Raw genomic sequence first — 61,630 nt, 5'->3', positions numbered from 1 at the left:
TTTTGCTTTGTCATTATGGGGTATTGTGTGTCGATTTAGGGGATGAAAACAATTTACTAAATTTTAGAATAAGGCTGTAACATAACAAAATGTTGTTTTTTTTCACCCTCAACATGAAACCACAATATTGCACCCCCTTTGTAGTGTGTATCAATCAGATCAAATGAGTTCAATAGCTCTCTGCCAACAACTCTTGACTTGGTTTTTTACCAGAGCTGCTAAAATAGATCAAAGGAAAAGATAATAGCCCGTCTGATAGCATGTGCTATACCACATGAATTCTTTATCAAGTAACTCCTTTTTCAGAATTACATTAGACTTTTGCTTTTTATTTTGGTTATACTGTATCATTATTGATATTGTTGTAGAAGTTGTTTAATGTGTGAAGCATACATTTCTATTTGATTGTAAACTGAATTATGTTTTCAGGATTTTGTTACTCGAGCAAAACTGGGAGTGCAGAACATGGTGCAGAAAGTGGGTTTCTTTGGGATTCTAGCCTGTGCCTCGGTAAATCCAAAACTACATCGCAGGCAACCTTTTGACTTGACTTGCACACTTATCTTATACTGTTTTAAAGTTTAGGCCTTTATTGTTAAAGCGCATCACTGAATATTGTACACTCATGGCTGAAAGTATGTGGACACCCCTTCCAATTAGTGGATTCAGCTATTTCAGCCACACTGTTGCTAATAGGTGTACATCACACACAACCATGCAATCTCCATAGACAAACATTGGCAGTATAATGGCCCGTACTGAAGAGCTGTGACTTTAAACGTGGCACCGTCATTTGATGCCACTTTTCCAACAAGTCAGTTCATCAAATTTCTGCCATGCTAGAGCTACCCCAATCAACTGTAAGTGCTGTTATTGTGAAGTGGAAACGTCAGGAGCAACAACAACTCAGCCGTGAAGTGGTAGGCCACAGAACGGGACTGCTGAAGTGCGTAGCTCGTAAAAATTACCTGTCCTCGGTTGCAACACTCACTACTGTATTCCAAACTGCCTCTGGAAGCAACGTCCGCAGCAATAACTGTTCATCGGGAGATTCATGAATTTGGTTTCCATGGCCGAACACAAGCCTAAGATCACTATGCGCAATGCCAAGCATCGGCTTAAGTGGTGTAAAGCTCGCCGCCTATGGATTCTGGAGCAGTGAAAACGCTTTCTGGAGTGATGAATCACGCTTCACCATCTGGCAGTTCCGACGGACGACTCTGGGTTTGGCGGATGCTAGGGGAACGCTACTTGCCCCAATGCATAGTGCCAACTGTAAAGTTTGGTGGAGGAGCAATAATGGTCTCTGGCTGTTTTTCATGGTTCAGGCTAGGCCCCTTAGTCCCAGTGAAGGGAAATCTTAACGTTACACCATACAATGACATTCTAGACGATTCTGTGCTTCCAACCAGTGGCAACAGTTTGGGGAAGGCCCATTCCTGTTTCAGCATGAGAATGCCACCATGCACAAAGCAAGTTCCATTCAGAAAAGGTGTGGAGATCGGTGTGGATCTCAACCCATCAAACACTTTTGGGATGAAGTGGAACACTGACTGTGAGCCAGGTCTAATCGCCCAACATCAGTGCCCGACCTCACTAATGCTCTTGTGTGAATGGAAGCAAATCCCCGCAGTAATGTTCTAACATCTAGCGAGAAGCCGTCCCAGAAGAGTGGAGGCAGTTATAGCAGCAAAGGGGGGACCAACTCCATATTAATGCCCATGATTTTGGAATGAGTTGTTTGACGAGCAGGGGTCCACATACTTTTGGCCATGTAGTGTATGTTTGTTACAATGACGTTATGACAATGAAGGTAGAATTCGAATGCACACTCTTACATGATATATTTTGACATGTTAAGACCTGTCTTTCAGATCCCTAATCCTCTGTTTGACCTTGCTGGTATAACATGTGGACACTTCCTGGTACCATTTTGGACCTTCTTTGGAGCGACTCTTATTGGGAAAGCCATCATCAAGATGCACATACAAGTAAATATTTTAGTTGTACTTAATTCTGTGTTTTTGAAGTACTTTTAGTGCTACTATTGAAGACCATTCCAGATTAAATGAGTATGGAGAGCACTTTAATGAGAACCATTGCTTTTTGTAAACCAGATCAAACTCTTTGTTTTCGGCTGTATTGTTGAGTCTGCCACGGTGACTAATCTACTCCCAGACAGTGCGAGACTGACTGTGTCTCTGAGTTGTGGTGGTGAGAGCTGAGCCGTCTAACCAGACCAATCCATCTGTGGTACCAGCCAGTGATCTCACCAGTTCTGACAAAGCCCTCCAGGGTTGAGGAGGACCAGGGTCCGGGGGATGCTTTGTTTTTTCTCCTCAGACCTCAAGGGTCTTTTACTGTCCAGACTTGGCTGGGATGGCATGTGTCACCGTGTTCAAAGCAGACATAGGATATATCCCCCACCTCGGTGCAGATGATGACTCAGGTTTTCACTGTGTCTGTCTGAGACTGATCACTAATCACCCAGTTGATTAATTTGTCTCCCCACAGAAACTGTTTGTTATCATAACGTTCAGCAAGCACATAGTGGAACAGATGGTGTCTCTGATCGGGTGAGTATGTGTCTTTGTTAATGTATGCGTATAGATGAAGAGAGGTGCTTTTCCCGGTTAGCATCCTTCCTCTGTGCTTTAATGGGGGCAGGGCTCCACACTTTTTGTTTCTCCTTTTGTTACGTAATAATCACATCACAATATCAAACAATTACTCGGATCAGAATTGGATCAGAGGCCAAAGTTGGAATAATATTCTAATCTGTTTTTAATCTACTTTTTTTTTTAAGTCTACATGTCAAAGTGTATGTGATATGCATGTTGGGATGAGTTGGACCACAGAGAGAAGGAAAAGCACCCAACGAGTGCTCAGCATATGTGAGAACTACTTCAAGATGGTTGGAAATGCATTCCAGGTGTAGCTGGTTGAGAGAATGCTAAGAGTTTGCAAAGCTGTCATCAAGGCAAAGGGTGGCTACTTTGAAGAATCTCAAATATAAAATATATTTTGATTTGTTTAACACTTTGGGTTACTACATTATTCCATGTGTTATTTCATAGTTGATGTCTTAACTATTATTCGACAATGTAGAAAATAAAAATCTATATATAGAAAAACCCTGGAGTGAGTAGGTGTCTAAACATTAGATTGATACTGTAAATTTGCAGCGGTTGAATGAATTTAGGATTATATGTTTGAAACCAGTTTTGCTGATGGTTTGATCATTCTCATTCTGAACAAATGGCATCAAAAGCATAACATCAAAGTCAGATGTGTGTGTTTTGCCCCCTCCATTAAGGGTATTTCCCTTACACAGAAACTAATCCCCCACATAGGTGGTCAGCCAGCCTTGTGGGGTCTTCTCAGATGGAATGTCTTCTGTTCTGACTCACAGCAGTTTAGCTTTGACTGCACCAGAATCTGCTCGACAGCAGCAGGGAAACAAAATAACTGCAGGGTTTATTTAAGAACAATAAATCACTTCCATATTACACATCTAACAACTTCTTTGGCTTTTTCTTCTCACAATTTTTTTTATCATTAACAAATATAATTTAAAATCGTGCTCGCAACTAATGATTTTATTTAACATATAACAAATATATAACAAATTCTTATTTAGAATGACGGCCTACCCCGGCCAAACCCTCCCCTAACCCGGACGATGCTGGGCCAATTGTGAGCCGCCCTATCAGTTTATAGTGCCGTCTTATTCACAGTTAAAATTAGTTGCATGAGAAAGAACCCTTGCTTGCTACCATTGCAATTGACTGGTCTGACTAGCTATGAGGTTACACTGGTGTTTGAATGCTGAATTGTGACTTTTTGTAATTGTAGCAGTTTGTGTCAGTCAGTTAGCCTGGGAATGGGCTTGCCATATCCCTTTCTTAAGATCAGCGATTACAGTTAACTAACTTTTCTACTCCTGATAGTAAATAGTCTTGAAACGGTTTAGTCAAGTTTTAAATGTGGAAGTTTATATTAACACCTGAATTAAAACTAAACTATGATTTGTGTTTATATTCTATTTAAATATGGTTGTGATACATTGATTAGACTATACCAATTATTGTTGGTATAGTGCAGTCAACTACAAATGATTGTGGATTTATTAAGGTACAAGTTATAGTACCTCATGGTCTGATGGTTCTCTTCCAATCAAATTGTCTGCATTCTCTAACTATAATCTTAAGAGCACCTAAGAACTGGGTGACCCACAGTGATCTAATCCTTTGTGCTATCTCCCATATATGGACAGTCATATTGATGAACACGCCTAGTTTGTTCTGTTTCCACCCATAAGGCTGTGATGACAGCATATTGAGTCACTTCCTGGTTATTGGGCTCAGACTGGTTTCCTATAGGAACCGCCGGGATAAATAAGAACGATGGGGAGGACTGCCTCGCTTCATTCTGCTGCATGCTCCCACTAACTACACTTGCAGTGTGAACTCTCAGCTAGAGGCCTAACTAGAAATGGAATTCTCAACATCCTGAGCAATGGACTGTTCTCTTTAAACCCTGGTCCTATGGCCCAAGGGTTCCCTCTCCCACAGCCTAATTCTTTTACCATGTGAAGGGATACTGCTGGTATGGTAAGTAATCTGGGATATAATCATGTCTCTGTCTTTGCCTCTCTCTTCCCCTCCTCTCATCTCCCCTGCCTGTGGATGTCCTTGCCCTGCCACTGTGTCAGGTCTCTGCCGAGGGTAGGTCCCTCCATACAGAAGCCCTTCAGTGAGTACCTGGAGGCGCAGAGGAGTAAACTCCACCACCACACCGGAGAAGGCACCCCGGCGGTAAGAGCACTACTACCATCATCCATCCTTTCTATGTTGAGACAAAGCATGTGATTTTATTGATTGACAAGATTATACAAATTGTAATGTTAGTGTCCATAGAGTAATATTCCTCTGTATGCATGTCTCTGCAGAGTGAGAACTGGCTGTCGTGGGTCTTTGAGAAGGTGGTTCTGGTCATGGTCTGTTACTTTATCTTCTCTATCATCAACTCCATGGCTCAGAGCTACGCCAAGCGACGACAACGGAGTCAGCAGCAGCGATACTCTGAGGAGAAAACCAAGTGACGAGACTCTTGAGTCCCTCAGCTCTGATCACAAACTAACCTCGCCCTCTTCCATTCTTAAGAGGCTGAACTGACACTTTTGTGTTTGCTTACGGATGTATGTGCTGTTTGTTTGTCCCTCTTATGGTTTTGTAGTTTCCCCTCATTTGTGTAACTTGTGATTTTAATAATATAATGATAGGATATGAGCAGTGAAGCAGCAGTTGGATGTCAACTTTTTGCTGGCAGCTATACCAGCTGTGATGCCTTATGCAAGGTGGAGGGTCCTACTTCCATTGAACACAGTTCTTAATCACGACTTGATTTGTACATTTTTCACTGTATGGATGGACTCTATGCTGATATGATGCTAAGGATGTTTTCAGGGTTACATTTTTCTTGCGTTTTTGTCCTGTTGATCAGAAATAGGCCATCTGTCATTTGCGTTTCTTGGATTTGTTTGAAATTCAAGTTTGCAATTGGAAATAGCAATATCAAGTCGTTTCAACATGTTATTGATAGTTTGCACATCCTGGAAATATTCTTTGGGCGGTATGTACGCACATGCATTTAGAATAATCTGGACAAACTAACTTGAACCAAAACAGAACTTACATTACACTCAGCTAACTTGGTGTTATTTTTATTCTGTACATTTACTGAGTCTTTGATCAGAATATATAAAATGCCTAAATCATTTTTGTTTCCATGTCTGAGTTTTTCCATCTATTTTACTCTTTGTAGGTCTAACTATGTAAACAATTGCTCCCATTTTTGTAACCTTGCCCCATGTTATTGTATAAAGCATCTTCTACTGTTGAGTTAATGATGCTTAGGCAATCAGACCACCAGGACAGGAAACAATGCTTGAATCTCTGAGAACTAACATCCAAAAGGTAAGTGTCAAGATTCACCAATAGCAATCCGGATGCTTTTTGGAATTTGTGAAAATGTATTTAAAACAATCTTATGGAAAATATGGAGTTGATATGTTGTAATTATATATATATATCATGGCTTAATGTTTTAAAGAAAGCAATGCTTATTGTCCTGTGGCAATTCGTTTCCTGAAGCTGGTTTGTACAGACTTGGTCCTGGTTGTTGCAGGTGTTGTACTCCATCTCCCATCCTGTCAGATAGCTTATCAGACTGGTGTTGACTGTTTGAATCACATGGCGACAACGGTCTGTAAGCTGTCTGAAGTTCTGGGTATTAACCATCTGAAGACTGCCGTCTTTTTACCAGAGTCAAACTTTCAAGCATGTGTTAATTTCAGTACGTTTGATTTGGTCCGTTAGCTACCAAACAACGTTCCAACAGACATTTGTATGGCGTCATGGCTGTTGTGTGAATTTGTTGGAAATCAGTTGTCTTATCTGAAAAATCATGATATCTTCAATAAATCGCCTTGTTCATATAAAATGTTTTTATACCCCTCAAATGTATATTCATTCAACATGACTCCTTTGACCATTACACACATGTCCTCTACTTGTACCAATCTCCTGTTCTTAACATGCCAATATAGTATCACCTCTGCAAGTCAATTGGCTTAGGCAGGAATACAATATGATTGCGCTTTGTCTGCAATGCATGTTTTATAGGCAATGTTCAGAGAACACATTCGCAGTAAACGCTGCATATGATGACTATCTGAAATTACCTTTAAAGTGCATTGTCCAAATCTGCGGTCGGATTGAATCCCAAACAGTATTTTACTTGTCCAAAATTGACTGTCGCTAGAGATTACATGTTCAGGAAATCTTCCTCCGAGATCCCAAACTTAGTGTACAGATGAATGTAGGCCCTGTGGAAGCAGAGACACCATATCAATATGTGGAAACCCAATAGCCTGGGAATGAGGCAGTTTAGAACAGTAAAAGAGAGAGTGGGCTCGCACCTGCCAGTCGATGCCTGAAAAATAACAATCCTCAGAGCATTAACATGAATATCTGGACATGGAACAGTGAACACGATGTAGAAGCTAGCTTATACTAACTATATTGTACAAACATGGCTACACACAAAAAAAAACAATCAATATACAGTACCAGTCAAAGTATGGACACCTACTCATTCAAGGGTTTTTATTTTTTACTATTTTCTACATTGTAGAATAATAGTGAAGACATCAAAACTATGAAATAACACATGGAACCATGTAGTAACCAAAAGTGTAAAACAAATTAAAATATATTTTATATTTGAAATTCTTCAGAGTAGCCACCATTTGCATTGATGACAGCTTTGCAAACTCTTGGCATTCTCTCAACCACCTTCACGAAGAATGATTTTCCAAAACTCTTGAAGGAGTTCCCACATATGCTGAGCACTTGTTGGCTGTTTTTCCTTCAGTCTGCGGTCCAACTCATCCCAAACCAACTCAACTGGGTTGAGGTCGGGTGATTGTGGAGGCCAGGTTATCTGATGCAGCACCATCACTCTCCTTGGTCAAATAGCCCTTACACAGCCTGGAGGTGTGCTTTGGGTCATTGTTCTGTTGAAAAATAAATGATAGTCCCACTAAGCACAAATCAGATGGAATGGCTTACTGCTGCAGAATGTAGCCATGCTGGTTAAGTGTGCCTTGAATTCTATATAAATTACTGACAGTGTCAGCAGCAAAGCACCATTACACCTCTATGCATCACAGTGGGAACCACACATGCGGAGATCATCCGTTCACCTACTCTGCGTCTCACAAAGACACGGCGGGTGGATGCACATATGCATGCACCACATAAATCTCAAATTAGCACTCATGAAGGCTTATGTCACGCAGATAGCCCTAACCCAAATAGAGCTATCTTCTGTACACCACCCCTACCTTGTCACAACACAAGTGATTGGCTCAAATGCATGAAGGAAAGAAATTCCACAAATTACAGTGCTTTGCAAAAATATTCATCCCCCTGCCGTTTTTCTTATTTTGTTGCATTACAACCTGTAATTTAAATAGATTTTTATTTGGATTTCATGTAATGGACATACACAAAATAGTCACACAAAAAAATGGAAAAGTGGTGCATGCATGTGTTCACCCCCTTTGCTATGAAGCCCCTAAATCAGATCTGGTGCAACCAATTACCTTCAGAAGTCACAACATTAGTTAGATTACACACAGGTGGACTTTATTTAATAAGTGTCACATGATCTCAGTATGTTTCCACCTGTTCTGAAAGGCCCCAGAGTCTTCAACACCACTAAGCAAGCGGCACCACCAAGCAAGCGCCACCATGAAGACCAAGGAGCTCTCCAAACAAGTCAGGGACAAAGTTGTGGAAAAGTTCAGATCAGGGTTGGGTTATAAAAAAATATCAGAATAAACTTTGAACATCCCACGGAGCACCATTAAATCCATTATTAAAAAATGGAAAGAATATGGCACCACAACAAACCTGCCAAGAGAGGGCCGCCCACCAAATCTCATGGACCAGGCAATGAGGACATTAATCAGGGAGGCAACAAAGAGACCAAAGATAACCCTGAAAGAGCTGCAAAGCTCCACAGCGGAGTTTGGAGTATCCGTCCATAGGACCACTTTAAGCCGTTCACTCTATAGAGCTGCGCTTTACGGAAGGGGGGCCAAAAAAGAAGCCATTGCTTAAAGGACAAAATAAACAAACACATTTGCTGTTCGCCAAAAGGCATGTGGGAGACTCCCCAAACATACGGAAGAAGGAAAATGCTATGTCTGGCGCAAACCCAACACCTCTCATCACCCTGAGAACACCATGGTGGCAGCTAATGTTGGCTAACTGGCTTGCTAGGTTCAGTTTGTTTTGTAGTGATGTCTGTCATTGTGAGATTTTTTTATTCTTCTTCACCTCAGCACCATTAGCTATTGTCACGAGAATGTTCAACCCCAATGATAATAACTAACAATCAATAGCTTTTTTCCAATCCCCAAGGTTTGTAAGACCATGGGTTTAATAATAATTATGCAAAGACTCAGCTTATGCAAAAGGTTAGTACAGTTTATTCCCGAAAACGTTCTGAAGGCATCCATTTTATACCTTGCTCCTTACTTACGCACATACTTTCACACAAACAGTAGATATCCTACGCACATACATACACACGAACAGTTGGTGACTTGTATCCTTCTCCAGAGTTCTCACCACTGGGTATCACTACCCAGCCGACAGTTCCATTCCCCCGAGATTAGAGAAACCCTGAGAAGTACTCCCTGTCCTATCATAAGTTTCTCAGAGTTCTAGCCAGGTCGGGTCAAACACAGTTGAATTGTTCTCTGTATTTTCTTAGGCACACACTGTCTCGCCTATACTTCTAACTTCTAAATGGTAAGTCTTAACTTGTCCTATGCACACACAATCATAAGAATTATAGTCTTATGATTTAAATACATTTCACTCCATTATCCATGACAGGGTAGAATACTTTTAGTCATTATCTTAATAACATTACCTTTAAGATATAAATAATTGAGTCAATATCTTACCATTACCTTAAACATATGAATTTCTATTATATCCGCTATGTATTTGACTGCAATTGTATATATCCAACTAGTTAGCAACTAGTCATAGTGTACCTTGTTTGTTTACAACTTGATGCTTGGCTAGGTAGCTAGCTAGTTATGGCTAACTTTTTAGGCCAACAATATCATGAGTCAGCCTATGATTATGTCTACAGTATCCTTCAGTGAGCATTCCTATTGCCAATGCTGTCAACTACAACTCACGAATCTACTGAGTTTCACAAGTCCTCATTGTAGTATTATGTGGTACTACTCCCTTATGGATATAACTTTAAGGAGGGTAACCAGATAAGTGTACATAATATCAACTATAGGCTACTAGTTATAAAAAAATGTATTTCACCTTTATTTAACCAGGTAGGCCAGTTGAGAACAAGTCTCATTTACAACTATGACCTGGCCAAGATGAAGCAAAGCAGTGCGATAAAAACAACAATACAGAATTACACATGGGATAAACAAACATACAGTCAATAACACAAACGAAAAATCTATGTACCATGTGTGCAAATGTAGTAAGATTAGGGAGGTAAGGCAATAAATAGGCCATAGAGGTGAAATAATTACAATTTAGCATTAACACTGGAGCGATAGATGTGCAGATGATGATGTGCAAGCAGAGATACTGGTGTGCAAAGGAGCAAAAAAATAATAATATGGGGATGAGGTAGTTGGGCGTGCTATTTACAGATGGGCTGTGTACAAATACAGTGATAGGTAAGCTGCTCTGACAGCTGATGCTTAAAGTTAGAGAGGCGGATATGGGTCTCCAGCTTCAGTGATTTTTGCAATTCGTTCCAGTCATTGGCAGCAGAGAACTGGAAGGAAAGGTGGCCAAAGGAGGTGTTGGCTTTGGGGATGACCAGTGAAATATACCTGCTGGAGCGTGTGTTACGAGTGGGTGTTGCTATGGTGACCAGTGAGCTGAGATAAGACGGGGCTTTACCTAGCAAATACTTTTAGATGACCTGGAGCCAGTGGGTTTGGCAACGAGTATGTAGCGAGGGCCAGCCAACGAGAGCCTACAGGTCGCAGTGGTGGGTAGTATATGGGGCTTTGGTGACAAAACAGATAGCACTGTTGTTAAATTTGCTGAATAGAGTGGTGGAGGCTATTTTGTAAATGACGTCGCCGAAGTCAAGGATCGGTAGGATAGTCAGTTTTACAAGGGTATGTTAGGCAGCACGAGTGAAGGAGGCTTTTTTTGCAAAATCGGAAGCCGATTCTTGATTTAATTTTGAATGGGAGATGCTTAATGTGTGTCTGGAAGGAGAGTTTACAGTCTAACCAGACACCTAGGTATTTGTAGTTGTCCTCATATTCTAAGTCAGAACCGTCCAGATTAGTGATGCTAGTCGGGCATGCAGGTGCGGGCAGCGATCTGTTGTTGAGCATGCATTTAGTTTTACTTGCATTTAAGAGCAGTTGGAAGCCATGGAAGGAGGGTTGTATGGCATTTAAGCTGGTCTAGAGGTTAGTATACCTCTGGCTCAAAGAAGGGCCAGAGGCATACAGAATGGTGTTGTCTGCATAGAGGTGGATCAGAGAATCACCAGCAGCAAGAGCGACATCATTGATGTGTACAGAGAAAAGAGCCGGCCCGAGAATTTAACCCTGTGGCACCCCCATAGAGACTGCCAGAGGTCCGGACAACAGGCCCTCCAATTTGACACACTGAACTCGCAGACTTGCAGCTGTAATTGCTGCAAAGGTGGCTCTACAAAGTATTGACTTTGGGGGGCTAAATAGTTTTGCATGCTCAAATTCAGTTTTTTCATCTTATTTCTTGTTTGTTTCACAATAAAACATATTTTGCATCTTCAAAGTGGTCTTAGGCATGTTGTGTAAATCAAATGATACAAACCCACAAAAAATCCATTTGAATTCCAGGTTGTAAGGCAACAAAATAGGAAAAATGCCATCGGGGGTGAATACTTTCATAAGCCACTGTCACTTTTAACAAAGCACTCCTGTATATTGGATTCCAGGTGACTACCTCATGAAGCTGATAGAGAGAATGTGTGCCTTGCTGGTTGAGAGAATGCCTTGATGCCTTGTCATCAAGGCAAAGGGTGGCTACTTTGAAGAATCTTAAATATAACATATTTTGATTTGTTTAACCCTTTTTTGGTTACTACATGATTCCATGTGTAATATTGTAGTTTTAATGTATTCACTATTCTATAATGTAGAAAATAGTAAAAATAAAGAAAAACCCTTGAATGAGTAGATGTGTCCAAACTTTTGACTGGTACTGTAAATAGGCCCATATTGAGCTGCACGGGGACGTCAATTGTTTTGAAATTTCACACTTATGAATTTCAGAGTTAGCCAATGCTTCCCCATGGTGTTCAAAACTAGTACAGCACTCATTTCTGACAAATGCACTATGGCTACACAGACATTTTTATTTTTATTAAACAGTAACATGCAAAACGCAGTAAGCATCTGATGTTGGTGTTGGAGCAGGCCTGGCCAGGTGAACACGCTGTAAGCCATGGAGGAGCTGGACACCTGGGGAATGTTGCAGAAGATGAGCAGCTTGACACACCAGGCCACTCATCAGTTCAATTGGAAACACAGTGCACAGTGTGTGATATGCAACTTCAAGACTTTGACACACTGGTTTATTTGTTGCAGTAGTGTTGATGCTCAGTGCTCACCTATGGGGTTTCTATTGTAGACACCGTGGAAGTCACCAGTGAGTGCAGACTACAGAACACTCCCTAGCTGGTGGGCGATTACTTTGTTGAAGTCACTGAATGATATGTGTTGATGTTCATGACCTGGGTAAAGATATTGTGTACTGTGTCATTTTTGTGAACGAGGATGGCATCAGAGGTGTGACAGCGTGAGCACAGAGGTGTAGTTCTGGACAAAACAGCAGTTAGTGAAAACTGGTCATCCAAAGAGTACTGATGATGTTGTTTCTGGCTTCAGAAATTACATTATTGTAACCGTGTCAATCCTTTGTAACCTAGCTATCTTAAGAGGAATGCACTAATTGTAAGTCGCTCTGGATAAGAATGTCTGCTAAACAACTAAAATGTACAAATAAAATGCTTTGAAATATTACTTTCTTAGAACATAGGAAATATGTCTGTTTGTAAAACATAAATTGTAGGCCTTTATCTGCCAGATCTGTGATGTTTTCCAGTTGCTGAAGCAAGCCTCTTGCCTTTTCAGTGCCATAGGGCCATGTCAGGTGGTTGAGGATGAAGGAATTTGGGTAGTCTTCCCGGATGTGCCCACCCTTGACCCTGTACCCCCTGCCACACTCATCATGTCATGATTCCTGCCATATTAATCATAGCGCTCCACCTCTCTCCTCACTTTTTTTAATATATATTTTTTGTTAACAACAAATCAATACATAAAACACATGAGGGAACACAAGCATACATAGATTACAAACAATGGACAATCGAGCTAGGGGGTACAATATCACATTACAATTACACAAGGACCTTAAGGGACATGCATATACTTTCAATTCTAACCGCTTTTTTGTTAGTAGAGCATTTAACCGTCTTAAACTACAACCACCTCTCTCCTCACGTTGTCCACCACCACCTCATCATGACGTGGTTTATGGACACAGTATCTCCACGCAAAGAAATGAAAACACAGTGTTGTCATATCGGCGCTTCACTTGGTTGGTTGTGTGGTGCGCATGCTCTGTTTAGTAGCCGGTTATGGCGGCGGCGATGTGTGTTTGTCCATGAGGTGGATGAGCGCGAGCTTTTCTCACCGACTGAACCTGAACGAAAGCATTGATGGCGGGTGTATTCGACATCGATTTGGATCAGCCGGAGGAAAATGTCTCCGAAGATGAGCTCGAGGAGGTAATTTTCTCGATTCTGTCGGGTATTGTTGCACGACTGTTCGATGTAATTGCTGATAGCCATGCTAGCTAGCTATAGGCCCGACGTCTTGGTTTGTTGCCAATGCTTTAGGCCCAATTTTGACAACGCTCCAAGCTAGCCTTCTAACATTAGCTAGCCACAGATCAGCCAGTTAACACTCATGAGCTGTCACTTGTTCTCAGCTGTTGGGAGATCGTAGTTATACAATTAATCTATTTGCATACTTTATACGAATATTGAATATTATATTTTCAAGCTTGCTAGACAATGTGCAGCAAAGGCAAGCGTGCTTTGGTTGCTGTCCTGCAACAGTTTATTTTGGTACTTCTGCAGTTTGGAACAATATGGACTGGAGGTCCTTATGTGGACACATGCAAATCCCAATTTGGACAAGATTTAATGATGGGTTATAGTGGACATTCGCCGTGCTCATAGCCTTACCTGTGAACTATTTGTGATAGCTAGCTAATAAATTGGCTGTATAGGGCCATGTTTACAGTTTGCATGGTATGAACGAACTCTATTCATGCTCTGACAGTTAGCTACCAAGAATTACAATTTTATCATAAACATTTCGTACTCTATTGAACATCTCATGTTCAGTGCCCATTGGCAAGGATTTTGGGCTACACTAAATATCACGTTACATGTTTTCTGGGTGTAAAATGTTTAACTCCATAAAGATTTGTAAACATAACAAAATAAATGTAAGTTTGGGGTCAATTCCAAAGCTGTCGAGATACAAAAAAGTAGTCTACAGCTCAAGATCCTCTATCCAGGGTTCTGAAATGTGAACAAAACAGATTTGAATTTAATTTAACCTTCTTTCACATGATGGTATACTCTCGCATGTTGGTGGTCTATGTTGAGTTAATGTTTTAGCTAACATTGCATTGATTTCAGACGATATCCTTGCGTCTAAGATGTAACACTTTAAAAAAATAATATAATCAACATTCCTGTTGAATCTATTGAAGTGCTACTGCTGTTATATGGCTCTGCAGTGATTTCAGTTATAAAGCAGATTTATTTTTACAATGTTCTAATTGACATTTTCTGTCATAGGCTCAGATCAACGATTTCATGGACCAGTGCAGCGGCTTTGAATTGTAAGTGTTCACCCTTAGCATTATGGATGCCTGGTAGATGAATAATTATGTTGAGTTGTCACAGTAATTGTACCGTGCTTCGGTCAGTGAGCATATAGTTACATTACTTCTTTCCCCAGCAATATGGACGACTGTGAGAAGATTGAGATATCTGAGGACAACGTCAACCAAGGAAAAGAGAACATCAGGCCGGAGTGTTTTGAGCTGCTGCGGGTGCTGGGAAAGGGTGGTTATGGAAAGGTACGGTGCTGTTCCCCTGAGAGCCATTTAAAATGCGTTTTCATTGGCTTTTATGAGGTTTTATTAAAATTCCATTTCAAACTTGTCATTATTTGGCCTGGCCCATTGTGTTGAACTGGTTCTTCCCTTTTTTTTTTTTAGGTTTTTCAAGTTCGAAAAGTTGCTGGAGCAGCATCGGGGAAGATATTTGCCATGAAGGTTTTAAAGAAGGTACCTAAAAATAATATTCAAAGACACATTTATTTACAATTAGTTCATAATTGGCAGCAGGCATATTCATCAAGTCTCAATTTTGTCTCAAACTTAGTAAATATGACAAATAAACATTGTTTTATGTTGCTTCTGTGCAAATATTGGCTTTCCTTGAAGCCTGTTGGTGTTTTTGGTAGTTTGCCATCTTCACTGCTGCAGTCTTGGCATTTCAGAAGCTGTTTCAGTCCATTAGATGTTGCACAATAGATTGTGCTTTTGCTTGATCAGTGAAATGTACTTTAATGAGAGATGCACTCACATACCACTTCATCAAGATTTGTCCCCTAAGCTATGCTGCAAAAATTCCCTGAAAAGCCAATTGCTTAATTTCGAACAGAAATGTTCTAAGCAACGCTGAATTAAATGTTGGCACATTCTTGAAAGTGGTGGCATTTCTAGAACTGATAATGAAGTGTATTTTATCATGTGGCTTTTTGAATGGCAGACTAGTGGTATTAGCATGACTAATGGTCATAAATGTTTTGGGGCCTTGCAGGCTATGATTGTACGCAATGCTAAGGACACGGCCCACACCAAGGCAGAGAGGAACATTCTGGAGGAAGTGAAGCATCCTTTCATCGTGGATCTCATCTACGCCTTCCAGACGGGGGGCAAGCTGTACCTCATCCTAGAGTACCTCAGTGGTCAGTAAATCAGGAGTCACGCAGGCAGTTACATCAAACGACCTATTCACGCAAAGATAAACAAACATCCATTATTTTCACACTCTTCCTGTTGCTCAAGAGTAGCTGGGCAGTCCGACTGAATCTCTTTACACATTAGCAGTCCCAGTCATGCAGATAGTTTCTCTTATTCTGAAACCAAGGGATGGTTTCACAAAAAATATGATTCAAATCATCTGAATTTGTTGTTTCACACAGGACATTGGCCTTTGCATGATTTACATGAACACTTAATGGGCCTCCTCTGCTCATTGCATCTAACCATAATGTATGTAATAGTGCCTACAATCTGTCCACCATCCCTTCCTGTCTGCTCTAGAGTTACAGAGAAGAATGCACACTATGGTATGTGGAAGTCAGTCAGTCAGAATTCAAAATTAAATGGGTGAAAGAGTAAATTTGGTGTAGTCTCCCCACAACTATTTTATGCAACACTAGTTTTTAATTTTTTTTTATGTCTGTTTCAGTTTGAATTTTGTTGTACTTTTCAGGTGGAGAGCTGTTTATGCAACTGGAAAGAGAGGGGATTTTTATGGAAGACACCGCCTGGTGAGTTGAGATCACAAAAGGCAATGTTGTCATACCAGTCTGTTTTCTTACATCCACTGTATTAAGACACATATTTGGAATAACCTACACCAGTATGTTAGTTGGTGAAAGGGAAAATGCTATTTACAAAAGCGGTAAACTTAAGATTAGGTTACCAGGTGTTGGCTGTGTCTGGCACAGAAAATAATTTAGTAAAAATCAGTGTATGTGTACAATGTAAATGTGGTTTCTTATCTGCAGCTTTTACCTGGCAGAAATTTCCATGGCTCTGGGCCATCTGCACCAGAAAGGCATCATCTATAGAGACCTGAAGCCTGAAAACATCATGCTTAACAACCAAGGTAATGCTGGGCAAAGATGTCACAACAGATGTCCTGAGTTGCAATCATGTGCACTGCAGACAATGTTTGATGCTACATTAGCTGTAAATGCATCCACATTTGTGCATGTATATGCACTTCATGTTAGACATTCAAGCTTGTATATGTATTGCGATTTGATGTTCCAAAAATATTGCTCACCGTAAGTCTGCTGCTGAGAGACGAGGGAATGTGAGAAAGCAAGTTTTGATCAGTCATGGAAATAAGTGCTGAAAACTTGTTGGCTCACTATTTAAAAAGATGGAAAACAAGCTATAGGATGAAACAAAGTGTTGGCGCAGGTATTGCTGACTAGCGCTAGCTAATGCTACCTACCGTAGCAAACAAATATAAATTGATAATTGGAGTCAAATATTGGTATAATATTGTCCAAAATTGAATTGATATGTAACTAAAAAATGTTCCCCGTATTACTATTACACTTTTGATTTTTTTATATATTTTATACTGCATCTTTAATTACTTGTTACTTTTATCTCTCATTCTTATCTGTATTTTTTAAAAACTGCACTGTTGATTAGAGGCTCGTAAGTAAGCATTTCACTGTAAGGTGAAACACCTGTTATATTCAATGCATGTGACTAACATTTAATTTATTCCGCAGGAAATGTAATTTAGAAAATGTTCTGCATGTCCACCTCAAAATGAAATTGGCTGTAGTGTTTCTGTATTGTGTGTTTTTCCAGGCCATGTGAAACTGACTGACTTTGGGCTGTGTAAAGAGTCCATTCACGGCGGCACGGTCACCCATACTTTCTGTGGCACCATAGAGTACATGTAAGTCACACTTTGTAAAATACACACCCCGTTGTTCATGTAAATCTGTTGAAAGCTGCTATTTTTTAAAATCTATTTACTGCCTCAGTCTATCATGAAAATATGTGTTGAAAAAAATGTTGTTGTGTCAGGGCTCCAGAGATCCTGATGAGAAGTGGACACAACAGAGCAGTGGACTGGTGGAGTCTTGGAGCGCTTATGTACGACATGCTGACTGGAGCGGTTAGTGCACAACTTCTTTCATAGACTTCTGTTTATAATGACGTAGTAATACAACAACTTCTGTTACAATCAATCGGTGTTGACTAGGGGTGTTGCAGTGACCGTATTACTGTCACAATGGTGGTCCCGAGTCATGAAGGCAGTCAAATTCCACGTGACCATTTAGTTACGGTAATTAGGCTTCTCCAAGCTCTCTGATACTGCTGATGGTCATTAGTAGCTTACCAAACTTGCTAACTGCCTGGTACTCAGCACACTATTGTCCCTCTAATCACTCTGATTGCGTGAGGAAACAGAGTGATGGCCTCTTATCAAAAGAGGAGGATCCCATCAGCTTTCTATAGGCTAGGTCTACTATATTTATTTATCAACTTTCCTAATATTAAGCACATTGTTTATCTTTACCACAGGAGTATAGCCTACCTGGCTATTTAAGTGCATAGATGTTTTGAGACAAGTGCATGATAATGGTCCATTCTAAATCAGAACAAATGTCACACATACTATTTAGAATATGTAAAGACTAGATGAAATCAGAATAGTTTGATGGGTGATAATATTAGCATATGTTATTTTTTTGCAGCTTTTTCTAATCATAGTCGCATACCTCATGTAGCCTACCCTAAAGGCCTATATGTTTTGACACGATGTGTATCACAACTGAAGTGGCCAAATAACTTCTTAAAATGAAGCACATTAATCTATTTTTACAAGGTGTTTAGAGCCTAACTGGCATACATAAGCAGCACCTGAGTTTCAAGTTTGGGGAAGATAATTTTCACCATATAAATGCTCCTTTTTAATAAAAGCATTACATGTATAATCGCATTTGCGGTCACTTTTTGATAATGGTGTTTTCCCGCTAATGGAACATTCGTGCTTATAGCCTACTGCCATGTGCGCATTGCTGCGCTTATAATGTGAAGAAATAGATTATCAATATTTTAAGCTAAACGTTCTGTTGGTCAGTCACATTGTGAAAAAATGTTTTTTTGATGCTAGTGGTTGTATAAATATAGGATCTATCCCATCCCACAACTGTCTCAGACTATGTTTGGAATATTTCTTGCTCGCGCAGAAGGTCAAGTTGACCAATAGCATAGGTACGTTTTTGTACTGTGGGGATAGTAGATTGACATAGGCTAGTGCTTTTGCTGTTTGTTAGGCCTACTCATCTTGTTAGCTGACAAAGTAAATGTGGAAAGTTCTTCCATTGTCTTCAATATACACCTCTGAGTTGCATGAGGACACGTGTAGTTGCGTCCCTGGTGTCTGTCTTCACTTGTAGCCTGTGAGAGACCCAATCACGTGATGGAGAGCCATGTGAGTGATATGCCCTTCCGATTGCGCAGCACTAAGGTAGAATGGAACAAGGCAGTACTCCAATTCTGACTAGTTTCCCAGTACCTGCTGATGGAAAAACATCCTCAGAGCATGATGATGCCACCAAAATGTTCTTGGGGTGATGAGAGGTGTTGGGTTTGCACCAGACATATTAAATCATCAAAATCAAATTTATTTATATAGCCCTTTGTACATCAGCTGATATCTCAAAGTGCTGTACAGAAACCCAGCCTAAAACCCCAAACAGCAAGCAATGCAGGTGTAAAAGCATGGTGGCTAGGAAAAACTCCCTAGAAAGGCCGAAACCTAGAGAGGAACCAGGCTATGAGGGGTGGCCAGTCCTCTTCTGGCTGTGCCGGTTGGAGATTATTACAGAACATGGCCAAGATATTCAAATGTTCAGAAATGACCAGCATGGTCAAATAATAATAATCACTGTAGTTGTCAAGGGTGCAGCAAGTCAGCACCTCAGGAGTAAATGTCAGTTGAATTTTCATAGCCGATCATTAGGAGTATCTCTACCGCTACTGCTGTCTCTAGAGAGTTGAAAACAGCAGGTCTGGGACAGGTAGCACGTCCGGTGAACAGGTCAAGGTTCCATAGCCGAAGGCAGAACAGTTGAAACTGGAGCAGCAGCACGGCCAGGTGGACTGGGGACAGCAAGGAGTCATCATGCTAGGTAGTCCTGAGGCATGGTCCTAGGGCTCAGGTCCTCCGAGAGAGAGTGAATTAGAGAGCGCATACTTAAATTCACACAGGACACCGGATAAGACTGGAGAAGTACTCCAGATATAACAAACTGGCCCTTGCCCCCCGACACAAACTACTGCAGCATAAATACTGGAGGCTGAGACAGGAGGGGTCAGGAGATACTGTGGCCCCATCCGATGACATCCCCCGGACAGGGCCAAACAGGAAGGATATAACCCCACCCACTTTGCCAAAGCACAGCCCCCACACCACTAGAGGGATATCTTCAACCACCAACATACCATCCTGAGACAAGGCCGAGTATAGCCCACAAAGATCTCTGCCACGGCACAACCAGAGGGGGGGTACCAACCCATACAGGAAGATCACGTCAGTGACTCAACCCACTCAAGTGACACACACCTCCTAAGGTCGGCATGAAAGAGCACCCGTAAGCCAGTGACTCAGCCCCTGTAATAGGGTTAGAGGCAGAGAATCCCAGTGGAGAGAGGGGAACCGGCCAGGCTGAGACAGCAAGGGCGGTCCATTGCTCCAGAGCCTTTCTGTTCACCTTCACACTCCTGGGCCAGAATAAACTCAATCATATGACCCACTGAAGAGATGAGTCTTTAGTAAAGACTTAAAGGTTGAGACCGAGTTTGCATATCTCACATGGGTAGGCAGACCATTCCATAAAAATTGAGCTCTATAGGAGAAAGCCCTGCCTCCAGCTGTTTGCTTAGAAATTCTAGGGACAATTAGGGGGCCTGCATCTCTTGACCGTAGTGTAGGTATGTAGGCAGGACCCAATCTGAAAGATAGGTAGGAGCAAGCCCATGTAATGCTTTGTAGGTTAGCAGTAAAAACCTTGAAATCAGCCCTTGCCTTGACAGGAAGCCAGTGTAGGGAGGCTAGCACTGGAGTAATATGATCAAATGTTTTGGTTCTAGTCAGGATTCTTGCAGCCGTATTTAACACTAACTGAAGTTTATTTAGTGCTTTATCCGGAAGTAGAGCATTGCAGTAGTCTAACCAAGAAGTAACAAAAGCATGGATTAAATTTTCTGCATCATTTTTTAACAGAAAGTTTCTGATTTTTGCAATGTTACGACGATGGAAAAAAGCTGTCCTTGAAACAGTCTTGATATGTTCGTCAAAAGAGAGATCAGGGTCCTTCAGTTTTATTTGAGACGACTGTACAACCATTAAGATTAATTGTCAGATTCAACAGAAGATCTCTTTGTTTCTTGGGACCTAGAACAAGCCTCTCTGTTGTTGACCTGTTTAAAAGTCTTACTCACATGGGCTGCGGAGAGCGTGATCAGTCTTCCTGAACAGCTGGTGCTCTCATGCATGTTTCAGTGTTATTTGCCTCGAAGCAAGCAAAGAAGTAATTTAGCTTATTTGGTAGGCTCGTGTCACTAGGAAGCTCTCGGCTGTGCTTCCCTTTGTAGTCTGATGGTTGGCAAGCCCTGCCACATACGACGAGTGTCAGAGCCGGCGTAATACGATTAGATCTTAGTCCTGTATTGACGCTTTGCCTGTTTGTTCGTTGGAGGGCATAGCAGGATTTTTTCCCCCTAAGCTTCTGAGTTAGAGTCCCGCTCCTTGAAAGCGGGCCTGTTCCCAGGAAAGCAATATGTCATTCACGTCGGACTTGTTAAAGGGAAAAAAATCATTGTGCCAGTCCGTGGTGAGTAATCGCAGTTCTGATGTCCAGAAGGTTTTTCGGTCATAAGAGATGGTAGCAGAAACATTGTCTACAAACAAGTTCATTTAAACAATGCAAAGAATATATTTTAAAAAACACAATTGGTTAGGAATACGTCAAATGTCAGCCTTGTTCTCCGGCTCCATCTTATCAACGTAAGAACCACTCGGAGTATGCTGTTCTTTTCTGAAATAGACATTTTCTTCATGTCATGTTTCTTTAGACCTGTCTAATATGTATTTTTGTGAAGGTATTACATGGATTTATTAGACTTTAAAATGTAGATGTTCCAACAGTCTGCATCAGTGGCTTGTGTGGAAGCCTGGAGATGCTAAATATGTTAATGGTCAATTACTGTGTCAAGCAAATAACTGTTGGTATCACAATCACCGGCTGACAGAATTTCTTGACTGCCACAGCCCTAGTATTGACCCAAGGTTATTTTATTTTTCAAATGCAGCCACCATTCACTGGTGAAAACAGGAAGAAGACCATTGACAAAATCTTAAAATGCAAGCTGAACCTCCCACCCTACCTCACACAAGAAGCCAGAGATCTCCTGAAAAGGGTGACTATTTGTTTAACATATTTGACCGTTTTATTTTAATTTTGGTTATCACATATGTATTTATACTTGTTCTTGTTTTTCAGCTTCTGAAGAGAAATGCCTCATCAAGACTTGGAGCAGGGGCTGGAGATGCTACAGAGGTGCAGGTGAGAACAAGAGAAGGAGTGGAAAAATTTTGGATGGAGTGACTTGATGCTACCAAGACAAATGTAACCTTGAGTTTGAGATTCTACCCCATTCTGGCAAGCAACACTTTGTCTCTAGCCTCTGATCACAATACAACAAAGGATTACCCTAAATAGAAGTGTTCAAAAGTGATAGGGGACTGGGAAGTATTGAAATTAAAATGCTATTGTTATAATATTTTGTTTGCTCATCTTCCCTTAGGCTCATCCCTTCTTCCGACACATTAACTGGGAAGAGCTCCTGGCCAGGAAAGTGGAGGCTCCATTCAAGCCTTTCCTGGTAAGCAGAAGAGCTTCTGTTTGTTTTAAGCAACCTTTCCAGCTCAAAGGCATTAGACTCTGTAACATACCTGATCTCTTGTATCCATAGCAATCTGCTGAAGATGTGAGCCAGTTTGACTCCAAGTTCACCAGCCAGACACCAGTAGACAGCCCAGACGACTCTACGCTTAGTGAAAGCGCCAACCAAGCCTTTCTGGTAAGACTGCTACATAATATCTTGTTAGAGATGACATGTTTTTATTTTTTACAGCTATTTATTTTGTAACATAAACATTACACTTTTTTTTTACATAGCAAGAATAAGGTAATTTGATATACATTACATCTAGATATGACTGAAAACATAATGTATAAGTACTAACTATTATAGAACATGAGCATTTAAACCCACCCCTCGGCTACTCTCCATCCTAGCTATCTCCGTAAACCGCCCTCTTATGATTTCCATAAGCCATATATTTTTCAGCTGTGCTGTGATGTTTCACATAAATTCGGAACCTGTCTTATCGCGTAGTACATGTGTTTGTATTAATTTTGCTCATAAGACAAAATCATGTTATAACAGAATTCACCTTAACCTTTTAAATCTACCCCCTACTTTTTCGAACATTCTGTTAAAAATCGCAACATTTCAGCGTCCTGCTACTCATGCCGGAAATATAGTATATGCATATGATTAGTATGTGTGGATAGAAAACACTCTGACGTTTCTAAAACTGGTTAAATCACTGCTGTGACTATAACATAATGTGTGTTTTTAAAATTAAAAAAGTTGACAAACTTTCACAAAACACTTCAAAATACTTTTGTAATCCAACTGTAGGTATTAGTAAACGTTAATAATCTATCAAATTGATCACGGGGCGATATGTATTCAATAGCTCCACGTCTTCAAATCATGTTCAGAAATTTCTACTACAAAACATCCTGTCGGAGACCGGAAGGAATGGGATCTCTCTTACTCGTTTGACCAAGAAACAAAGCGCAGGCAATTGACAAGACTGGCGACATCGTGTGGAAGCTGTAGCACTTGCAATCTCAGCCCCATCTAATTTGCTTTCCAATAGACAATACATGCAAGTGGCGCATTGATATATTTTTCAGATTTTGGTGATCAGTTTTTCTTCCGCTTTTCGATGAAACACACGTTCTGTTATAATCACAGCCGTGATTTAACCAGTTTTAGAAACGTCAGAGTGTTTTCTATCCACACATACTAATCATATGCATATACTATATTCCTGGCATGAGTAGCAGGACGCTGAAATGTTGCTCAATTTTTAACAGAATTTTCAAAAAGTAGGGGGTAGATTTAACAGGTTAATTTCTCCTTATACCTTGGTAGGCAGTACTGGTGACAGTAACCCCTCTGTCATTGCTCCTGCAGGGCTTTACGTATGTTGCTCCATCAGTACTGGAAAATGTAAAGGAAAAGTTCTCATTCGAGCCAAAAATCCGCTCACCCCGACGGTTTTTGGGGAGCCCAAGAACTCCAGTCAGGTATTCTGTCATTTCAGCCTCTTCAGCTGTTCCTACATATCTTGTACAACATTTGAGTATGCCACATCACCACAGTCAGGGTATGTCCCTTATTCCTTTTCAGCCCTCTCAAGTTCTCTGCCGGTGACGTGTGGCCCCGGGGCCCATTGATGCCCGGCGGATCCTCTCTATGTCTCCAGTCGCCACAGGAGCATGTCATGTATGTGTCAACCCCAGAACAGATGGATGTGCAGGCCAGCTCTGAGGCCTCAGCCCCCCTACCCATCCGCCAGCCTACTGGGTCCAACCTGTCCCAGTTCAAACAACAGGCCTACCCCGTCATGGCCAAGAGGCCCGAGCATTTACGCATGAACCTATGACCAGCAGCTCATCTTAGAGGATTTTTTTTCTTTGTTGATAATTATTCTTTATTTTTTAAGCTAAGGACACTAGAGACAATGAAACTCTAAATTTCACTTCTACACACACACCATCACTACCTGAAGTATCCCCAAGGCTGTAACCTCCAGTGTGCTGCAGCTGAGCTCGGCAGACTCGGCCACTCCCTCAGGTCCCCTTGACCTCTGCAGCCTGACCCCTAACAGGACTGGACCAGCGGGACGGGGCATCACTATGGATATTTAACTTTTTTTTTGTTATTACTCCATCCTATCACAAAAAAAAGGAATGAGATAAAACGTATCAAATGTGACCCATCACAATTCACAGTAACGTGCCGTATATAAAACATCATCCAAAGTCCTTCATGTTAGATGATTAACTGCTGATGAGGAATTAATTGCTTCCACTGAACACTTGGGAGATTTGACAGTATTTCTTGAAGGTTGCTTCCTGGCTCAGGATGAAATCATACAAATTATTGTTAATTGAAAACCTATATGATTGGGAGGGGTATCAATAAGCTGAGTTTCTGAATATAGCTTTGTCTTAAGTATTTTACAAAAGGGATACATCTACTGTGCTATATCAATTCATGAGGGCCTCAATAAAAATACATGTTTACTTTTTACATTTTGAATTACTAACTGAATGTGGACTTTTGGTTATTACATTTGTATTCTTTTACTGATAGAATGTTGTTGGGTAAGAACTAAATGAGTACATGCATATCCTCTATAATATTAAACAATATGCACCACACTAAAATGAATAACTCTGTCATAGTGTATTTTTAATTGTTGGGAAGGTACCATTTGCTTAGTGGGACTAGAATAACTGTAACAAAGTCCAAGGACTATGACCTACACTACCGGTCAAAAGTTTTGGGACCTACTCATTCAAGGTTATTCTTTATTTGTACTATTTTCTACTTTGTAGAATAATAGTGAAGATATCAAAACAATGAAATAACACATGGAATCATGTAGTAACCAAGAAAGTGTTAAACAAATCAAACTATTTTAGATTCTTTAAAGTAGCCACCCTTTACATTGATAGCTTTGCACACTATTGGCATTCTCTTAACCAGCTTCACCTGGAATGCTTTTCCAACAGTCTTGAAGGAATTCCCACATGTGCTGAGCACTTGTTGGCTGCTTTTCCTTCACTCTGTGGTCCGGCACATCCCAAACCATCTCAATTTGGTTGAGGTCGGGTGATTGTGGAGGCCACATCATCTGAGCAAGCACTCCATCACTCTCCTTGGTAAAATAGCCCTTACACATCCTGGAGGTGTGTTGTGTCATTGTCCTGTTGAAAAACAAATTATCGTCCCACTAAGCCCAAACCAGATGGGATGGTGAAATCGTTGCCGAATGCTCTGTTAGCCATGCTGGTTAAGTGTGGCTACCAGAGCCTTGAATTCTAAATAAATCATTGACAGTGTCACCAACAAAGCACCCCCACACTATAACACCACCTCCTCCATGCTTTACGGTGGGAAATACACATGCAGAGGTCATGTGTTCACCCACACCTGTCTCACAAAGACACTGCGGTTGGAACCAAAAATCTCAAGTTTGGACTCCAGACCAAAGGACAAATTTCCACCAGTTTAATTTAATTAGTTTAATTGCTTGTGTTTCTTGGCCCAAGTAAGTCTCTTCTTGTTATTGGTGTCCTTTAGTAGTGGTTTCTTTGCAGCAATTTGACCATGAAGGCCTGATTCACAGTTTCCTCTGAGCAGTTGATGTTGAGACGTCTCTTACTTGAACTCTGTGAAGCATTTATTTAGGCTGCCATTTCTGAGGCTGGTAACTCTAATGAACGTATCCTCTGGAGCAGAGGTAACTCTGTCTTCCTTTCCTGTGGCGGTCCACATGAGAGTCAGTTTCATCATAGCGCTTTATGGTTTTTGAGACTGCACTTGAGGAAACTTTCAGTTCTTGAAATGTTCCATATTGACTGACCATGTCTCAAAGTAATGATGATGGACTGTCATTTTGCTTATTTGAGCTGTTCTTGCCATAATATGGACTTGGTATTTTACCAAATAGGGCTATCATCAGTAAAGCCTTTTTTTAAACTTTAATGAGTAGGTGTTCTAAAACTTTTGACCGGTAGTGTAGACTTTAAAAAGTGTTAAACCTCATCTGGTTTGTATACTGCCTAGATTATATTGTGCTGCGTGGTCAACCTTGGCATAAAGTAAATATGGCCAGTTCAAGTAACTCAACATTCCAGCCTGTTGTACCAGCTCTCCTTGAATAATATTTGCCAGTGTCAACAACCTCATGTATGAATTATTTGACATCTTCACTGTGGAAGAGGATGTCTTCTATGCTACTATCCCCTCTAAACCAGCAGTAGCCAGTCTGAGAGCCAGGAGGGGTGGCTGCTGCCAATTTCTGTAAAAATACATGTATCTTACTGGTGCTACTGCCACACGATGATAAGTGGTACTGCATGACTAGGTGCACATGTTTGGATTTTGCCAGATAAAAACAGTGAAACAGACGCTTTTTATTTGAGACTCATAATGAACCATATTAAATTTTGTGAAATTAATCAATTTTCTCTTTTGCTTTTTCAAACGTATTGAAGATTTTATTCGATGAAAAGTGGATGTATTGATGTTCTGGTTGGTATTTGAATTCCCATGCCGACTAGGTGAAAAACTATTGTCTGTGCCCTTGAGCAACCCTAATTGCAGCGGTAAGTCGCTCTAGATAAGAGCAGTAGTGGAAAAAGTACCCAATTGTCATACTTGAGTAAAAGTATAGATATCCTAACAGGAAGTTACTCAAGTAAAAGTGAAAGTCACCCACTAAAATAGTACTTTAAAATAGTACTTGTTTGGTTTTAAATATACTTAAGTATCAAAAGTAAATGTAATTGCTCACATATACTTAGATATCAAATGTAAATGTAATTGCTCAAATATACTTAAGTGTTAAAAGTATAAATCATTTAAAATTCCTTAAATTAAGCAAAGCAGGTATACCTAGAAATGTTACGGATAGACAGGGTCACACTCCAACACTCAGATATTATTTACAAAAGATGCATTTGTGTTTCGTGAGTCGACCAGACCATAGGCAGGAGCGATGACCACGTGTTCTCTTGATAAGTGTGTCAATTTCACAATTTCCCTGTCCTGCTAAGCATTCAAAATGTAACGAGTACTTTGGTTTGTCAGGGAAAATGTACGGAGTAAAAAGTACAATATTTTCTGTAGGAATGTATTGAAGTAAAAGTTGTCAAAATATAAATCATAAAGTACAGATACCCCCAAAAACTACTTAAGTAGCACTTTAAAGTATTTTGACTTAAGTACTTTACACCACTGGATAAGAGCATCTGATAAATGACTTAAGACCTATGTGTCTTGAGGAGGGTTACCTGCAATGTTCAGGTGCAGCCTCAGGACTGGCTTGGGCCAGGATGAGAGGTTATGTTTTTACTATTTCCATTAAGCACAGAGCATTAGAGTTTCCCTGTTGGACAGACAAACTCAAGGTCAGCATTCTCATCGCATTCTCCCAGGTATTCCTTCCCATATATATCCTTCCCATATATTTCCCATATATTCTAGTTGGCAGCAGCACCCATATCTAGGATGCACACAAAATTGATATAGAAATAGCCACTGTATGTTATTGATAGTAGTAGGTGTTATTTATAAAAACAGATTTATATTATATCTATCCCTTCTAGGTATTCAGTACAAGGGTATACCTAGAAATGTTTCATCTAATATATATATATATATATATATATATATATATATTTTTTTTTTTTTTTAATTGCCAGGGAAAACTCCAAAAGGCTTGCTATAATGGCAGCTAATAATACAATGCAGTTTTTTTTAGATTATAGCCTGTACTGGAGCCTGAAAGCGTGCTGATAATTATAGGCTGAGATTTGCCTGATACAAATATCTCACTGGTTTGATCAGTAAACTCAGCGACGAGCCATCAGTTATAGTTTTACCCCCCCCCCCCCTTTTTCCCCGTTACCACACATTGGCCAATGGGAGTTGGGAGGCAGAGTTGTCCTCCTGGCCGCCATTAAAGAATTCAATCCATGAATTCAAATGGAAACCTGCCGGACCCGAGAATCAGTGAACGCAAATGCTTAACCTTACTGGACATTTACATCACGATTTCAGTATTTGAGTGAAAGTTTTTATAGTTTTATCGGATTCCGGCGACTATGTGGAATAGAAGGGTGGTGTTAGCTAACTGTTTTATTTAGTCTGAGTTGGCTATGTTAGCTAGCGAAACTCGGAAGGAGGGGAGAGTTTCTTTGCTCTGAAATTGTTTAAGATTACTAGTAGATCACTTTATGTTGAGGTTGTGGTATGGTTCGTGTATATATTTTATTAAACGCATTGTGTAGTAAAGTAAGAACGGACTCGAAGTGGGGTTTATGAATTTGTTAGCGTAGAAAGCTAACTAGTTGTGTTAGCTGGCTATCAAGACAGCGATATTGTTTAGCTAGCGTAGTGGCTAGCCATCATCAACCGGTTGTATAAATAACTAGCCAGTTAGCATCTTAGTTTTATGGGGTATTTGACTAAATACTCTATCCAGATTAAATAGCTTAAAACTTAGCTGAATATTGCTGCTCTTTGTAACTGAGACGATGGATTGTTCAACCACTCTGTGAGGATGAGTTCATGTTTTGTACCAAACGGGGCCAGTTTGGAGGACTGCCACTCCAACCTATTTTGCCTGGTAAGTGATTAAACTCGCTGTTAGCATGCTAACGTTAGCTAGCTCAAACTGAGGCCAGAAAGCCATTTTGGCTAGCTAGCCAGTCAGCAAGCTAAACCGCTTGACTACAGCTGACTGGAGGCGTCAAGGCCTGTTCTAGATTGCTGGCTAATGCAATTTTGCAAGTGCGCTAACGTTAGCTAGCTAACATTAATATTGGTTGATATGTTAGTTTATAGCAACTGAAGTTCCCAGATTAAAAAACAACAAAAATACTTAGTTACCTATAATCATGTCGCTCACTAGCTAGCTAATGTTGGCTAACTGGCTTGCTAGGTTCAGTTTGTTTTGTGATGTCTGTCATTGTGAGATTTGTTTATTATTCGTCACATCAGCACCATTAGCTATGTATTTGACTGCAATTGGATATATCCAACTATTTAGCAACTAGTCATAGTGTTCCTTGTTTGTTTACAACTTGATGCTTGGCTAGGTAGCTAGCTAGTTATGGCTAACTTTTTAGGCCAACAATATCATGAGTCAGCCTATGATTATGTCTACAGTATTGTTTCCTTCAGTGAGCATTCCTATTGCCAATGCTGTCAACTACAACTCACGGATCTACTGAGTTTCACAAGTCCTCATTGTAGTATTATGTGGTACTACTCCCTTATGGATATAACTTTAAGCAGGGTAACCAGATAAGTGTACATAATATCAACTATAGGCTACTAGTTATTAAAAAATGTATTTCACCATTATTTAACCAGGTAGGCAAGTTGAGAACAAGTTCTCATTTACAACTGCGGCCTGGCCAAGATAAAGCAAAGCAGTGTGACAAAAACAAAGTTTTAGGGATTCTGAAACTGTATATTTTATTGAAACTAGGATAAAATAAATATCTTGTCATATTTTGAATTGGTACTATATTATTTCTCTGGAAAATGTGTTGCATAGCATTCAAAGGAATTCTAGGAAATATCCATTGGCACTAAATACTTTGATAGAAAGGGATTTCCCACCCTTTGAACTCTGAAGACTAATGAGTTGGAAGGTTAGGTTGCACAGAAGGAACAGGTGCATTCCTTTACATTTTGCATTTGGAGGTGCTTCACACTGATTGGGTAGTGCAGTTGTTAAAGTTGTCAGGCTACTACTGCACTGCTTTGCATTCAGCGGGCTTGCAGCCCCTCTCTGGGCTAATCCCAAATGGACCCTATGCACTTTTGGAGATCTGAACGGATTTGGTTGGTATAAGCAATATGGTGAAACTTCCACCTAGCCTATCAGATGGCAAAGTGGAGCTAGTACCATATTCTTTGCACCTGTCAAATCTTCTCAAATCTCTACAAGTGCACAGGGTGTAGTGTTTATTTGGGATTGGGCCTCTGTCTCAGCTCTTTTTTTCCTCACCCTGTCCCCCAGGCTGACCTGACTGGGATAAAATGGCGGCGTTTTGTGTGGCAGGGGCCCACTTCCTCGCCCATCCTGTTCCCTGTGACGGAGGAGGACCCCATCCTGTGCAGCTTCAGCCGGTGCCTGGCGGCCGATGTGCTAAGCGTGTGGCGAAGGCACCACACCCCGGGTCGCCGTGAGCTCTGGCTCTTCTGGTGGGGGGATGACCCCAGCTTCGCCGAGCTCATCCACCACGAGCTGTCAAGTAAGGGCTAGCTTCTGCCACAGGAAGAGTTGCTTGTTGCTCACAGAGCATTGGAGTTAGGATGAACTCTCAGTTGACATTTGAGAGAGGGGCTGCAAGTGTCATGCAAATGGGGAGAGACACTGCTCAGTTGAGGTCCCACAGTAGTCCACAGCCTGACACACTTCAATGACTGAAAGCATCTTTCATTACCAAAAGATGCAAGTAGTTTACATGTTGGGCCTACAGTTTTGAGTTCTGCCTGTTGTTGGGAATGGGTTTGCACATCACGATACCAGTCATATGAAGGCTTAAATTCTATCTCCCATCAGCTTTTTCATTGGGGTCGCAGCTCCTGTTAAAGTAGTTAGCTCCCTACAGGGTAAAGCTAAGGGGCTGCCTGGTGGCTAGATCTTAAAGGCCTTGCCACTGACAAAGCAAAACAACAACAAAATGATCTTCATGATGATGTGGGTGGTAACACTTTGGTTCTTGAATTTCAAATATCTTGAAGGCGAGACCTCTTGACTTCTGTTTTTGAGTGGAGTTTCCCTTTAACATATTATTTACATGGTTGCATAATGTGTTACGTTTTACTGTAAACATTGGCAGATGGTCAAAAATTCCCATCCTTGGCAGATGGTCAAAAATTCCCATCCTATCTTTTTTCTGAAGTGTTTGAACCCATGGCAAAAAGTAACGCCGCCAATTCTTGAGTTCTTGTTTACAGTTGTGATGTTGATTGGAGCATTCAGCGGGTATTACATTTACATTTAAGTCATTTAGCAGACGCTCTTATCCAGAGCGACTTACAAATTGGTGCATTCACCTTATGACATCCAGTGGAACAGTCACTTTATCTAACTGTCTTTTCTCTCTTCCTGGCTCAGGTGAGGAGGACGGCGAGTGGGAGAGTGGCTTGTCCTATGAGTGCCGTACACTCCTGTTCAAAGCTGTCCATAACCTGTTGGAGCGTTGCCTCATGAACCGCAGCTTTGTCCGTATTGGCAAGTGGTTTGTCAAGCCCTACGAGAAGGATGAGAAGCCCGTCAATAAGAGGTAAGAGTCCCCATAATTATCCCCTTCTGTAACCAGTGCATTGATATCTTCATCAGTATTGCAGAGTGCTCTGTTGACTTTCTAGTAAGTGAATGCAGGAGGTCAACGAGTCATCCTGATCAGTGTACTTCCTTATTGATTTTAGAAATGCATTGCACTGTAGGCCTACAGTAAATTGAATGGATGCCAATCAAAGTTGTTAATGACATGCATTGGTGTCTATTGTGAAATTCAGCGGTTTCTTAGTGTGATAGTTTTCCTCTTACTTGATGTTCGGGCGTATGCTTTCTAACACAGGCCATAGAAATGTAGACACTTTGTCATTTACTCCCTATCTGACACTTTTGTCCCTTATGGTTTATTCTTGAAAGAAACCCTGAGGTAAATTGTATAGATGGATTCATTGAAATCCACCTAGGACACTTGGCTCTTCAAAGGTAGCATGTGTATAGTTCATGTCCGCTTCAGTATTATTTTCTGTTAATAGCCCGGCTGGATTACTTGGATGTCTAGAGTTTCCTGTTCCTGTTGTCCATAGAGTATTTGTCAGTACAGGTGAATGTATACTTGTTCACGTGAGTCAGCCTGCACAGATTATTTGATCGATTTCCAAAAAAACTACAACACTGCTATTAAGTTAATTTGGAAAGATTAGGGAGTCTATGCCTGTCTCAGGCTGAACAAGCAGCAGATTGTTTTTGTTCTGCTGCTGAGAGTAGACATGCATACTGTATTAATTATTGCCCTGTTATGCGTGAGCATGCTTCAGTTCGGCTAGGCCAACCGAACAAGTGTGCTCGCTTACTCCCTTAAAAAATCTAGAAAAAAACGTTAATAGTACGTACTGTTTGTCCATTTTGAGACGTCGTAGCCAGTATACACCTCAAAATTGTCAGAATTAATCTAAGAACTCAATAAATCCGTCATTAATTGACGTTTTTGCAGAGATAATTTTAGTCGCCCAGTTTTACATCAAAGATGTTTGGTGCAGTATTTGTCAATGTAAAAATGTGCATAAAAATGAGTAGTCTCTCCTTGAATGGCAACATAATTTATTGAAGAATCGCTACTCTTGACCAATCACAGATGAAGGGGCATAGACTTCGTCTTGTGTAGAGGAAAACGTGTGTCCGACTGGTTCTTTAAGGGGAATGACATCATCACAGTTTTGGCTTCCCCCTGCACTTGAATGGGCCCTGGGGGAATCCTGGAGTGTCATGAGGAGCTCATTTGAGCCCTGTCTGTTTTGCCTGCCCTAGTAATTCAAGCAGTTCTGCTGTTTTAAGCATTTCTGTTTTGCTCTGTTAATTTCAGAGCCCCCACCTCATACACACGGGAGAGTGAGATAGAATTGAGGTGATTGCAATGCATGTTCACTGGGGGGTTAAGGTGTCACGATGTGTTTACGGGTGTGAAGTGTTTGAGAATTGGCCCCTTGGCCTCCAATGTTCTGGATGAAGACATCTACAAGTGGGTGTTGAAGCAGAGCAGTGCCTGCTTGGACTTGGTGAAAATGAGTGGGTGGGGGTGTGAGTGAGATCCAGCGGTCTCACTGTCGCCTGTACTCTCTGTCTGGTAAACAGGGCTGTCTTTGGAACATGCTGAGTCTGCACTGTGGTTTTACACCAACCATGTCAACAGGAACTGTTTTGGTATGTTTAGCCGCTTGGCTGTGCAGCACTCGTGAGGAAATAAAGCCTTGTTTAACATTTCAATTTCATAATAGTCTATTTTTAACAAGGACTATTTAAGGAATGTTGGTGTTTTGGAGGAGCACTTTTAACTGAAACTAAAATCATTTTCTGTCTTGTCCATGCTGGTTGAAGGACAGGGCTCAGGCCTCACTGATAACTTTCCTCATTGGCACAGGCATTGGCACCTGGAGGTATATTTTAATGACATAGAAGTGCACAACAAATATGTGAGGAATGTTGTTGCCACTCCTGTCCTCACTCCCTTCCCTGCTCTCCTTTTCTCTCAACCCTCACACCCATCCTCTGACCCATTCATGGACAATCAGCTTTTTCTGTGGTGCAGACATGGTCCTGTTGCTCTAGGAACAGACCAATAGCCTGTCATATAGTCTTCAATTTATATGTGATTGGTGTATTTCTGTATTTCTGCCATTGTAATCCTTGACGGCTGCCTAAATCCAAAGTAGATTAATTACATTTTGAGATGAAAACCACGTTGTGTATACTAAAGTGACTAAAACCAGAGAGAAGGTATGTAGAAAAGATAATAGACCTACAGTGCCTTGGGAAAGTATTCAGACCTCTTGACTTGTTCCACATTTTGTTTGGGTACAACCTTATTCTAAAATTGATTAAATAAAAGCAATTCCTCTTCAATCTACACACTACCCCATAATGACAAATGAAAAACCTGTATTCAGACCCTTTACTCAGTACTTTGTAGAAGCACCATTGGCAGCGATTACAGCCTAGAATCTTCTTTGGTATGACACTATACGATTGGCACACCTGTATTTGGGGAGTTTCTCCCATTCTTCTCTGCAGATCCTCTCAAGCACTGTCAGGTTGGATGGTGAGCGTCGCTGCACAGCTATTTTCAGGTCTATCCGGAGATGTTCGATCGGGTTCAAGTCCGGGCTCTGGCTGGGCCACTCAAGGACATTCAGAGACTTGTCCCGAAGCCACTCCTGCGTTGTCTTGGCTATGTGCGCAGGGTTTTTGTCCTGTTGGAAGGTGAACCTTCACCCCAGTTTGAGGTCCTGAGCGCTCTGGAGCAGGTTTACATTGAGGTTCTCTCTGAACTTGGATACGTTCATCTTTCACTTGATCCTGAGTAGTATCCCAGTCCCTGCTGCTGAAAAACATGATGCTGCCGCCATGCTTCACCATAGGGATGGTGCCAGTTTCCTCCAGACTTGACGCTTGGCATTCGGGCCAAAGAGCTCAATCTTGGTTTCATCAGACCAGATAATCTTGTTTCTCATGGTATGAGAGTCTTTAGGTGCCATGTGGCAAACTCCAGGTTGACTGTCATGTGCCTTTTTCTAAGGACTAGCTTCCGCCTGACCACTCTACCATAAAGGCCGGATCGGTGGAGTGCTACAGAGATGATTGTCTTTCTGGAAGTTTCTCCCATCTCCACAGAGGGACTCTGGAGCTCTGTCAGAGTGAACATCGGTTGTTGGTTACCTCCCCGACCAACGCCCTTCTCCCCCGATTGCTCAGTTTGGCTTGGCGGCCAGCTCTTCAAAGAGTCTTGGTGGTTCTAAACATCTTCCATTTAAGAATGGAGGCCACTGTGTTCTTGGGGACCTTCAAGGGTCAGAATACTTTACAAAGCACTGTATATATATATATATTTTATAATAAGCTTTGAGTACTACAATCACCAAAATAAAAGCTTGTCAATCAGGGAGAATTGATCATTCCAAAAACAATGAATTTAACAGTATTGATTTTGTTTTGAGCATAAGAACACCGCATTAGCCATAGCAAAATGCATATAACTGCAGTAAATTAGCTTTTAAACTATAACATTTTCTCTTCGCTCCATTGCAGAATATGTAGTATAGCATGAAATTAGCTTTTAAACTTCAAAAAATTATCATCGCTCCATGGAGAAATTTACATTTACATTTAAGTCATTTAGCAGACGCTCTTATCCAGAGCGACTTACAAATTGGTGCATTCACCTTATGACATCCAGTGGAACAGTCACTTTACAATAGTGCATCTAAATCTTAAAGGGGGGGGTGAGAGGGATTACTTATCCTATCCTAGGTATTCCTTAAAAATGGTAGAATTGCAGGAAATTATGTAGAGAATTTCAGCGCCGACCACGTCCATTGTCATACCCCATGCCACACCCCCCACCTAAGCTCCTTTTCCATCGAGGAAAAACAAATGGGAATAGTTTGGGTTTTTAATCACTACGTTTACTGTTAGCTGTTCAGTGCACGTATAACATGGGTGAGCCTCAGGGAGAAGGACTGTAGTTTTCATTTGGCTGTAGTATCCTGTCACCTCCCTGTTCAACTCTGTTTAATTGCGCATTCTTTTGCATTTATGAAACCTGTCATTTGTCCTGGTACCAGTTAATCCAATTGACAAATAATATAACTTCGTTATTTTTCTGTATCTCATAAGACATTGAATCTTGATGTTTCACTCTGATTGCTTCTCTAAGGAATATCGTACCGACCATTATACACTGCTCAAAAAAATAAAGGGAACACTTAAACAACACAATGTAACTCCAAGTCAATCACACTTCTGTGAAATCAAACTGTCCACTTAGGAAGCAACACTGATTGACAATAAATTCCACATGCTGTTGGACAGGTGGAAATTATAGGCAATTAGCAAGACACCCCCAGTAAAGGAATGGTTCTGCAGGTGTTGACCACAGACCACTTCTCAGTTCCTATGCTTCCTGGCTGATGATTTGGTCACTTTTGAATGCTGGCGGTGCTTTCACTCTAGTGGTAATATGAGACGGAGTCTACAACCCACACAAGTGGCTCAGGTAGTGCAGCTCATCCAGGATGGCACATCAATGCGAGCTGTGGCAAGAAGGTTTGCTGTGTCTGTCAGCGTAGTGTCTAGAGCATGGAGGCGCTACCAGGAGACAGGCCAGTACATCAGGAGATGTGGCAGAGGCCGTAGGATGGCAACAACCCAGCAGCAGGACCGCTACCTCCGCCTTTGTGCAAGGAGGAGCACTGCCAGAGCCCTGCAAAATTACCTCCAGCAGGCCACAAATGTCCATGTGTCTGCTCAAACGGTCAGAAACAGACTCCATGAGGGTGGTATGAGGGCCCGACGTCCACAGGTGGGGGTTGTGCTTACACCGTGCAGGACGTTTGGCATTTGTCAGAGAACACCAAGATTGGCAAATTCGCCACTGGCGCCCTGTGCTCTCCACAGATGAAAGTATGTTCACACTGAGCACGTGACAGTCTGGAGACGCCGTGGAGAACGTTCTGCTGCCTGCAACATCCTCTAGCATGACCGGTTTGGCGGTAGGTCAGTTATGGTGTGGGGTGGCATTTCTTTGGGGGGCCGCACAGCCCTCCATGTGCTCGCCAGAGGTAGCCTGACTGCCATTAGGTACTGAGATGAGATCCTCAGACCCCTTGTGAGACCATATGCTGGTGCGGTTGGCCCTGGGTTCCTCCTAATGCAAAACAATGCTAGACCTCATATGGCGGGAGTGGTCAGCAATTCCTGCAAGAGGAAGGCATTGATGCTATGGACTGGCCCGCTCGTTCCCCAGACCTGAATCCATTGAGCACATCTGGGACATCATGTCTCGCTCCATCCACCAACGCCACGTTGCACCACAGACTGTCCAGGAGTTGGCGGATGCTTTAGTCCAGGTCTGGGAGGAGATCCCTCAGGAGACCATCCGCCACCTCATCAGGAGCTTGCCCAGGCGTTGTAGGGAGGTCATACAGGCACGTGGAGGCCACACACACTACTGAGCCTCATTTTGACTTGTTTTAAGGACATTACATCAAAGTTGGATCAGCCTGTAGTGTGGTTTTCCACTTTAATTTTGAGTGTGACTCCAAATCCAGATCTCCATGGGTTGATAAATTTGATTTCCATTGATCATTTTTGTATGATTTTGTAGTCAGCACATTCAACTATGTAAAGAAAAAAGTATTTAATAGGAGTATTTCATTCATTCAGATCTAGGATGTGTTATTTTAGTGTTCACTATTTTTTTGAGGAGTGTATTTCCAGATTGATCTGAGAATAACTGTTTTTCCATCCCCTCTGCAGTGAGCACTTGTCGTGTGCGTTCACCTTTTTCTTGCACGGGGACAGTAACGTGTGCACCAGCGTGGAGATTGCCCAGCACCAGCCTGTCCAGAGGCTAGGTGAAGAACATCTGAGCCTGGCACAACAAAATGCCAGCCCCCTGCAAGGTGGGTCTAACCAGGCATGGCCTGGTCACCCAGCTATATCCTGGTCACCCAGCCATATCTTATTGAGACAACCGTTGATCTACCTGTCATTGGTTAGATACTAGAATGTCCATAGGTTATTCTTTTTTATATGAAAGGCAATGCAGTAGTGTTTATAATTAAAGCATAGTCTTGCTCCCTGCTGTCATAATTAATTTACTTCTAGTCAAGACTCTATTCTGACCTGTGCTGACCTCATACTTCCTGTCCCCTCTCTCCCTTCCACAGTTATCTTGAGTCCATACGGTCTGAACGGGACGGTCACGGGCCAGTCCTTCAAGATGTCTGACCACCCCACCCAGAAACTTATTGAGGAGTGGAGGCAGTTCTATCCCATCAGCCCCAGCTCCAAGGACCGCCCCGAGGACAAGATGGAGGATGCAGACTGGGAGGACGACTCACTAGCAGCTGTGGAGGTCCTTGTTGGTAAGATGGGGGTTGTTGTGTGTTGTCCAGTGTGGATGTTATTCTAATGGTTAGTATGTGGTATTGCAGTTGTGTGTGTTTTTCTGATGGAGACTCACTGACTAAATGTGTTATGCTGATCTGTTCCAGCTGGAGTTAGGATGGTGTACCCTGCTTGTCTAGTACTGGTGCCCCAGTCAGACCTCCCTGCACTGGCCCCACAGGGATCAGCCAACCCCTCACCCGTCCTGTGTGAGGGCCTGGGGGCCCACAGAGACCCTGCCATGTCCTCTGTCACGCTTACCCCTCCCACATCACCGGAGGAGGCCCAAACAGGTAGCCTTACCATTTACTAATTAGTCTATTAGGACCACAAACTCTGCAAGTGTAGCTGTCTGGGTTCAGTGTCCATCTTTTGAATTATTTAACATTGATGCATTCAAGTTCAATCAATCAAATTTCAACACTTGTTACAAAGTGCTTATACAGATACTCTACCTAAAACCCCCAAGAGCAAGCAATGCAGATGTAGAAGCACAATGGCTTACTGATTATTTTGACAAGTAAGTAGTGTACATGAATACTGACTATTATATTAATTTATATTACGGGTAGGCCTAATCCTGGATGCTGATTTGGTTAAAACCACATTTCAGCCAATGTCTATTCCACAAGTTACCGCTGTCTAAATCTGACGTTGAAATGCCTATTTACTCTGTACCATCTGACTGTGCAATCCAGTCTCATCAGCCCAGCCAGACAATTTATATACTAGATCTACACTAAAAAACATCTAGACATTATCTCCCATTTCTTTTCGACTAACATTTGGTTTTCAACTGCGGATATTTGTATTTACCTTGCTGTCTATCTCTGACATTTGCAAAATTGTTTCAATATTGAAATTCGATCTCCTGCTGTCCCCATAGTAATGAGCATTTCTGGATTTGTGACTAGACAGACAGATTGGCAGCTTTTCTCAGTCAGTCGAAATCATGAATCAGCAATATTTTTGTGTGTTTATGTATATGTGTTATATTTACACACCCACACAAAGAAATGTCAATCGGAAAATACATAATGCAGCTAGTTTGCTGTCATTCCTGCTCCAGTTTGAAGTGATTGTGTTCGCTGTGTGTTCGCTGTGTATTTGGCTATCTCTTCTCAACAGTGGCCTGGCGAGAGAGCCAATGCCAGGTGAAATCGTGCATCATTAGCTCATTGTTATGAATGTATCCCCCAAAACTTTTTGGCGTGACTGTTAGTTGAAGTTGGCTGGCTAGCAAGTAAGGGATAAGAACGTTGTCAGCCATCATGGTGTAACCGATGTGAAATGGCTAGCTAGTTAGAGGGGTGCGCGCTAATAGTGTTTCAATCGGTAACGTCACTCGCTCTGAGACCTTGAAGTAGTTGTTCCCCTTGCTCTGCAAGGGTTGCTATTTTTGTGGAGCGATGGGAAACGATGCTTTGTGTGGGGCAGTTGATGTGTGCGGAGGGTTCCTGGTTCGAGCCCAGGTCGGGGCGAAGAGAGGGGCGGAAGCTATACTGTTACAATGGCAACGGAACATTTAGAACGAGCGCCCGAGTCGTGTCCTTAGGTTTAGAACAAAAAGACTTAACGACTGGGTTATGTCTCTGGCAACCGAACTGATAAAATGAATGACTAGCCGGCTTGGGTAGCAACCCTAGATTTGTGTCAGGACTACATCTTGTGGAAAGATGAAATAGTATGACTAAATACATCAAAACAAAGTCGTTTTTTTTGCTACCTCCCCCCTTTTTATCCCCAATTTTGTTATATCCAATTGGTAGTTAGTCTTACCCGGTTGTTGCAACTCCCGTGTGGACTCGACAGAGGTGAAGTTTGAGAGCCATGTGTTGGTGATGTCCTCGAAGCCAGTGTTTGGTGACTATATTGTCACGGTTTGCCGGCCCTCGACTTCTTCGCGGGACTAACACCTGTGCCTATATATATCTTCCAAACACCGGCTTCTCGGGCATTATCACGTAAGTGTTACTTTCTTTTCCCATGTAGATTCTCAGGCAGCACAGAGGTGGTTGAAGCTCTGCTCGACAGTGGATGGTTTCAGCTCCAAAAGCAGTGGTATCCACGGCAGCAAGATCCCCCGCAGGCTGGCTGCCCAGGTGGTGGAGAGCGTGTGGCAGGAGTGCACTACCAACCGGGCCCAGAACAAGTATGTACACTAAAAGTCAAATCACCCTACTGATTCATATACTACTGGTCTATTGAAGGAGTCTGTCTGCTGAGCTCTGTTTGTCTGGTTCTTTGTCAGGAGGAAGTTTGCTACATTGACCAATGGTACCTGTGAGGAGGAGGAGGTGGACAAAACAGGAGTGTGGGATTTTGTGGAGTTCTCGCATAGGGCACACTGCAACTGCTCAAGGTACTGTGGATCATGTTTATAACGGTGGGGGTCGTTGTAGGCCAGGATTGTCTAACTCAATCACCACACGGGCCATATTGAATAAAAATAATTTACAGGCCAGAAATAGTATGTTTGTTTTTAGAATATAACGTGCATACAACTTCAACCCACACTGGCATTTGTTTTATTGGAAAAATATGCGCCTTTAAAAATGTAAATATTGACCATGGGGTGCTGTATATAGCAATTTAACACGAAACAAGATAAATAATATTTGTCCATCCTATGCTTGCAGATGTGCATTGGCTAATATGCTGCAACCCTAGTAAAACATATTTGAGTTTTTTTTTTTTTGGTGGGTTATTCATGGTCAAGTTTAAAAACCGAAGCCAGACTGCAACATTTTAGTAGCCTAGGAGGACTTCCTGTGTACTTTCCTCCGCTACGTGCTAAAAACGGGACAGCGCAATTGATGTTGAGTTGATGTGCAAGCACATCGGGCTGTAATTTCGTAAAGTAGATGACTCGAATGTTAACTCATTTATACTTGCGTGTGTGTCCTTTAAGGATTTACACAGAGTATAAATTACTACTAATCTAATAGCTTTTTGACACAAAGATGTCTGGCTGGCTCCTGAGTCTGGGAGGAGGTGTGTGTGGCAATGCACTGCCTTTGGCGCTCAACACGTTGGCAGTGCTTGCTGGGACTTGTAGTGCAGCACGTCGTGTGCGGTATGGAAGCGGGCCAAAATGAATTGACAACCCAAATCATTGTGAAAGCTGGAGAGAATTGTCATGGGCCAGATCTGACCTGTGGGCCATACTTTACATGTGTTTTTAGGCTGATAATTTCCCCCCATAACTCACCAGAGTCCTTTAGGGCAGTGGTTCCCAAATGTTTTCTAGTCCCGTACCCCTTCAAACATTCAACCTCCAGCTGCGTACCCCCTCTAGCACCAGGGTCAGCGCATTCTCAAATGTTTTCTAGTCCCGTACCCCTTCAAACATTCAACCTCCAGCTGCATACCCCCTCTAGCACCAGGGTCAGCGCATTCTCAAATGTTTGTTGTTGTTGCCATCATTGTAAGCCTGCCACACACGCACTATACGATACATTTATTAAACATAAGAACCCGGAAACCCGGCTTGTGGGAAGTGACAAAGAGCTCTTATTAGTACCAGGGCACAAATAATAATATTTTAAATATAATTTTGCTCTTTAGTCATCTTACATATAAAACTTTATTTGTTCATCGAAAATTGTGAATAACTCAACACAGGTTGATGAGAAGGGTGTGCTTGAAAGGATGGACATAACTCTGCAATGTTGGGTTGTAATTAAATCATTTTCCACACACAGTCTGTGTCTATTTAGTTGTCATGCTAGTGAGGGCTGAGAATCCACTCTCACATAGGTACATGATTGCAGACGGAATCAGTGTCTTAACAGCGCGTTTTGCCAAGGCAAGTTACTTTGAGCGCAGAAATCTGGAAGTGGCTTCTGATTAAATTAATTTTTCACAGAACCACTTGTTGCAATTTCGACGGGGCTCTCTTGTTCAGATATCGGTAAGTGGACTGGAGGCAGGGCATGAAAAGGATAACGAATCCTAACTAATTGTTTGTGTCACATGTTTTGGGAAAATACCCGCGTAATTGCACACCCTACTCACTCAGGTGCTTCGCTACAGTACCTTGCAGAAGTATTCATCCCCCTTGGTGTTTTTCCAATTTTGTTGCATTAGAACCTGTAATTTACAATGATTTGGATTTCATGTAATGGACTGAGCTCAAAATAGTTGATATTGGTGAAGTGAAATGAAAAAAATTCTAAAACACGAAAAAGTGGTGCATGCATATGTATTCACTCCCTTTGCTATGAAGACCATAAATAAGATCTGGTGCAACCAATTACCTTCAGAAGTCACATAATTAGTTAGATTGCACACAGGTGGACTTCATTTAAATGTCACATGATCTCAGTAAAAATACACCTGTTCTGAAAGGCCCCAGAGTCTGCAACACCGCTAAGCAAGCGGCACTATGAAGACCAAGGAGCTCTACAAACAGGGCAGGGACAAAGTTGTGAAGAAGTACAGATCAGGGTTGGGTTATAAAAAAATATCAGAATAAACTTTGAACATCCCATGGAGCACCATTAAATCCATTATTAAAATATGGAAAGAATATGACACCACAACAAACATGCCAAGAGAGGGCTGCCCACCAAAACTCACGGGCCAGGCAAGGAGGGCATTAATCAGAGGTGCAACAAAGAGATGAAAGCTAACCATGAAGGACCTGCAAAGCTCCACAGAGGAGATTGGAGTATCTATCCATAGGGCCACTTTAAGCCGTACAATCCACAGAGCTGGGCTTTACGGAAGAGTGGCCATAAAAAGCCATTGCTTAAAGTCAAAATAAGCAAACACATTTTGGTGTTCGCCAAAAGGCTTGTGGGAGACTCCCCAAACATATGGAAGAAGGTACTCTGGTCAGATGAGACTAAAATTGAGCTTTTTGGCCATCAAGGAAAACACCATGCCCACAGTGACGCATGGTGGTGGCAGCAGCATGCTGTGGGGATGGGGAAACTGGTCAAATTTGAAGGAATGATGGATGGTGCTAAATACAGGGAAATTCTTTAAGGAAAACTGTTTGACTTCTAGAGATTTGAGACTGGGACAGAGGTTCATCTTCCAGCAGGACAATAACCCTAAGCATACTGCTAAAGCAACACTCGTGTGGTTTTAGGGGAAACATTAAATGTCTTGGAATGGCCCAGTCAAAGCTCAGACCTCAATCCAATTGAGAATCTGTGGTATGACTTAAACATTGCTGTACACCAGCGAAACCAATCCAACTTGAAGGAGCTGCAGCAGTTTTGCCTTGAAGAATGGGAAAAAAATCCCAGTGGCTAGATGTGCCAAGCTTATAGACACGCACCCCAAGAGACTTGCGGCTGTAATTGCTGCAAAGGTGGCTCTACAAATTATTGACTTTGGGGGGGTGAATAGTTATGCATGCTCAAGTTCTGTTTTTTTGTCTTATTTCTTGTTTCACAATTTAAAAAAAAATTGCATCTTCAAAGTGGTAGGCATGTTGTGTAAATCAAATGATACAAACCCCCCAAAATCAATTTTAATTCCAGTTTGTAAGGCAACAAAATAGGAAAAATGCCACAGGGGGGTGAATATTTTTGCAAGCCACTGTATATCACATTTGACATTGTCTGTAAGCTTGAGTTCAGTTGCACAAATCATACAATGATGGAAAGACCTGTCTGTTGTCCTTGTTAATGCAGACAGAGAAGAGCTCCAACTTCTTAATCATAGCCTCAATTTTCACTGTAGTGAAACATATCTCAAGCTGTCAGGCATTCCTTTGGCAGCAAGAGCCTCTCGGTGGATGCCGTAGTGTACCCAAGTGGTGTCAGGAGCAACTGCTTACACGCATGTTACCACTCCACTATGTCTCCCTGTCATGGCTTTTGCGCCATCCGTACAGATACCAACTCATCTTGACCACCAAAGTCTATTTGATGTCACAAAGTTCTCCAGTACTTACATTTTTTTTCCCCAGTGGTTTACAGAAGAGGTCTTCCTTAATTGACCCCCCATAAACGCCATATACCAGGAGCTGTGCCAGGCCTGCCACGTTTGTTGGCTCATCCAGCTGTAACACACACAATTCACTGGCTTGTATGCGCAGCAGTAATTGTTTCAAAACATCTGCCATGATGCTGATGCATCGTGAAACAGTGTTTGATGAAGGCATTGTTAGTATAGTTTTTTGGGGCCTTTTCCCCCAGCCATATCTGTGGCAGCAGGAATAATAAAGTCCTCCACAATAGTATTTATTTTTACCTTTATTTAACCAGGCAAGTCAGTTAAGAACAAATTCTTATTTTCAATGACTGCCTAGGAACAGTGGGTTAACTGCCTGTTCAGGGGCAGAACGACAGATTTTGTACCTTGTCAGCTCGGGGATTTGAACTTGCAACCTTTCGGTTACTAGTCCAATGCTCTAACCACTAGGCTACACTGTCCTAGCCACTCCGGTAGCTCACCATATAAGACGCTTCTAGCTCCTTATTAATGGTATCTGTTGCTTTTATACGTGTCTTACTACTTGAAAGTCATCTTAATTCTCTAACTCCCGTGGCTTATTTTTTAAATTGGCATGTTTTTGTTTCTAAATGTCTGCGCAAGAGTGAAGGTTTCATCGAGTTGTGAGAGTACCTTTGCACCTATAACACACTGTCTGAGGAAAGGCACTGCTCCCAATATAAGTGAACCCCAAATAGATGTAGTTATATTTGCACCTCTTCGATGGTCCAACGTCCCTGTCTGTAAGGTGCTTTCCCGGGTAAGGGGGCAGTAGCTCTTCGGCTGCATCAGATTCACAACTGTCAGTGTCCATGCTAGCTGGGTTAACAACAAAATGTAGAATTACTAATGCTAGCATTGGATGTGCTCGTGGAAGCAGAACAACTTGTCGTCGACAGGTGCAGGTGTAGTACTGCTGGTAGTAGCAGTACTACCAGTAGAACTGGTATGTGTCTCTATGGATGCGGGCCTTGCTTCTTCTTCTTTTTTTACCATTCATCTATTTTCGAGCAAACTGAATGAGCAGCAGCTACATTTGGCTACATACGGACCGTTAGTAGAATTCCCACGAGAGAGTAATGTTTAATGTGTTTAGATGTTAATTATTTGACTAGGCTACCTGTATTTGACATTGGTGTTATTTCGCTGAACACTAGATGGTTTAATTTAGTTTTTGTCAGTGAAACGACTCAAGCGAGGGGAAAAAACCTTGTGTATAGCCCTGTTGGAAAATATAAATGGACTGTCTGAAAATGTTTAAAAAAATAAAAAATAATCACATCCCCAGTTTGGGAATGCATGCTTTAGGGGATCTGTTTTAATCACAGACACCTTGGAAGTGAACATTCAGTAAATTACTATTTAAATAATTTCTCTCTTTACCCCAGGCATAAAAACCAGAAGCAACGATCAGGCAGCACCTCAGGAAACCCCCCGTCGGTGGGCCAGCCCTCACAGCCGCTGCCCAAACACAAGCTGGGCGAGAAGCTGGAGAAGGGGGAGAAGCAGCAGAAGAGGCCCCAGACACCCTTCCACCACCGCAGCTATGTGTTTGAGGAGCAGGCCATGGAGCCCCAGAGGCTGTGTATGAGAACCCAGGATGAGGGCCCCTACCCCAGCCTCCACCACGTGGACACGGCCCCTTCCAAAGCCCCCATGTTGCACACCCACAGGCCCCACCAAGACCTGGCCGGCTCCCCCCAACCCCCCCCTCTCAGCCCCCATCCCTGCGAGCGCGGGGAGGAAGACCCTGGGGCCATGAAGAGCTCCTCCACGCCCATCCACCAACACTTCTACCCCCCCTCCTCCGAGCCCTGCCTGCTTCCCCAAAAGACCTCGCCCGACGAGCCCCACCTGGAGCCCCTGCCTCTGCCTTTCCCACCTGCCTACCCTGATTCCCTGGAACCCACTGTCTATGTGGGATCAGCCATCAACCCCAACGAAGACTCGGCCCACAACCCCTGGAAATACTTCAACCTGCCACGGAAGAAGACCTCCGACTTCTTCACACCACTGTTGCCAGTGGACAAACTACTGGATGACTCTGGGGAAGGAGGAGGGCAGGAGAACATTGTCTCTGTCACAGAGTGAGTACACTACCCCTCTCTTTCAACATTTAATGATAAACCTTACTATAAGCACCAAGGTGATGAGTGGCTATGATAGATATTTGGTTTCTCCCTCTCTCTCTCTCTCTCTCTCTGTGTACATCCACTTGGAGCATTATATATGCAGTTTCCCCTCCTTTCATATGATTACTGATCATCTATTTAACATTGTCTCCTCTCAGATTGATGTCTGGCTCTGGCAGGCCTCTGAAGGTGTCTGAAGACTTGGTGAGGACCTACACCCAGAGGAGGAACAGCCACCTGGTGGCTGCCATGGCTGACGAGGATCAGGAGGAGGAGCCAGACCCCTACGCCTTCGTGGAAGGAGACGAGGAGTTCACTTTCACTGACAAGAAGGACAAACCTGGCTCGGACAGAGAGACCAGCAAGAGACACAAGGTCAGTATCAAACATGAGTTTCTAATAATTAATTCCATAGTTATCCCTATACACTTTTCCTAATCTTACCTAATGTGGTAGGATTTGTTAGTTCAGTTGACTGAGGTGTATACTACGCCTTTGCTTATGGGATGCTGTAGCACAGTGGTTCTCAACCTTTTTTGCTTACTGTACCACCAACTGAATTTTGCTTTGCCTGTAGTACCCCTTGAAGTACTCCCTCGTGCATTTTACCAGTAAGCTTATGGTCTCATGAGTCTTAAGTACCCTCAGTGGTCTTAGTACCCCTGGTTGGGAACCACTGATGTAGCAGATGCCAAGAGAATAACACGTTTTATGCTGGTGTTTGTTTCTCTTAGGGTGACGATGGCAGTGGAACCTCAGCAGATGGTGAGCATTTCTTTCTTGTTGAAGACTTTGTTTTAATCACTCCTGTAAAACTATAAAAGATTGGAATGTCAATAAAATGGTCATCCAGAGTGGTTACTGAGGGGACTTCCTTTTGTTCTTTGTCTTTCTGTGTGTGTGTGTGCAGATGGTCAGGGTGCAGCTGGTGGAAAGCCTGTACCCTCCACCAGCCTTATCCATGAGACAGACCTGGCTGTGTCCATCAACGACCTGGACAACCTCTTCAACTCAGACGAAGACGAGCTAGCGGTCAGTAGAGTATACATTGCCTCTAGAAAGTATTCATACCCTTTGACTTAATCCACATTTTGTTGTGCTACAGCCTGAATTCAAAATAGATTCAATACAAATTCTCGCCCATCTACACACACTACCCCATACTGACAAAATTAAAACATGTTTTTAGAGATTTTAGCAAATTTATTGAAAATTAAATGGACTCCTTTGCTATGACAGTCCAAATTGAGCTCAGGCGCATCAAATTTCCTTTGATCATCCTTGATGTTACCACAACTTGATTGGAGTCCACCTATGGCCAATTCAGTTGATTTTAGAAAGTAACACACCTGTCTATATAAGGTCCCACAGTTGACCGTGCATGTAAGAACTGCTACTACACAATTAAGTTGAATCAACTGTCGATAGATGTTGTAGAGACAGAATTGTGATTAGGCAAGGGGTATTAAATCTTTTCTAGAGTGTTGAAAAATTGGAACTACCCAGACTCTGGCTAGAGCTGGCTGTCTGACCAAACTGAGCAACCCGGCAAGAAGTACCTTGGTCAGGGAGATGACCAAGAACCCAATGAACACTCTGACAGAACTACGGAGTTCCTTAGCTGAGATGGGAGAACCTGCCCGAAGGACATCGGTCTCTACAGTCTATACAGCCTTTCAGCAATCTAGGCTTTATAGAAGTGGCCAGACAGAAGCCTCTCCTGAGGAAAAAGGCACATGACAGCACAAGGCATGAAAATTGTCTTGTGAAAGACTGAGCATAAGGCAAAATATGTCGTCCAATGAAGCAAAACATTTACTATTTTGCCTGAATGTAAAGCGCAATGTCTGGAGAAGCTTAGCTCATCACACATCTAACACCATCCCTACTGTGAAGCATGGTGGTGTCAGCATCATGTTATGGGGATGCTTTTCAGCGGCAGGGACTGGAAGACTAAGAATGGGGGGGGGTGAATGGAGCCAAATACAGGTAAATACTTGATAATAACCTGCTTTAATGTGCAAACAACCTTAGACTGTGGCAAAGATTTACCTTCTAACGGGACAACGACTCCAAGCATACAGCCAAAGCAAGGCTGGATTGGCTTCAGAACAAGAATGTGAAAATCCTTGAGTTGCCCAGCCAAAGCCCAGTCTTGAATCTCATTGACAATTTGTGGAATGACTTGAAGATTGCTGTCCACTGCTGCTCCCAATTAACAGAGCTTGAGAAAATCTGCAAGGCAGAATGTGAGAAAATCCCCAAATCCAGATGTGCAAAGCGGATACAGACATACCCATGACGACTCAAAGCTGTAAATGCCGCCAAAGGTGCTTCTACAAAGTATTGACTGGGGTGTGAATACTTATTTAAATGAATGAAATGAAAAATATTTCTCAAAACATTTGTTCACTTTGGCATGGGAAATTGTGTGTAGATTAATTTTTTTATTTTACCTTTATTTTACTAGGCAAGTCAGTTAAGAACAAATTCTTATTTTCAATGACTGCCTAGGAACAGTGGGTTAACTGCCTGTTCAGGGGCAGAACGACAGATTTTGTACCTCGTCAGCTCGGGGATTTGAACTTGTAACCTTTCGGTTACTAGTCCAATGCTCTATCTAACCACTAGGCTACCCTGCCGCCCCAGGATGGGTGGGAATTATTTTTTTACTCCAGTTTTGAATTCGGGCTGTAACAATGTGGAATAAATTAAGAGGCGTATGAATACTTACTGAAGGCACTGTAGTTCCCATCTACATTGGGGGGACATTGTTTGGGTTACATATCCTTTTGTCTGTTTCCATATCTCCCGTTGATACTTTGCTAACAGAACATTGTGTAAAGTCTTAATAATTATCTCTACATGTTTTGATCAAAGCCTGTTTAAAACATTCTAAATGTTCTCTCCCCAGCAGCCTGGATCCAGGAGAGCAGGAGTTCATGGAGACAAGTTTGGCAGTAAGGAACACAAAACATCAAATCTGGACCCTCTGTCCTGCATAAGTATGTTCCCTTTCTCCAATTCCTTCCCTAAAGTTCCTCTTTAGGTCATCACTGTATCCTACATTAATTTACCAAACAATAGGGTGATTCCCCCGTTCACCTTCCTGTCCCCAGGCTCAGCTGACCTGCACAAGATGTTCCCCACCCCTCCCTCCCTGGAGCAGCACACCATGGGCTACTCCCCCATGAACACTGGGGGCAAGGACTACGGTGGCCTGGAGACCGGGGTGGGCCTCACTCTGCTGGATGGGAGCCAGCTTAGCAGCCACTACAAGATGGAGGTGGAGGAAGGCTTCTGCAGCCCCAAGCCCTCTGAGATCAAGGTAACTTAAAGGCCCAATGCAGCCATTTTCAACTCTATATCAAATAATTTCTGGGTGATAATTAAGTACCTTACTGTTATTGTTTTCGAATCAAATTTCATTTGTCACATGTGCCGAATACAACAGCTATAGACATTACAGTGAAATGCGGGGCTATATACAGTGTGCTGGTACAAGGTCAATGTGTGGGGGAACCAGTGTCGAGGTAATATATATGTAGAGTTATTAAAGTGACTGGCATAGATAACAACAGAGTCGCTGCAGTGTAGAAGGGGGGGAGCAATGCAAATAGTCTTGGTATCCATTTGATTAGATGTTCAGGGGTCTTATGGCTTGGGGGTAGAATGGGTAGAAGCTGTTTAGAACATCCTTGGACCTAGACTTGGTGCTCCGGGACTGCTTGCTGTGCGGTAGCAGAGAGAACCGTCTATGGCTCAGGTGGCTGGAGTTTTTGACAATTTTAGGTCCTTCCTCTGACACTGCCTGGTATAGAGGTCCTGGATGGCAGAAGCTTGTCCCCAGTGGTGTACTGGACTGTACGCACTATCCTCTGTAGTGATGCAACCAGTCAGGATGCTCTTGATGGTGCAGCTGTAGAACCTTTTGAGGATCTGAGGACCCATGCCAAATCTTTTCAGTCTCATGCGGGGGAATAGGTTTCGTCATGCCCTCTTCACGACTGTCTTGGTGTGCTTGGACCATGTTAGTTTGTTGACGTGAGAACAAGTTGAGAACTTGAAGCTCTCAACCTGCTCCACTACAGCCCTGTCGATCAGAATGGGGATGTGCTTGGTCCTCCTTTTCCTGTAGTCCACAATCATCTCCTTTTGTCTTGATCACGTTGAGAGGTTGTTGTCCTTGCACCACACGGTCTGGTCTCTGACCTCCCTATAGGCTGTCTCATCATTGTCGGTGATCAGGCCTACCACTGTTGTCATCGGCAAACTTAATGATGGTGTTTGAGTCGTGCCTGGCCATGCAGTCATGGGTGAACAGGGAGAACAGAAGGGGACTGTGCACGCACCCTTGAGGGGCCCCTGTATTGAGGATCAGCGTGGCAGATATGTTGTTGCCTACCCTTACCACCCGGGGGTGGCCCGTCAGGAAGTATTGGATCCAGTTGCAGAGGGAGGTGTTTAAGTCCCAGGGTCCTTAGCTTAGTGATGAGCTTTGAGTGCACTATGGTGTTGAACGCTGAGTCGTAGTCAATGAATAGCATTCTCACATAGGTGTTCCTTTTGTCCAGGTGGGAAAGAACAATAGAGTGCAATAGAGATTGCATCATCTGTGGATCTGTTAGGGCGGTATGCAAATTGGAGTGGGTCTTATGTCCCTGGGATAATGGTGTTGATGTGAGCCATGACCAGCCTTTCAAAGCACTTCATGGCTTCTAAGCAGAGAGCAATTTCTCAAGCAATAATTTTCTTAGTACTGTCTGGGAGTGGTCGGAGTGTGGGGCCTAATTGGATGATCATAATGGGAGAGGGATATGTAACCTGAAAAATAGCCTTTATTAGCAGAGGTTTGAAATGCTCTTTGTTTTTGGTCTATTAACTTGATGTTGCCAGGCATGCCAAAACTTCATCCCACCAAAACGGGCAGAATTTCCAGGTGGTCTTTTCAAGCAGCTCTTACATTATCATTTTCACAGTATTATTTTTACCTTGTGTGGAAATATTTCTTTAAGCACAGTTAAATCTAATTTCTAACTAGACCGGGCCTTTAATTGGCCTTTGAACACTTCAGCCTAGCGTGGAAGTTCTACATTTTTGTCATTTAGCAGGTACTCTTATCCAGAATGACTTGCAGTTAAGTACATTTTTCCCTCTGAGGTTATCCAAGCCAGTGCTTGTAGGAAAATACAAGTGCAAGATTGTTTTTTTAGGGGGGGTGGGGGATAAGACTGACACTGTCTATTCATGCTGGTGTCTGCTTCAATGCTTTTTCTTACCTTAGACTTGCTGAAGTGTTAGTGGCTTATTTTCATTCTCTTCCCACATTATACCTCCAGGACTTCTCGTTTGTTTATAAGTCAGAGGCGTGCAAGGCATTCACGGGCTGCTCCATGTTTGCTCCGCTGAAGATGCTTCCCAGTCAGTGTATGATGCCCATCAAGCTGCCAGAGGACTGTGTTTACACACCCAGCTGGAACATGGGCAAACTGGAGCTCATACCCCCTGTGCCAACCATGGGCCTCCTTACCAAAGACGGGTAACCAATCAAACTGGTCCTCTTGAGTTATTTAAGTCTCATATACCCACATGTGTCAGGGGTTTTAATGTGTGTGCTGTTGTCTCCTTATTTCAGTAACATCCCCAGTGTGGAGCCAGACTACCAGAGCTACACACCACAGACCCACACTCCCTTCATGTCCAACAGTGCCCCACCCAGCAACAGCGGCACGGGCATCCTGCCCTCCCCGGCCACACCCCGCTTCTCCGCCCCCACCCCACGCACTCCCCGTACCCCACGCACCCCAAGAGGGCCTGCCAGTGTCCAGGGATCGCTCAAATACGACAACTCTGACCTCTACTCGCCTGCCTCCACCCCTTCTACTTGCCGACCTCTCAGCTCAGTGGAGCCAGCCACTGTGCCCTCCATCCCTGAGGCCCACAGCCTCTACGTCACCCTCATCCTCTCTGAGTCTGTCATGAACCTCTTCAAGGACTGTAACTTTGACAGCTGCTGCGTGTGCGTGTGCAACATGAACATCCGTGGCGCTGATGTGGGCGTGTATCTTAACGACAACGGCGAGGCCCAGTACCCCTGCACTTGTGGTTTCAGCGCTGTGGTCAACCGTCGCTACGGCAGCTCGGCCGGTCTCTTCCTGGAGGATGAGCTGGACGTGGTGGGGCGTGGCTCGGACGCCGGCCGGGACTCTGAGAGGCGTTTCCAGGAGCTGCGCGCTGCCTCCCTTCACAGGACCGGCAACTCCACCGAGAGGCCCCCAGACGAGCTCATCCTGTTGCTGCAGGATCAGTGCACCAACCCATTCTCCCGCATGGCTGGAGTTGAGTACCCCAAGGCGTTGTCCTCCGGCCCCTCTCACTCTTCTCTACGGGTAGAGGAGAGGGACTGCTATAACGACTGCTACATGGCTCTGGAGCATGGCCGGCAGTTCATGGACAACATGTCAGGAGGCAAGGTGGACGAGGTGCTGGTTAAGAGCACCTGTCTACACAACTGGCCGAAACGCAAAAGTGAGTCTGCTCCTTCACTCATTGATAATGCACAAACTTGTTTCCCCTCCTACTCTTTACTGCTTTTCCTCTCTCTCTTCCTACTCCTCTTATGTAAAAACCCAGTCTTCTTGGTTAGGTGTATGATTCTGAGCCTTCCCACCCTCTTGTCTCCAGCTGCAGAAGTGAGCAGGCTGTTCTCTCAGGACGTGCTGCGGGTGCTGCTCTCCCTTCAGCCTGTACTCCAAGATGCCATCCAGAAGAAGAGAAGTGTACGTTCCTGGGGCGTTCAGGGACCTCTCACCTGGCAGCAGTTTCACAAGATGGCCGGCAGGGGATCCTACGGTAAACACAAGGACTTTAAAAATCAAGCAATAATAATACATAAAGATCCAGGGTTTTTTCTGGATCAAAAACAGGCTTAGGTGGTGGCCTGTTGGTGTGGCTGAATTGAATAGAATTCTTGCAATTCTATAAATGTCTCCACGGAGCTGAGAACTGGAAGAAAAAAATGTGCAAATTTTGTGCTATTCTACTCCACGTTTTACCGTGGAGCTGAGAGAATCTTGCAGTTTAATGCAAATTTCCTTCAATTTTACATTTTGTCATGGAGTTGACAACTTTGCCGTTTTGAAATATAATTTCCTGCAATCCATGAATTTTGACTTTGTTAATGCTGTGTTCTTTTGCTTAAACATAATGACAGAATCCATACTACTAAATTTAGTTCACCCTTATTGTCTAGCTTTTATTTTGGTGATTGTAGTTCTCAAATATAATATGATATAAAAATATATAGGTCCATTATCTTTTCCCTGGTATCACATGCGCTCTAAATATGTAATGATCATATAGATTTTATCAGGATTTTTTGGAGTCAGAAACAAGTGTTTAATGTGACAACCTACATTTATTTTTTAACTTTTTTGTTTCTGTAATTTAGCAGACGCTCTGATCCAGAGCGACTTACTGGAGCAAATAGGTCTAAGTACCTTGCTCAAGGGCACATCAATATATTGTTTCACCTAGTCGATTCCAAACAGCGAACTTTTCAGGTACGGCCCCAGCGGTCCTATCCGCTAGGTTACCTGCCGCCCTCAACTCCTTCTGCAATGAGTCTGACTGTCCCTCCTCTCTGAACCATTAGGCACTGACGAGTCTCCAGAGCCCCTCCCCATCCCTACCTTCCTGGTGGGGTATGAGTATGACTTTGTGGTGCTGTCGCCCTTCGGCTTGCCTTACTGGGAGAAGCTGCTGCTGGAACCCTTCGGCTCCCACAGGGACGTGGGATATGTAGTCATCTGTCCCGAGAATGAAGCTCTGCTCCGTGGGGCTAAGAGCTTCTTCAAAGACCTTACGGCCGCGTACGAAGTAAGCGGGGACACACACACTCTCACGCACATAGACAACCTCGATAGTCTAATAAAACATGTTTTTTTTTTAATGGTACATTTACCATTATTTTTCATCTTTGCAGGCCTGTCGACTGGGTCAGCACAGACCAATCTGTAAGACTCATGCAGATGGAATATTGCGGGTTGGTACAGCAGAGGGCAGGAACCGGGCAGAGCAGCCTCTCAGTGACTGGTTCCTCAAGATGGCCAGCAGCAACGGAAACAGCGAAGCCTTCAACAAACTCAAACTGTATGCCCAAGTGTGCCGGCATGACCTGGGTACGTCTTCATTAGATTGCCATCTTCTATTTCAGCAGATTGTACTGAATAAGAGATGGGATCTCTTTTCGGTTTATAATTTTTGATGTGGCTTATACAAGAAGCAAATATTCAGATGTAATTTATTGGTTATTTTCTGAGTTGAGTTTAATATTTGACATTGGCTATATTTTTCTTTACTTATTTGTTACTCTCATCAGCTCCATACCTGGCTGGACAGTCTCTGGACAGCTCTCTGTTAAACCAGCGTGGCCCCACTGTGGCCTCCCCTCAGTCCTCCTCCTCCCAGTCCCCCAGCTCCACCACCCCCTCCTCAGGTCCCCAGAGCTCCACCAGCAGCAGCACTGCCCAGCCTGCCAACACCAACAGCACCCCACCCTCCTCCACAGGCCCCCAGGCAATGGGAGGGATAGGGGGAGTAGGAATACCGTCGGCCAAGCCCAGCTCCTACACACCATACGGGACATCAGGCCTGCAGGGCAGCGTCTCCCAGAATGGGCCCCAGTCGTGTCCTCAGACTGCAGGGGAGAATGGCCCCCCTGCCAACCAGCCCCAGGCCAGTACCGAGCCCATAGAGACGTATGTAACCCCACCATCTTGCATCCTCAGGTTTAGTCACACGGAGTTTAAATGATTTTCTGTAGCACCACTTGTAGCCCCAAATTTGTAATTGACTCGCACTTGGAATAGGTTGAATTACGACTGCAAAACCTTACCCATCTCTCCCATTTTTATGCACCAGACTTGTCTGGAAAATAACATTTGGCCTGCTAAATGTCTTTAATACTTAAAGCTAGTTCATTATTGGCTGTTGGACCTTTGACGCCACTGCTGCTCTCTCTATAGCACATTGGAGAGAGACAAGGTGGGCGTCCCTACAGACGGAGAGTCCCATGCTGTGACGTTTCCGCCGTCCATTGTGGTTTACATCGTGGACCCCTTCAGCTACGAGGACGGGGGGAGGGACACCCACTCCAGTGTGTGGACACTGGGTCTGCTGCGTTGCTATGTGGAGATGCTCCAGTTCCTGCCACCTCACATCAGAAACTCTGTGTCTGTGCAGGTAATGGAGGACTTGACACATGTAGCCAGACTGCAGACTATTCACATTTATGTTCAGCACATTGGCTCTACAGACAAGTTATCTCAAACCCCTGTGGGGGTTGGTGTGTTTAAAAAGGCTGTTTCTAACAATATGATGTGTTGGTCAGATCATTCCCTGTCAGTACCTGTTGCAGCCTGTGCGCATTGAGGAGCGCCATCTGTACGGTCAGCACCTCAAGTCCCTGGCCTTCTCAGTGTTCACGCAGTGCAGACGGCCCCTCCCCGGCAACACCAACATCAAGGCTCTGACGGGCTTTGGCCCAGGCCTGGCCATTGACATGGCACTGAGGAGCACAGAGGTAAACCGCACATAGGAAACTGCACAAAACCTCACAAATATTATTCCTGGATTGATTTAGACTGCTGATCGGTTTTTAGAAACTGTCACAATGTGAATGGTCTGTTTTAATATAACATCCTGGTCTTTGGCTAGTCCTTGCATATACCTTGATGATCCAAGAGACCACTGCTCTGTTGAATAAAGACAATGGCTTACTAAATACAGCTTGCTAAGTGAAACATAAGGAACCATTGGTTTGACCCATGACCTGACTTTTACACCTGTGCAGAGACCAGAATGTCTGCGTCTGTACACACCACCGTTCATCCTGGCACCCATCAAGGACAAGCAGACAGAGCTAGGGGAGACGTTTGGTGAGGCCTCTCAGAAGTACAATGTGCTGTTTGTGGGCTACTGCCTGTCGCATGACCAGCGTTGGCTCCTGGCCTCCTGTACTGACCAATCAGGAGAGCTTCTGGAGACATGCATCATCAGCATCGACGTGCCTAACAGGTCAGTGACACACACACACAACCTGCCAAATGGTAGACACTTGACATGCAAACAAATTCAATTCAGGTATCTTTCTCTTTCGTGACTGTTTGTTGTGTCCTCTGTCCAGGGCTCGGAGGAAAAAGGGCTCAGCCAGACGACTGGGCCTGCAGAAGCTGTGGGAGTGGTGTCTAGGTTTGGTGCAGGTGACATCACTGCCCTGGAGGGTGGTGATTGGCCGTCTGGGCAGAATGGGCCACGGAGAGTTACGAGGTATGCCACACTAGTCCAAACTCCACCAGATGGGGGAGATATACACTGAACAAAAAATATAAGCCTAACATGTTAAGTGTTGGTCCCATGTTTCATGAGCTGAAATAAAAGATCTCTGAAATTTTTCACATGCATGATTTGGCTAGTCCTTGCATATACCTTGATGATCCAAAAGACCCCTGCTGGGGACAATAAAAGGTCACTCTAAAATGTTCAGTTTTGTCACACAACACAATTCCACATATGTCTCAAGTTGTGGGAGTCTGCAATTGGCATGTTGACCTTAGAAATGTCCTCCAGAGTTGTTGCCAGAGAATTGAATGGAACCACATGTAACAACACCAGCCAAGGATCTCTATATCCTGTGGCATCACCTGAGACCAGCCATCCGGACAGCTGATAAAACTGGGTCTGCACAACCAAAGAATTTCTGCACAAACTCAGAAAACATTTCAGGGAAGCTCATCTGATTGCTCTTCGTCCTCACCAGGGTCTTGACCGGACTGCATTGTAACCGACTTTAGTGGGCAAATGCTCACCTTCGATGGCCACTGGCACGCTTGAGAAGTGTGCTCTTCACAGATGAATCTGTTTCAACCGTACCTGGCAGATGACACACGGGAGGGGTGTATTGCGTCGTGTGGGCAAGTGGTTTGCTGATATCAACTTTGTGAACAGAGAGCCCCGTGGTGGGGTTATGGTATGGGCAGGCATAATCTGTGGACAACAAACACGATTGCATTTTATCGATTGCAATTTCAATGCACAGATATACAGTGACACGATCTTGAGGCCCATTGTAGTGTCATTCATCCGCCACCATCGCCTCATTGTTCAGCTTGATAATGTACGGCCCCATGTTCGCAAGTATCTGTACACAATTCCTAGAAGCAGAAAATGTCCCAGTTCTTCTCTGGCATGCATAATCACCAGACATGTCACCCTTTGAGCATGTTTGGTATGCTCTGGATCAACGTGTACAACATGTTCCAGTTCCCGCCAATATCCAGCAACTTCGCACAGCCATTGAAGTGGTTTTCTAATCCACGCCCCTACCTTTTTTTGAAGGTATCTGTGACCAACAGATTCATATCTGTATTCCCAGTCATGTAAAATCCATAGATTGGGGCCCAATTAATTTATGTCAATTGACTGATTGCCTCATATGAACTGTGACTCAGTAAAATCTTTGAAATTGTCACGTATTGCATTTATATTTTTGTTCAATATATTTATTGTTGTGCCCTGACTGACGACATCTTCTATCTCCCTTTGTTTTCCAGATTGGAGTATTCTACTGAGCAGAAGGAACCTGCAGTCTCTCAGCAAGCGCCTCAAGGAGACCTGCAGGATGTGTGGCATCTCTGCCGCAGACACACCCAGCATCCTCAGCGCCTGCCTGGTCGCCATGGAGCCCCAAGGCTCCTTTGTCATCATGCCAGGTAAAAACTAACAAAAGTTGAACCTTGAGTGTTGGCAGCACAATGCGCCCTTGCTTCCCCCGTCTGAGTCCACGGAGTTTCCTGAAATGTTTTTGATGTCTGTATCGTGGTAACCCCTCTCTTTGCTGTGTAGACTCTGTGTCGACAGGCTCAGTGTTCGGCCGCAGCACCACTCTGAACATGCAGACGTCCCAGCTGAGCACTCCTCAAGACACGTCCTGCACCCACATCCTGGTGTTCCCCACCTCGGCAATGGTGCAGGTGAACAACGGCACCACCGAACAGAACCTAGACATCGCCTTCAACCCCATAAACCCTGGTCAGTAACACCACACACACACTGTAGATGTTGATGCATTTCTAGGCTCTGGCTGTAGTCTGGCTCTACACAGGGCGACGTTACCCGAAACAGGGAGACAGAGCAACTCTCTGTCTAAGCTCCTGGGATATAGTATCGAATGACTCTTTGTGTTTATCGCTCTCCATAGATGGTTCAGATGGGATGGGCATCTTTGACCTGTTTGATAACGACATGGTGGACCCTGACCTCATCAACATCCTGCCTAACTCCCCCACCACCTCCCCTGTTCACTCCCCGGGTGGACACTATCACCAGGGGGGAGACGGCAGCAAGGTAAGCCCCTCTGCCCCTCCACAACACTACCAACAGGAGTATGCTTACCTGACAACTGGTAAATGAGGGTTGAATAAGGATTGGTGGTGTCCCTGTGTGTTCCAGGGCCAAAGCACAGACCGTATGGAGTCCCATGAGGAGGCCCTGAACATCCTGCAGCAGCCTATGGCTCTGGGCTACTTCATCTCCACTGCCAAGGCTGGCCCCCTACCTGACTGGTTCTGGTCAGCCTGCCCCCAGGCACAGAACCAGTGCCCACTGTTCCTCAAGGTACCCATCTACCGCTCCTCTGACAGTTAACCTGCTCGCAAAGGCTTAAGTTATTCTCGGGTCCTAAAACTCAGCATCACATTTATGCGTTACTTAAATGTGTACTTGATCAGGATTCCTGTCATTTGAATGGTTCCCTGTTCTTCTAGCTGACCTTCTGTCGTCCCTCCCCAGGCCTCCCTGCACCTCCACGTGTCCTCGGTCCAATCAGACGAGCTCCTCCACAGCAAACACTCCCACCCTCTGGACTCCAACCACACCTCAGATGTGCTCAGGTACACTGCTCAAATGGAATGGAAGCCATATGAAATAACAAATGGGCAATACATTGATTTGATAGGCAGAAAAAAGGGGTGAATTGAATGTATATTTAGTTATACCTAGTGATGGGGGTTCTGTAGCTCAGTTGGTAGAGCATGGCGCTTGTAACGCCAGGGTAGTGGGTTCGATCCCCTGGACCACCCATATGTAGAATGTATGCACACATGACTGTAAGTCGCTTTGGATAAAAGCGTCTGATAAATGGCATATATTATGTGCTCTCTTCCCCTGAAAGGTTTGTGCTGGAGCAGTACAACGCCCTCTCCTGGCTGACGTGTGACCCTGCCACTCAGGACCGGCGCTCCTGCCTGCCTGTTCACTTTGTGGTGCTCAACCAGATGTACAACTTTATCATGAACATGCTCTGAACAAGGATATCAAGGGGGATGTATGGACCTCATCACATCATGAAACAAATGGTAGGGGATTCCCTGAAGTGGATGGATCTTCAACACTGCAGGTTGGGGGCATGGCCATAAGGAACCCCCCCCCCAGCCAGATTCTCCATGGCAGCACTGGAGGTGTCCTAGCCTATCAATCAAATGCCAAGTGTCCATTTTGGATGATAAGGGACTTTTCATAAAGAAGAATAGTCTTTTTAATAATCTTAGATTTCAATCTTCTGATAAAATTTTATCTTAATGAAATGCCTGCATATATATATATTATTTATTGTAAGTTTTTAAATGTCATTTGTATTTCTTTATCTTTTATATATAAAAAATCTAAAGGTTGTGTATTGCCATTTCACTTTAAAAGGAATTGGTTTAAAATGTAAAGTAATTTTCTCAATTACAAAACCAAAACCTGTTCAAGTGAATTTGCTGTAGGCCACTTTTAGAGTATTATTTTTTCAAAGGGTATTGCCCTGATGTACAGATTTATGTAGGCTGGGCATTTATATCCCCTCCTTTTGAGTGGACATGATTTACAGCTCAGCCAAAGTGGCGGAGTCTGTTGCACAGTAATTCAATGCATTCAGATAAATGGGATATGAGGTACAGGTTGTCAGATTATATATTTTATATGACAGATTTAGAGAATTGTGTGTATATGTGTGTACATATAAATGTGTGCCGCTACAGATGGTGCAGCTTCTGTTTTAGGAATAAAGTGCGTCTACCTATTCAATTGTTTTGTCTCTTATGGAAACATTGCAATGTTGCGGAATGGAGCGATTTCTTCCGGTACAAGGTTCTAGCCCTTGTTTGTTAAAATCTAACTCAGAATGCAAATGTTACCTCTGTCCTTGTTAGCCACACCCTCACTGCTGGGTGAGGGTTGGATTGGAACATTAATGAGATGTTGTTTTAGGGGTTGACAGGGCCATGGCTAGGGTCCAGATGGGTCCTTAATGGACCACGGGTTTAGGGTTACCCCCATTTAACCCCTACCCCAGCTAAATGGATTTGGCAGGTCGGTAAGAGTGGAATTGGCTAACTGAGGAGAACAGCTCATCCCAAAGCCTCATCCAATAACCGCCTTATGTTGAGTCTAATGGGATCCCATTGGAAGGGTAGCTACTTGCCTCATTCGTTAGTGGGCATTAGGGACAGTGTGCCAGAGCTGTCATTTGAGGGCAATTCTAGTGCAACACAACTATTCCTGTCACACTGAAATCATCTGGGGACCAAGCAGCGTACAGTATGGACAAATTAAGTGTGTATTTATTGGAGTTTGGGCCAATATGGGTACACGCAAGGCTGAAGGGATGTGAGATCAGATCTGTGACTGTCAGCATGTTCTTCAGGAATCTCAAATATAATTCTGTGTTCATAACATCTAGTTAATCGCTTTTCATATCTCAAAACGCTTTAAGCAAACAAATGAGCAATCATGACAGGTCAGCCAATAGAGGCCAAGTCTTTAAAAGCTGTATCCCCTGAAGATGGAGGGGGTCAGTTCATGGCTTGATTGGAGAGAGCTGGTCAGATGATGGTAGATGGAGTCTTCTGCTGATCTTGTTGAGGGCAAGTCTGGGAACCAGCCTGATTCTTATAGCCACTGGACTTCTCTTCCACTCTGTGGAACATCACTTGGGTGATGCCTCAGCAGCTCTGGGTGCCAGAAAGCTCACCAGAGTTTCAGAATAGTAGCCAGTCATCCTCATTCTGAGCCCTCGGCATCAGTATTCCTCTCACGCTTTAGGCGACTTTTCAAGTAGTGTTCTCAAATACCAGCATAGGACTGGGAAAAGTCCACTTGAACACCCCTCCAACTGCTAATTACTAGTGGGAAACTTGTCTACCATCTGAGCTCCGACTTCTCCCACATGCTGAACGCTGATGTCACATACAGTACTAAGGAAATTATCTCTAACAGCATTTTCTGCAGTTAAAGCGAATAAAACATTTAGAAAAAGCCATGTAAGATGTTTTTAACTCCTTTTCTTTACAAGCATGATAACCATAAACTGAAAG

At 43.2% G+C, this 61,630-nt stretch overlaps 3 protein-coding genes across 4 annotated transcripts in view; all 3 read left to right on the top strand.

The window, feature by feature from the left end:
- Positions 1–5,780, top strand: part of LOC124005864 (vacuole membrane protein 1-like) — a 21,160-nt gene extending 15,380 nt beyond the window's left edge. The window contains exons 9-13 of the mRNA XM_046315490.1: positions 430–510; positions 1,875–1,991; positions 2,515–2,576; positions 4,715–4,817; positions 4,952–5,780. Coding sequence (XP_046171446.1) covers positions 430–510; positions 1,875–1,991; positions 2,515–2,576; positions 4,715–4,817; positions 4,952–5,104 — 516 coding nt within the window. The 3' untranslated portion in view covers positions 5,105–5,780. The remainder of the gene's footprint in view (positions 1–429; positions 511–1,874; positions 1,992–2,514; positions 2,577–4,714; positions 4,818–4,951) is intronic.
- A 7,450-nt stretch (positions 5,781–13,230) lies between these two features.
- LOC124006198 (ribosomal protein S6 kinase beta-1-like) lies at positions 13,231–24,966 on the top strand. Its single transcript, XM_046316042.1, has 15 exons — positions 13,231–13,428; positions 14,515–14,558; positions 14,678–14,798; positions 14,940–15,008; positions 15,547–15,694; positions 16,225–16,282; positions 16,523–16,623; positions 17,349–17,439; positions 17,571–17,661; positions 21,867–21,974; positions 22,058–22,120; positions 22,362–22,439; positions 22,530–22,637; positions 23,829–23,941; positions 24,045–24,966. The coding sequence occupies exons 1-15, from the start codon at positions 13,360–13,362 to the stop codon at positions 24,298–24,300; spliced, it is 1,518 nt and encodes a 505-aa protein (XP_046171998.1). The 5' UTR covers positions 13,231–13,359; the 3' UTR covers positions 24,301–24,966.
- Positions 24,967–28,365: 3,399 nt separating this feature from the next.
- LOC124005433 (mediator of RNA polymerase II transcription subunit 13-like) lies at positions 28,366–60,336 on the top strand. 2 transcript variants are annotated; one of them, XM_046314701.1, is made up of 30 exons: positions 28,366–29,058; positions 30,463–30,697; positions 31,567–31,735; positions 37,498–37,643; positions 37,911–38,108; positions 38,238–38,423; positions 40,123–40,282; positions 40,382–40,492; positions 45,471–46,169; positions 46,373–46,589; positions 46,949–46,979; positions 47,125–47,246; positions 49,132–49,219; positions 49,334–49,542; positions 51,554–51,753; positions 51,850–52,742; positions 52,899–53,066; positions 53,869–54,092; positions 54,199–54,394; positions 54,595–54,973; positions 55,241–55,457; positions 55,606–55,797; positions 56,068–56,291; positions 56,401–56,543; positions 57,827–57,985; positions 58,119–58,304; positions 58,474–58,619; positions 58,725–58,889; positions 59,064–59,164; positions 59,446–60,336. In XM_046314701.1, the coding sequence occupies exons 1-30, from the start codon at positions 28,993–28,995 to the stop codon at positions 59,576–59,578; spliced, it is 6,363 nt and encodes a 2,120-aa protein (XP_046170657.1). In that variant the 5' UTR covers positions 28,366–28,992; the 3' UTR covers positions 59,579–60,336. The 2 variants fall into 2 exon arrangements, with proteins under 2 accessions (XP_046170657.1, XP_046170656.1); XM_046314700.1 differs by having other exon boundaries at positions 49,129–49,219.
- The last annotated feature ends 1,294 nt before the right edge of the window (positions 60,337–61,630 follow it).

Source organism: Oncorhynchus gorbuscha, linkage group LG19, assembly GCF_021184085.1.
Source record: "Oncorhynchus gorbuscha isolate QuinsamMale2020 ecotype Even-year linkage group LG19, OgorEven_v1.0, whole genome shotgun sequence".
In the NCBI taxonomy this organism is placed as follows: domain Eukaryota; kingdom Metazoa; phylum Chordata; class Actinopteri; order Salmoniformes; family Salmonidae; genus Oncorhynchus; species Oncorhynchus gorbuscha.
Note: the sequence above shows the minus strand (reverse complement) of the source record. Positions and strands in the feature narration are given on the sequence as shown.

Coding starts and splice junctions, on each gene's coding strand:
- LOC124006198 (XM_046316042.1), top strand. CDS start 13,360: ATGGCGGGTGTATTCGACATCGATTTGGATCAGCCGGAGGAAAATGTC. Junction 13,429..14,514: donor CCGAAGATGAGCTCGAGGAG/GTAATTTTCTCG, acceptor TTTCTGTCATAG/GCTCAGATCAACGATTTCAT. Junction 15,009..15,546: donor CCATGAAGGTTTTAAAGAAG/GTACCTAAAAAT, acceptor GGGGCCTTGCAG/GCTATGATTGTACGCAATGC.
- LOC124005433 (XM_046314700.1), top strand. CDS start 28,993: ATGAGTTCATGTTTTGTACCAAACGGGGCCAGTTTGGAGGACTGCCAC. Junction 47,247..49,128: donor CAGACGAAGACGAGCTAGCG/GTCAGTAGAGTA, acceptor TTCTCTCCCCAG/CAGCCTGGATCCAGGAGAGC. Junction 57,986..58,118: donor CTCCTTTGTCATCATGCCAG/GTAAAAACTAAC, acceptor TTTGCTGTGTAG/ACTCTGTGTCGACAGGCTCA.